General features: G+C 38.0%; 5 protein-coding genes and 1 long non-coding RNA gene across 8 annotated transcripts in view; 3 read left to right on the top strand and 3 right to left on the bottom strand.

The window, feature by feature from the left end:
* Positions 1-277, bottom strand: part of LOC122048550 — a 396-nt gene extending 119 nt beyond the window's left edge. Inside the window, exon 1 of the mRNA XM_042610105.1 lies at positions 1-277. This exon is cut by the window's left edge and continues 119 nt beyond it. Coding sequence (XP_042466039.1) covers positions 1-277 — 277 coding nt within the window.
* A 1,816-nt stretch (positions 278-2,093) lies between these two features.
* Positions 2,094-3,181, bottom strand: LOC122049400 (geranylgeranyl pyrophosphate synthase 7, chloroplastic-like). Its single transcript, XM_042610785.1, has one exon. The coding sequence runs from the start codon at positions 3,168-3,170 to the stop codon at positions 2,160-2,162; it is 1,011 nt and encodes a 336-aa protein (XP_042466719.1). The 5' UTR covers positions 3,171-3,181; the 3' UTR covers positions 2,094-2,159.
* Positions 3,182-36,399: 33,218 nt separating this feature from the next.
* On the top strand, positions 36,400-38,906 carry LOC122049399. 2 transcript variants are annotated; one of them, XR_006130948.1, is made up of 4 exons: positions 36,400-36,641; positions 36,751-36,857; positions 36,936-37,190; positions 38,847-38,906. It is a non-coding gene; the product is annotated as an uncharacterized LOC122049399 (long non-coding RNA). The 2 variants fall into 2 exon arrangements; XR_006130947.1 differs by lacking the exon at positions 38,847-38,906 and having other exon boundaries at positions 36,936-37,302.
* Positions 38,907-43,680: 4,774 nt separating this feature from the next.
* On the top strand, positions 43,681-44,890 carry LOC122048549 (fasciclin-like arabinogalactan protein 14). The gene is made up of 2 exons (XM_042610104.1): positions 43,681-44,133; positions 44,201-44,890. The coding sequence occupies exons 1-2, from the start codon at positions 43,681-43,683 to the stop codon at positions 44,762-44,764; spliced, it is 1,017 nt and encodes a 338-aa protein (XP_042466038.1). The 3' UTR covers positions 44,765-44,890.
* Positions 44,891-44,966: 76 nt separating this feature from the next.
* On the bottom strand, positions 44,967-46,179 carry LOC122049398 (tetraspanin-7-like). Its single transcript, XM_042610784.1, has 2 exons — positions 45,661-46,179; positions 44,967-45,533 (listed from the first exon to the last, which is right to left on the bottom strand). Exons 1-2 carry the CDS (start codon positions 46,159-46,161, stop codon positions 45,210-45,212), a joined length of 825 nt encoding a protein of 274 aa, XP_042466718.1. The 5' UTR covers positions 46,162-46,179; the 3' UTR covers positions 44,967-45,209.
* A 1,604-nt stretch (positions 46,180-47,783) lies between these two features.
* On the top strand, positions 47,784-66,012 carry LOC122046718 (probable protein phosphatase 2C 11). Of its 2 annotated transcripts, XM_042607542.1 has the most exons (12): positions 47,784-47,926; positions 50,375-50,449; positions 51,344-51,465; positions 53,337-53,400; positions 54,922-55,030; positions 55,147-55,300; positions 64,652-64,777; positions 64,864-64,987; positions 65,067-65,143; positions 65,227-65,279; positions 65,517-65,571; positions 65,661-66,012. In XM_042607542.1, exons 3-12 carry the CDS (start codon positions 51,349-51,351, stop codon positions 65,847-65,849), a joined length of 1,068 nt encoding a protein of 355 aa, XP_042463476.1. In that variant the 5' UTR covers positions 47,784-47,926; positions 50,375-50,449; positions 51,344-51,348; the 3' UTR covers positions 65,850-66,012. The 2 variants fall into 2 exon arrangements, with proteins under 2 accessions (XP_042463476.1, XP_042463477.1); XM_042607543.1 differs by lacking the exon at positions 47,784-47,926 and having other exon boundaries at positions 47,933-50,449.
* Positions 66,013-72,089: the final 6,077 nt, after the last annotated feature.

The following is a 72,089-nucleotide window of genomic DNA, read 5'->3' as shown; positions in this document are numbered from 1 at the left end:
GCACTAAATGCACAAGCATGTCATCTGACAATTCAAGATTAAGTGCCTTCAACTTCGATGCAAGGTTGGACATTTCCATGATATATTCTCGAATATTTCCCTTGCCTTTATACTTCATGGAAATCAAACTCTTCAGAATTGTGCTTGTTTCCGCCTTATCGCTTTTGGCAAAGCGCTTTTCAATCTCATCGAGATATTCCTTAGCTTTGGTGACACTATTAGACACCGCACCCCTAAAAGCCTCAGGTATGCCGCGCTTGATGATCATAAGACTCATGCGGTTAGAGCGATCTCACTTCTCATATTTAGCTCTCTGTTCAGAGGAACTAGTATCTGTAGGAGCAGTGGGTTGCTCTGTCCTAAGCGTAAGATTCAGATCCATGCAGCCAAGAACAATTAAAATGTTCTCCTTCAAATCCTTAAAATTTGTACCATTAAGGATCGACACTGAACTTAAGTTAACAGAAATAGTAGCAACACTTGCTGAAAAGAGAATACAAGAATTATAACATAAATAACATGCTCATTTTGAATCAATTAAAATAAATGATAAATCTCATCTAAAGATACCTAGTGCAACAACAATATCAAGTCTTTGGACAGTAATATTATTTGCAAGTGGTATTTTTTCTGTAATAATCAAATACTAACAATAATGCATGACAAATAATAAACCTATCTTTGGATCGATTTATTATATGCATGAAACATAACAAATAAAACCTGATAATTGTTACGTGTTTATTATCACAAGTAAATGTATAATTTGTAAGTACAAATCTTCCTTTGGGTCGATTAATACTCACATAAATATATACATTTATACTTTATTTAATATCTCAATAATATTTTAATTAAAATTAAATTCAAATAATAGAGGTCACTTTGGTGACATATAATTTAAATTTAATTGAAATTAAAATAATAGATATTAACCGAATCCATATAATTCATTAAAAAATTAAATCAATATTATAAAATAATTTAATTAAATTATATTATCCAAATAATTTAAATTTAATGGATTATTTTTAAAAGGGATAAAATATATTGCTTATGTGTAATTTAAAAGGGATAAACCTAAACGTGGCCTCACTCCACGTTCCACGTACTTGTTTTTTTTTTTTTTTTTTTTTTTTTTTTTTGGAAAAACACGTAACTTTCAAAATCATGACACTGTACATCATCTCTATGTTTCCACGCCGCACACCTCGACTCCGCACGAACCGTCGCAACTGCAGTTGTCGACTTCGACAATCAATCGACAGGATATCGAAGTACTCGGCAGGCCTTTCCAGCGCCGGACGCCAACACAAAATAACGAGAGGCGGCCACAGCCAACTCGATGGGCACAGGCGCATCTCCGACCAACTGTAACATGAAGTTTGTCATCGGTGGCCTAGGAAACTGATTGCAAGCAACCTCCCATGATGCTTTCCCTTCCCCGGTGGAATTTACGATGCAGTCGCAAATTTTTCCAACCGATTGTGACACATAACAGTGCCGAAAATCGCAATGAATAAAATCACAACATGATATATTATGAACCAAAATCGAGATTGCACAAAAAATAAAATTTTGTACCCAAAATAAAATTTTCCTTAAGAATTTAGAATAGAAGGTTCTGATACCAATTGATGTGAAATCTCAACATAAAATTTATGCATTCTATTCAATTTTTAAAAAATTGTAAACGGAATAGATAAAATTATGGAAACGTACAGAATCCATAGTATTTAATCGATTTTGGACAAGATCTTCAATTTGTAGATCTTCTTTAGTATCCAGAGAGTTTTGTCGATGAGGAAATAAAACAAAAACATCATCTGAACATGATATTCACATTAATTTATTCATAACAATTAAACTCTTAAGTCATATTACTTAATTATAATTTGATCACATTAAATTATGACTTATTTAATTGGATGACATTAGACATTTAAAATTATAATCATAATGACATTAGAAATTTAAAATTACAATTATGATGTTAAAATTCTAACAAATTCGCCTCCCTTTATTGTGTTAATTAGTTCCCACGTTTTTCTATAGATATCATTCGAACGCAGTTGATAAAGCAGACAAATTAAGACGAATAAGAGATTTCGGGTTTTATTATCACCGATCGAAAGCTTCGATAGATTGATCAGTTGGATTCAGTTGTAGCGTGCGAGGTTGGCGATGTAGCGTGCGAGGTGGCGCAGCGGCCGTGCTCTGTTCCGGTCAAACCCCTGCAGCTCCTCCTCCGCCTTCCCGACCAGCTCCTCCGCCACCCGCCCGGCCGCCTCCAAACCCAACAGCTTCGGGTACGTCGTCTTCCCGCACGCGGAGTCCTTTCCCGCCGTCTTCCCGAGCTCCTCCGTCGTCTTCGTTACATCCATAATGTCGTCGACCACCTGGCACAGCAAACCCAGCACGCGCCCGTACCTCCTCAGCCTTTCCACCTCCTCCTCCCGGCCGCCGCCCATGATCACGCCGCACGCGGCCGCCGCCTCCATCAGCTTCGCCGTCTTGTGCAGGTGGATGCCCTCCAGCACCTCCAGCCCCACCTCCTTCCCTTCGCACTCGATGTCCATGATCTGCCCCGCCAGCAGGCCCTCCGCCCCCGTTGCCCTCCCCAGCTCCGCCACCGCCCGCAGGACCCGGTCCGGAGGCGCCCTAGTGGCCGCCGCCGCGTGCTCGTAGGCGAAGCAGTGCAGCGCGTCGCCCGCCAGCACCGCGAAGCCCTCCCCGAAGGCCACGTGGTTAGCCGGGCGCCCCCGCCGGACGTCGTCGTTGTCGATGCAGGGGAGGTCGTCATGGATGAGCGACATGACGTGGATCATCTCGGCGGCGCAGGCGACCGGCATGGCGGCGGACTCGTCCCCGCCGACGAGCTCGCAGGCCGCGAGCGTGAGGACGGGGCGGACCCGCTTGCCGGGGGAAAGGAGAGAATATCGCATGGCGGCGAAGAGGCGCTCCGGCGGGCGAAGGGGAAGGGCGCGATCGAGGGCGGCGTCCACGCGCCGGGCTTTCTCGGCCATGTACTGCTTCAGGTCGAACAGGTCCGCCTCATCCGCCACCTTAGGAACAGAGGAGACGCATCTTACGGCGGGGAGGAAGCGGCGCCGCCGAGAGGCGAGGCTCCACGACGGCGAGGGGCACGTGGTCATCACCGGAACGTTCATTGGGAAGCAAACTGAGGCGTAAGCCATGAGAACGCTTCTTTAGAGACAACAAATATATATAAGACAAACAGTAAAAGAAAAACAAAAATAAAATAAATTGAAAATTCATTTTGATATTCTTTTATATATCGCATTTCAATTTTTTCTCTAAAATTATTTGAAAAATAAGCATATGTATCAGGGATGAGAATTTTCTTTCAATTCGATAAAGGATATGATGGAGAACGATATAAAAAGTTTTTTTTTTAGACTCGATTAACTAATTAAGTATAAAAAAATTTAAATTTAAATATCGAGACGAATATGATAGAATCTTATTTGTAATGGAGAGAATCCGTGCAACTCATTCATCCATATATATGCGTGACGCCTAATATTTAGGTATCTCAATTTTTTTTAAATAAAAAATTTCTTAATTTTAAAATTTAAATATTATAACTCAAATATTGTACATTTAGTGAGCACACCTATATTTTTTCATTTTAATTTTTTTAACTTAAACATTATAATCCAACTCCTAAACTCTAAAAAAAAATTATTAACTTAATTCAAGACTAAAAAGATAAATAAATAAAATCCTGACAAACACAATTTGGCTTATTTATAAATTAGTTTATAAAATTTTATTTGTAAAAAAGATGAAATATTTTTGACGGGAATAAAGTAATAGTACCCCGTGGTTGGCACCTTAGTAATTAAATTTCTTGTAAATTAATTTTTGAGATAATTTATGGAAAGGAATTAGATTTCTTTTTAGCATATTTTAATTAAAAATGATGGAAACCGTTATTTTATACAAACATGAGGTTTTAATTATTGAAATTAATTCAGCACATAAGTTTTTTAAATATTTAAATGACACGTCATTTTTCCAAACTACTATTTCCCTCTTTTCGACCGGCATCTACTTGAACAAGCGGCTTAAGTTGACTGTGAAATCACATCTATAGGATCGGCAACCTCCGTTCCTTATACGGTATATTTGTTTTAATTGATTTATAATTAGGATCGGTAGTCGTAGATATTTCCATTAGGAAAGAATGTAAAATATTACGACATAGCGCGTGATAAAAAATGATAAAATTTATTTGAATACCATTTTGAGTAATTGAAGCATTTTCATATTATATGTTAAGTAGTTCAGATTTTTTGTCCCAATAATTATATGTTCCGTATTTTTTCATCAATATATATAGATGGATAAATTCTATTCTTTACTCGTTATATATTTTCTGTACTTGAATAATTAGATAAATCGATTATCTATATATAATTATTTTTAAAAATGAGATTAAAATTATATCTAAAAATAATAGAATGAGGTTTTAAAATATTTAAACCACCATTGGAGGGCAAATAAATTGATGTTATTTTATATTCATACGTGACTTTCATATGAGAATTAAGTTAAGAGAGGTTATTTTAAAATTAAAATGATTATTTTAAATTATTCTTCCGTTCATAGTATCTTTATATTGTTTGACCTGTCCCCAGGACGTAGCACAATTGGGAGCGCATGGTTTCGTGGTCGAAAGGTCCAGGGTTCGATCCTCGGGGTGTCATTGCCTGAGGTTAACATCCCGGCTATGCACTTTCAGCTGTGTACCTGTATTTACCTCCCTTTATATCCGTGTGACCGGCGCTAGGGCCCGTTGATATGATAATTCCATATTTATTTTATATTGTTTGACCTTCTATATCACTTAATATTTTTGATGTTAATACTTGTAGCTTCTTGTTTTATAACTTTTATCGGTGAATCATATATATGATACTTAAACGAATTAATATAATTCATATGAAAAAGTTGAGTTGGATTGGTTGTTCTAACTAACCAATAAGATCTGCATGAACTTGAATTGAACAATTGTGATAATGAAGAAAATAAAATTCTAAAAGTGAAAACTTCAAGTCTAACTTTATACCATAGTACTAATCACTCATATGTTGTTGTGGTGGTGGTGTATTCGCTTGCAGTGAATGTTTATTATGTAATTCATCGGTGAGGAGACGGTTAACCTATATATCAAATGATGTTACTATACTTTGTGCAATAAATATTTATTATGTAATTCATGAATGAGGAGATTGTTAACCTATACCTCAGATGATGTTATTACACTTTATGGACATTGGCTCTTGTAATTCATTTCTTAAATGATTTATATATTACTTTTAGACTATCATTAATTAATATACATGTTGATACTCACCCGATTTATAATATTTACCAATGTTGAGGTTATACCTTTAATAACCATGTATACGTATTGATAGAATAATAAGAATTGAGAATTTATCCTAATTAATGATAACATATAATTCTAAATTCTAACGTACAAATACTAGATGATTCCGAATATATATTCATGTATAAATTGAGAAGTTTAAGAAGACCTTACATTTGTAATAAGAAATTATATTTTCTTGACCTGTTAAATAAAATTAAATTTATACATATTTTTTTTTAATGAATAACCACTTAGCAATTTGTGCTTATGTCTATTTCCTTTTGTCACTAGTTTTGTCGGCACTAGTGTTTCTATATCCATTTAAAATTTCTATTTCAAAAATAAGTAATGAAAGGGTAATAATTGTTGGTACAATATTTACTAAGTCAATGTTGATCAGTTTGATTAAATTTGAGTTATCTCAAACTTAAATTTTGATATTTGAGTTTTGATGTTTGATAATATACAGATATTGCAACTGTAATTGTCTGTTTGGGGACATTGTTGGTGCAATTCCCCTCTGATCAGAATTTGACTAGTTTGATGTAAAGAAGAGTTAAGTCAAAGTTGACCGAATACTTGATTGAAAAAGTTCTAACTGAAGATTAGGCAAAGGCAAGACCAATAGGATGGTTGTCAGGAGAAGAAGAGTCGAGTAGGTCAAGATTGATCGGATACTTGATTAAAGAATCCTGGTGAATGAAGCTAGGTGAAAATCTTAATGAGTGAAGATAGACAGATGAAAAATCATGGTAAGTGAAGTCAGGTGAAAAGCCTTAGTGAGTGAAGTAGGCAGTGAGGAAGTCCTAGTGAGTGAAGCCAGACAATTAGAAATCCAAGTGGGTCAAAGATTGACCGGACACCTAGTGATTGGAAGTCCAAGTGGGTCAAAGGTTTGATCGGACACTTGGCACGAGGAGAAAAATCCAAGTGAGTCAAAGGATTGACCGGACACTTGGTGAATAAGTTCTAACAGGTCAAGGATGACCGGATGCTAGGCAAGGAGGAGTCCTAATAGGTCAGGTTGACCGGATGTTGGGTAAGGGAACTCTAGACTTCGTTTTGGAAGCTAGAGTTTGGTAATCAATTAGGCTAATCGATTATCATAGTTTAAGTGATTGGGGTAATCACTTAAGCATATTTTTGCGAGTGCATAGAGATGTGCCTAATCGATTAGGCACATCTTAAGCGATTAGGGCAATCGCTTAAGAAGTGTTTTGTTTGAAACAGAAGCTACGGTAAGCGATTAAGCAGGGAAGCTTAATTGCTTACGAGCCATTCTCGCACAAACAGAAGCATGCCTAATCGATCAGGCTAGTCGATTAGGCATGCATAACCGATTAAGGTAATCGATTACGCTTGAAAACTAGTTGTTATGAGCCCGATAAAAGGGTTTGGTGTGCACTGTTCATCGCAACTCTCTCGATTTCTCTCAAGCTCACTGCCGACTATTCTTGAAGGCTCTTGGAGGAAAGTGCTATTGCATTTTCAAGTATCAAGAGACATTTCCAAACCAGAAGAGAGAAAGCTAGTGTTTCATTATTGTAAATCTTGTAAGATTTTTTTTGTACTTGCTTTTCTTTTCTTCTTGTTATATTGAGAGCTTGTACGAGGCTTCTATGCCTCCGGAGTGGTTCAAGATCAAATCAATTTGGTTCAAAACCAAACTACTTTTGGTTCATTATTAAACTAAACCAAAAGGGATCCAACTTTGTTAGAGCTATCAATGTGGGTTGGATTCATCGGGTTGACTCATCCTGTTAAATAATTTAAATAGATTGGATTGAAATTTTATCAACTTATTTAAAGATGTGTCTAGATAGACCTACCTACTTGGGCTCACGACCGGCCGGACTTGGATTGACCTACGGTTAAGGAAAAAAAATTCATTAAAACTTAGCACCCACTCAAGACTAATGGATCTCTCAGCTTGTTGGTGATTGGTGAATGGAGAAGGAAGCGGACATTTAATTAAACACTTGTAGCTCAAGTAGGAAGACTCCCTTCCCTATTATTCCTAGTTCACAATTTGCATCAAATTCTGATATCGTCGATGCTAATAGAAACGTGTTTGCATTGGTGAGGCATTTTGTAACATATCGATCTGACCAACTTTGCTTTGATGATGTAGTAATCTATAACCAAATTTAAAAATCTTAATTTATATATATATATATATATATAATTTTTACATACCCGTGAGTTGGTTCGTCTAACTCGTAACCCATCTCGTGTTGAGTTGTATTGAAAATTTTTTAACCCACCAAAATGACAGGTTGACTCACCCCGCTTCACCAAATGACCGACCCACCATAGGTCGGCTCGTCCCGCTGTGAGTCTGTCCATTTGACAACTCTAAACCTTACCTACAAGAGGCGTGACCCACCATCACTTCTAGTATAAAAAATATCTTCTATATTTATCCTTCGTCCAGTCCTACCAAACTTAAGCTCTCTCAATCTAAGAATTCAATTTCAAATTTGTTTTATGTCTTTCAGATATTTTCATAATACGTGTGACCCAATAGGTTTCCAATTTATGTTAGTTGTCCATAATTAACCATTAATTATGAATCGATCATGAGTGACACCTAGTAGTACATCATAATCCCTAATTAACCAATAAAACACAGTTGATACTGTTTGTACCTTATGGTAGTTTTAATATGATCAACCAAGTCAGGTTAGGTCCTATTGGTGTTTAACCCTGTGTCTAAGTGTGCATGAGCTTAGAAGCACAGGAAGTCGAGCGGAAGACGCAGCTAGTAAGAAGGATGACACGGGAAGGGAGCCGACAAACTCGGTGCATCCGAGGGACGATGTGATGCAGAAGAGTACACCGACGGATAAGAAGAACGTGCGCGACGTTTCGAGGGGCGAGAAGTCGGAGTGGAATCTTGCTCGAGGAGAAGGTTGGAAATTGGGTTCAGGTGAGGCCTATTTCGGTTGGTCGACATCACCCAGGCGATCAGAGCAGTAGGAGAGCAAAAGATGACTGAAAATGCTGCTAGAGGCGCCTTCAAAGGGAGTTGAAGGCGCCTCCGAGGTGCCTCCACGCGCCTCCGCACCTTTACTGTGGAAGGCATCTTCTATGGATGGAAGGTGCCTTCGATGAACAGTAAAAAGGCGCCTTTCAACCTTATGGAAGGCGCTTTCAACCAAGCAAATTTTGTCGTTAGCAGTGGATAAACTCTTATCCACTGCACCTTGCTGGAGGCGCCTTCCAACCCTATGGAAGGCGCCTTCCAGCCCAAGATAAGATTTTCCAAGGGCTATAAAATGACCTTTGGACCTAGGAAAAAGATACAACACTTGTGATTGATCCATCTTGAGTTCTGAGTTGTAATTGAGTGCGTCAATTGCTATAAGAGGCTTCTCCGCCTAAAGGAGAGTTTATTGAACTTTTATCTTTCTTGGATTAACAACCTCCCTGGTTGTAACCAAGTAATTCATTATGTCTCTTTCTTTTAGTTTATTTACTTTGTTTATGCAAGTATTCGATTTAATTACGCTATAAAGAATGAGGAAGGTTCGTTTTTGATTGCAGGGTTATTCTTCCCCCTCTAGCCGGCCGCTATAGGTCCCAACAAATCCCAGAACTACTTTGAACCCTTCAGTAGTTACAATTATCAATACATCTATTCTTTTCACTTATCTTATATTAACTTGGTTCAGGACATAGTATGTGTCAGTCCCCACTAGCTGACTACGTCACACCTAGCCCAAGTAGTTCCTTATTTTATGGATTTAAATTACTCAAACACATGTCTAAGAAGACCTTCCTCTTGACATGTAATACATTTGTTAAAGACTTACGAATAATAATCCTGATAAAAGGTCATAGGGTATACGCCTCCTTATAAAAGGAGATGTAAATCCTCTATGGACTATTAAACAATTTCGGGCATATTGACTTATACTCAATCATTACAAACTTGCGCCTCCCAGGAGATGATTGTCAAGATGTTAAAGTTTAAGCATTGATGACCAAGATAACTTGAATACCTAAAGTCTAAGGAAACTTGCACTCGAATTGTAATGAGATCATTATTAACATGTATTGAACCATATGAAGTCTCATAGCAGGTCATATCCAATGAACTAGTTACCCTTAACTAGCATTCATATGTTAACTCTCAACATTCTAATATTTCCAGCTAGTGAGAACTGATTGCTTAGATAAACCAAAGAGCATAATATATGTCAGTCTTACAGAATTGATGATGTCTAATTTCATTAATTCATCGACTAGGAAATATTTCATTACGTACATAATTACACATGGAGAGATGCCCACTATTTGTGATCAAATCATAATTTCTCTTATATTATGCATTATATTATTGACTTCATTAATTGAGTTTAAGATCAATATCATATATATATATATATATATATATATATATATATATATATATATATATATATATATATATATATAATGCACACTCAAATAAGAAATTTTATTTATCCAATAAATAATACAATATCTAAGATGATTGTCTTAGGATACTTCTCAAATATAACAGGCACAAACACACTTTTAGAGAAAAAATAAGGTGATATCACTCACCCTAAGTGACCCAATATTGTTGACCCCATGGTAAGATATAGGCAAGTAAATCACGGGGCTATTTTGACTTAGCGCAACAATCCTTTACATGGGGGAGGTCAAACATCTAACAAGATATTTTGCACCTGATGAGAATTGACCCAAGACCTATTGGAGCAAATACCCATATAGGTACCAACTGCACTAACCAAGCAGAGCTATTTATTGGTGTTGGGTGCACAACATGTAATCCAAGGTTTTGATATATGACTAAGATTAAAGTTAGGTTAATTGTGATCTAACTCGTTGTGTTCAGTTTGCAGGTGCAACATACTTAACAGGTGTTAAAGTCTTAGTTGTTAACTAGGCAGTTATCAAGTTCGAGTGGATCTAGGCATGAGCTAAGTCTTGGTTGGGACCAACGAGATAAATCTAAACTGGAAGCTAGGTGAATCAAGTTCAAGTGATTAAGGTTTGACAGACACATTCTTAGTTGGAAGTTAGGTGAATCAAGTCCAAGTGGTTAAGACTTGGCAAACAAATTTTTAGATGGAAGTTAGGTGAATCAAGTCCAAGTGGTTAAGACTTGGCAAACAAATTTTTAGATGGAAGTTAGGTGAATCAAGTCTAAGTGATTAAGGTTTGGAAGACAAAATTCCTAGTTAGGTGCTTGCCAGACAAAATTCCTAGCTAAGTGCTAGGTGACTTAAGTCTAAGTTTGTGGAATCAGTTGTAGGTTGATTACTTGGCAAAAAGTCTAAGTGAGTGGAATCAGCTGGAGGCTGATTGTTTAGCAAGTCTAAGTGCGTGGAATCAACTGGAGGCTAATTGATTAACAAAATCGAACTAGACATGTTAATCTAGTCAAGTAAGTATGAGTAACTTAATATTCTATATCATACTCATTATATGTAACAACTGTAGGAAAGCATACTATGTTAGTACAATTGACCTCTAGAGTTTTAATATTTGTTTGACCGATTCTCAGGAATTGACGACCTAGGATTTACCTCACTATGCGCTTGACGCATGTGTACCTGCATGTACCTCCCTCCATATCTATGAGGTCAGCACTAGGGGGTTGTTAATGTAGCGGATCTACATTTTTAATGTTTGTTTGACAATATATTTAATAGAGTCTAGTCAGGTCAAGGTTGACTAGATGACTAGCAAGAATGAGAAGTCTACCGAGTGACTAATCCTAACTGAAGGTTAAGTAAGGGAAAGTCCTAACTAGAGGTTAGGTAAGGCTGAGAAGCCTACCAAGAGAGAAGTCCTAATTGGAGGTTTGGCAAGGGAAAATCCTACGGGGAGATAACTTTAGGTAATGAGAAGTTTTAAAAGAGTGAACACTAAACAAAAAAAAAAATCTTTGGAGGAGATAACCCTAAGTAGTGAGAAGTTTTGGAGAGGTGAACTTCAATCAAGTATGACCGAAAGGTTTTCCATCATCCTCATACAGTCAATCGGATCAGTAAATCTTAAATGTTGCTAATACTGCTTTACTTTGCTATTTTATATCTATTATGCTAATTTAGGATTGTAGGAAAATCTTAGTGGATTGGGTCGATTGGACACTAAGAAGACATATGAAGTCTAAACATATCTAGAGGACCAGATGTTTGGTGGGTAAGTTAAGATAAACTCCTGGAGTAGAGTGGTGAGGTTGTGTCTCAGTTGAGACAAATCTTAAGCATTGATCTAACTAAAGAAACTAATGGAGGTTTCTAAGTTGGGATTAAGACAATCCTAACTATCATATTCATGCATCTATAATATTATCTAACTTGGTTTTTCAAGACTCTTATTACTATTATTTCTACTTGTGCTAACGTTGTATTGTAGATAAACAAAGTCCCGAGTTGACCAAGGGTTCAGTCGACTAAATGTAGGATCAGTCGACTGATCCAGCCAACATGACAAAAATCATATCAAAGATTGGCTAAATGGTGATCAGTCGACTGAACCATAAAAAGAAATGATAGATGATTAGATCGAATCATAAAGGCAAGGAATACTTAAGATTTTGCCAAAGGATAAGCTGGATCAGTCAACTAAACAATGAGATTTACGAGATCGGACAGATCAAATCGGACATATCAGAAAAAAGCATATCGATAAATCAGTTGACGGATAGGAGGTTACGTCGATGGAAAGGTTCAGTTGACGGAATATGGTTTTAGTCTACCGAATAGTGCCTATAAAATAAGATGTTGGTGCAATTTGTACTAATGGTCTAACTTAGATTTTGATGAATGACAAGTAAGTTAAGTTAGGTATTATCGTAATATAGCCTTGTTACTGAGGGTTGACTAACATGACGGGTCAAGAGGACCTAACACTAGGCAGGAAGTCCAGTTAGGATGTTCGATTCCTGAGTGGCGAAGTCTGGATATGCGATTCTGGTAGGAGATCAAGATGTACGATTCCTGAGTGGCGAAGTCCGGATGTGCAATTCAAGCAGGAAGACCTGGTGGGTCAGATTGATGTCAAGGAAGTAACTTGACACATGGTATGTAGAGGTAAATAATTGGAGGCGAGTGACTAAGTGAAGATACGTCCCGGTTGAGGGGACAGTAGGCATCAGTCAAATTTAGATCTATTTCGGAAACCTAAATTGAGACACTGACTAGATCTTGGTCTAAATGTTGTCATAAATTAATTATATTATTATTGTACTAACTTTATTTTGCAGGTTAGAGATTGTCATATTGGACTAACCTAACTTGTAGGGTAAAATGACCAAAAAGACCTCGGGTGAACAATACTCGAGGCACCTTCAAAGGCGCCTTCGGTGCTATGGAAGGCGCCTTCGCACTGTTCATGGAAGGCGCCTTCGGTGCTATGGAAGGCGCCTTCCAAGGGATAAAATTTAGACTTCATCGCAGATAAGGACCAACTAGTTCAGGATCAGATTTGACACGTTGGAGGCACCTTCAAGGCTATGGAAGGCGCCTTCCACACTCTTTATAAGGGTGCCTTGAGGAGCATTCAGAACATAACTTCTATACGAGCTTCTATGCGTCCGATTAGATTGCTGACTACTTGACTTTCTGCTGCTGGCTTGCTACAACTCTGCTACGCCCGACTATCACTGAGAAGCCAACCAAACATCGAGCTCGAGTCGATAGCCTATGAAACATGTTTGGTAATAAAGTATTAATACCTGTACTTAATTACTGCATGATGAAAGTGTAGCTTGTTACACTTTTCGATACTTTTTGTGCTCAATCCCCTCTTTCATTGGTTCTGAAAGAGCTATTTTAATGGATTACCCATCGATAGGTCTATAGGACCTAGGTCTTGGAGTAGGAGTCGCCGAAGGCTCCGAACCAAGTAAATTCGAACTGTGTCTTTTACTTTTTCTATTTTTATTTGTATTTCTGCTGCTTGTACTTTGATTTTAAAACTGAAAAGATAAGATTTTTGAAAATCACATGATTCATCCCCTCTCACATACATCTCGATCCAACAAGTGGTATCAGAGCAGATTCTACTATGAATTGATGCAATCACTAATCAAGCAGGAGGGATGATCTTAATTCTTTTTTGGATTTCTGTTTTTAACGTATCTTATTTGAATTGGTAAACTTTACCTTTTCAGATAACTATTTCTTGTTTGATTTTTACTCGAAAGTGGTGCAACACTACTTGAGTTGTCGACATTTTTCTTCTCTCAAGCACTACTAATCCAAGATCAAGTCTTGGTATCTCTTTTTAGCTTTTCATTTTTAGTGATCAATGGCCCAACTTGAGGGATTCAGCATCGCTCATCCTCCTCTCTTCAACTGAAACAATTTTTCGTATTGGAAGAAGAGGATGTAGGTCTACTTAAAGATAGACATCGAGCAATGGTTCATTATCTGACGAGGGTACCGGGCGCCTATAGATGAAGCAACAAAAGTACCACTCAATATGGAAAGATGGAGTCCAAAGGATAAGAAGAAAACTCAAATTAACTCAAAAGCATTAAACACGATGTAATGCAGACTCATGAAAGAAGAACTCAACCGAGTCAACCCGCACAAGAATGCAAAGGAGCTATGGGACAAGCTTATCGAACCATACGAAGGAACCAACAACTCAAGGGTAACGAAACATGATCTATTATTGAATTCTTTATTTAATATTAAAATGTATAATGGAGAAACTACAAGCTAACTACATGCGAGGATCAAGGATATCCTCAACGACCTACACATGATCAGACATCAACTTGAGAATCGAGATGTAATCAAGTACTCTCTGAACTCCTTCCCTCTAAACTGACTATAGGCATCAATCGTAGATGCCTATAAGGTTTCAAAGAACCTCTCAAAATTAAAGTTGAATGAATTATTTTGTGAATTGGAGTCGCACGAACAAACTCACCGCCCAAAGGCCGAGAATGGAATTCTTTTCTTGCAGGTACTTCGAAGGGAGCTAAATCTAAAGTTGAAACTGAATTCAAATCAAAATTAGACAAAGAAGAGCAATTAGTGAACCTAGTAAGAAAGATGTTCACTAGACGTAAGAAAAGCTTCACCAAATGCGACATGAAGAAGATGTCTAAGTCTGCATCCAACAACTCAAATACAAACGTCACATACTATGACTGCAATAAGAAGGGACACTTCAAACACGAATGCCTGAATGAAGACAAAGGCAATAAGACAAAGTAAAAGAAAGCACTAAGGACGACTTGGAATGAGTCTTCTTCAGATAGATCGAGAGCAGACGAACCGAAGCAAGCAAGTTACCTCTCACTGATGGCAACCGGAGGTGAAACGGATCAAGAAGACGAGTCAGAATATGAGTCGAGTAATGGATCCACATCCGATTCAGACGAATCGACTGGGGTAAAATTTAATTGTACTACAAATTTCTTTAAAATTATTTCATGCATAAGCAAAAAGTTAACTAAAACTAAGAAACACGCTAAACTCCTCCTTAAGGAAAACAACAACCTTAAAGAACAATTGAGCTTGATCTCTTTAACCGACCAAGTTCAAAATAAAAATTCAAGTCAAGCCATAAATATTGAGGAAGAAAATTCTATTTTGAAAAATCAAGTTAAGAGTTAAAAGAACAGTTGGAAAAGTTTACCTCAAAATCCAAGTGTCTAAATATGATACTTGAATCTCAAATAGTTATGTATAATAAATTCGGACTCGGATACAAATCTAACTCAACATTTAAATTAACCAAAGCTTGTGTTCTGAAAGTGTGTCTAACCACGCAAGTAGGACTCAATCAATATTATGTACCAACAAATAAAATTCACTATATAAATCAAATAACTCTCTGTTAAATCCAAAAAATAAATCTTCAAACATAAACTTAAACCTAAAGAATAAAATAAAAACAAATAAACCTAAATTAAATAAAAATAAAATTAATCTAAACTTAAACTATAACCAAGTATATTATAACTATAAAGTAAATTGACATAAAACTAAAACCTAAAAGCTCAGTAATTCAGGGAGAGACTCCAAATTAGTTGGCACATTCAAAAATTAGGATTAGAATAAATAGGAATGGAAGTTTAACCTGATAAATGGTACTAGAGAAGTTTTGGATGATAGTAAATTAGGGAAGCTCTGCTTATGCATGTCTAAGAAGATATGACTTCAATCTGGTGCATTTGGTTTAGTGAAACTAATTGGAGCTACCCCTTAGTAATCCTAACTGGTTAGACCAAAATTTTATATTAAGTTCAGTGAATAGGATTATTTAGAAAATTTTAAAAGCGTGATTACTCTAATGATGCCCAGATGACTCACCACAATTTAGAAGTTTATCCAAAGAATGCCTATTTGTTGAACCTAAAGCTAAACTTGAATATAACATAAGTTAAACCAAACCCTGAAATTCAGCTTAAGTCATCTCACAAAATTATAGGATTCCCTGATTGAAAATATAAATCGGTGAGATGACTAAGAATTCAGATTAAAATTAAATTTAAAGTAAAATTAGTTAAATTGAAATTAAATTTAAGCTAAATTTACACTTAAGCTAAAATTTTCTTTTTCCTACTCTTTGTAAGAATCCAGATGGATATTGGACAGTGGTTGCTCCTAACACATGACCGAGGATCAAGCAATATTCACATAATTAACCTTCAAAGGACTAAGAACAGTTGCCTTTAGAAACAATGATAAACTAAAGGTAATTGGAATAGGTAACATTGGGCTAGAATCTAATTTTATTAGTTATAAAGTACTATTTATTAAAAAATTTCAAATTTAACCTACTCAGTGTCAGTCAATTGTGTAATTTAGAGTATAAGGTTAGACTTACATCCACAGAATGTGTAATTAAATATATGAAAGATCCTACAATAAAATTAAAAGGACTTAGGAATAATAACATTTGCACAATTAACCTAGCCAGCTCCTCACCTAAATGTCACCTGACACAAAAAGAGGAAACTTGATCTTGACATAGGAGAATGTCTCACACTAATATTAGAAATCTCACCAAACTAAATGGTTTAAATAGAGGACTACCAAAATTATCCAACTTAAACTCAATAATTTGTAATGTTTGTCAACAAGAAAAACATGTCAAGTCAACCCACAAACCAACTAATTAAACTTAAACTAATTCAATACTTGAATTATTACACTTAGATTTATTTGACTCACATGAGATTAAATCTATAAATAGAAACTTATACTGTCTAGTAATAATTGATGATTACTCAAGATTCAATTGGGTAAAATTTTTAGGAAATAAAGATAAAATATTTAAAATATTTAATAATTTTTGTAAATAAACTAAAAATGGAAAAGATTCAAAAATTAAAAGAATTAAAAGTGATAATAGTGGGGAGTATAAAAATCATAGGTTTACTAAATTATACTTAGAAAATGGTTACCATCAAGAATTCTCATGTCCTAATACACCTCAATAAAATGGATCGATCAAAAGGAAAAATAGAACTCTTCAAGAAACCATTAGGATAATGCTTAATGAATACCAACTACTAAAATATTTCTGGGCAGAAACTCTTAGTATAGTTTGCTATGTACAAAATAGAATAATAATTAATAAAAAACAAAATAAAACTCCATCTGAAATTACTATAATAAATTACCAAATATTAAATACTTTAAGGTATTTGGATGTCCTATATGTTGGATCGAGAAGCGCTAGAGGGGGGGTGAATAGCGCTCGTGGCTATTTCGTTTGAATTAAAACGTGTCGAGTAAATACGCAGCGGAAAATAAAAGAAAACACAACACACGCAAACACAGGTTGTTTACTTGGTTCGGAGCCTGTGGCGACTCCTACTCCAAGGTCCGTGATCGTTGATCGCTTTCTGTGGGCAACACCTATAAGCTCAAATAACGGTTACAGAATTATTACAATCTATTAAACTGAAAGAGTATACCGACAACAAGAATGAGCAATTTCGAAGCTTCGGGTCGTCTGGATCTCGTTGCAGCACTTCGGGATCATCTTGTTAGCATCTTGTAGCACAAAGGTCGCTTGGTAGAAGATATTATGGTCACTGCTCGAGATGTCCTTTTATTGGACGTTTAAGGCGCCTCCAATGCTAGTTCAAGGCGCCTCAAATCCAATTTTTATACCGGATAGAACGCTGAGATGAGATTCAGATCGCTGCCTCTTATCCGCCTGGAGGCGCCTTCAACGCCACTCCAAGGCGCCTCCAAGCCGTGATCCAAGGTGCCTTCAGTCCCCATGAAGGCGCATCCAGCTCCTCTGCACAGCTGGCTTCGGCTTCCACCCGAGGCGCCTCCAAGCTCCATGAAGGCACCTCGGACACTATTCATCCGAGGTGAAGTGTGCTCTTTTTGTCCCTGCACAATGTGTTAGTCCATAAAATACACATATACCCTGCAAGACAAGGTTAGCACACATAAATATGTTAAGAAAGATGTTTAACAGTAACTTGACTGTCCGGGTCTGACTTCAGATTTGTAGCCGGAAATCCTAGGTCGACCCGACGCCTACTGTTCCCTCTGCAGGGAATGCGTCCTCACCTACTCCTCTCAAGAGAGTTACCTGTTGCCAGTGCGATCCTCCAAATCGACTGGACTTTTGCTCAGTGCTCGATGCTTCCGGACTTTCTGCTGGACGTCCACTCCCCGACCCGTCCAGTCTTCCACCTAGTTCGCAACACCAGGACTTTCCACCTAGGGTTACCATCCCCTAAGACTTTTGCCTGAAGTCCTCGACCCACCAAGACTTTCCGCATAGGGTTACCACCCCCTATGACCTAGGGTTACCACCCCCTAGGGTTTTCTACCTGTCTAACCTCAATTAGGAATTTTGCCTAAGTACACTTAGGACTTTCCTGCAAGCTCATTCAAACTGTTAGATCACAACATAACCTTAACTTTGAATCTTTTACCATTATCAAAACACTGGTTTGATCGTCAGATGCTTCCCGCACCAACAATCTCTCCCTTTTTTATTATGACAACTTAAATTCAAAGTTAAGTAAAATAGGCATAAGTAAACGAATATATCAATGAACATAAGCAATCTTTTTAAGTAAAAAGTTCAAGTAAGAACGTAAGCCAACTAAATGTCTAAGGCTCCCCCTTAATAAATGTCTAAGGCTCCCCCTTAATAAGAGCTCTCTTAACCTTAATTTTGAATTTGTCCTACTCTCCCCGTTTGCCATATATCAAAAAACTTTTGTAGGGAAAAGACAAGATGAAAGGACTAAGTTTTTAAATATGTTTTCAAAAAAGTTACACTTTGAAAAACAACATTTTAAAACAACTTGTAAGTGAGATTTGCTAAGGAAAACTTATTTTTGAAGTAAACAAATTAAAGCAGAAGAAATATTTTAAACACGAAGTTGATCTAAAGAAAAGTTTAGTAATTTAGCTAAAAAGATTTTTCTTTGAATCGAAAGATAGCTAAATTGAAATTACTTTAGTTTTGAACAACTCCTTTTAGTTAGCCAAAATTTGTGAAAATTTAGGAAAAAAATATAAAACAACCGATTTTCGAAAGGCAAGTTTTAAAAATAGTAAGCTTATGTTTTGTAATGAAAAATGACTTAGCTAGTTTCGAAAAGCTTTATTGAAAAATATTTCGTTGAATTTTTAAAGCCTTTTAAAAGACATTAATTTCGAAAAGATTTTTGAATAATTTCTAAAGGTTTAAAAAAAATTATGTAACCTTGAGACTTTTTTGTAAAATGCTTGAATAGAACTTTTTTTTTTGGAAATGGTTAGATAAGTGGAAAGGAATTTTTTGAAATAATATTAAATAATAAATATTTTGATTTTACCTAGTTAATTTTGAAGATGGCTATAGAAGTCATAAAATATAAAGAATTTTAAATTAAAGGCAAAGGAGGAGCAATTATTTAAGAACCTAATGTCCAAGCATGAGTTAAGTTAAATGGATTTCAAATTAACCAATTTTCTTTAGTGAGGTATCAAAGCCCTAAGGTACATGCATGAGTCAACTTGAAATTTTAATATTCTTAACCAACTGTCTAACCTTTAGCTACTGGCTGAATACCTAGAGGGCAACAATTTTCACTTGGTTAGTCAAGTTAAGTTAGTAATCCAGTTAGATTTGACTAAGACTGGATCATTTAACTTGATTAATGTAAAGTTAGTTTTTAACGCCCAGACTCACTATGATGCACAGAAATAAGCATTCTAGATTCCAGGCTGTACCCTATGCATCTCACACCGTTCTAAGTTTCTTTCAAACACAAACAAGTTATGCCTAATGTGTTTATGAGATGCTCTGGCTGAGACTAGGAGAACATGATTTCTAGGGGGAATAGCCTAGGCTAAGTCCAAATTTTTGAAAAACTAATAAGATTGGGATCTTGAAAACATTATTTTTCCTAGAATTTTTAAAAGATAATTTTAAGATTAAGCAATTTTGAATACCAACAAAAAAGTTTTAAAATTAGATGTAAGAAGTTGGTTTGAAAATCAAGATCTATTCTACCCAACACATTCCTATTTGTCTTCTAAGTGCACTGAACTCAAGTTCAGGTAAGAGTTTTGTGAAAATATCAGCTAGGTTTGATTTAGACTCAACATTGTTAAGTACAATTTCACCTCTAGCGACATGATCCCTTACAAAATGATGTTTTACCTCTATGTGTTTAGTCCTAGAGTGGTGAATTAGATTTTTGGTCAGATTAATTGAACTTATATTATCAATTAAAATTTTTATATTTTTATATTCGAGTTGATAGTATTTTAGTGTATGCATCATCCATAGAAGTTGAGAAGCACATTCTCCTAGGGCTATGTATTCAGCTTCAGTAGTGGATAAAGCAACGCAGTATTGCTTTCTGCTTGACCAACTTACTAGGCACTGACCTAGAATTTGGCAGCTACCACTTGTTCTTTTTCTATCTAGTTTGCACCCGACATAGTCTGAATCAGAATAGCCAAAAAGGTTAAAGGTGCAAGTTCTAGGGTACCAAAGTCCTACATTTAGGGTGCCCTTAATGTACCTAAGTATTCTTTTAGCATATGTTAGATGTGACTCTTTTGCACAAGATTGGTATCTTGCGCACATACCTACTGCAAATAGTATATCGGGTCGACTTGAAGTTAGGTAAAGTAAGCTACCTATTACACTTCTATAGTGTTTTGAATCTACTGGTTTTCCTTCAAGGTCAGTATCAATGTTGATATTAGTTGCCATTGTTGTACTTATAATTTTTGAATTTTTCATGCCAAATTTTTTAATTAGTTCCTTAGCATATTTAGTTTGATAAATGTAGATTCCATCTTTGGTTTGTTTAATTTGTACGCCTAAGAAAAAATTGAGTTCCCCTACCAAACTCATTTCAAATTCATTTTCCATTAATTTAACAAGTTCTTTTAAAAGCTTAGTGTTGGTTGAGCCAAAAATTATATCATCAACGTAGATTTTGGCTATGAAGATGTCTTTCTCTAAGGTTTTGGCAAATAAGGTCTAATCTATTTGACCTTGGTTAAAGCCCTTGGATATTAGGTAATTAGATAACCATTCATACCATGCCCTAGGTGCTTGTTTTAGGCCATATAAGGCTTTTTTCAGTCTGAATACATGGTTTGGTTTGTCTACGTCCTCAAATCTGGGGGGGTTGGCTTACATAGACCTCTTCCTTAATGAACCCATTTAAGAAAGCTGACTTGACATCCATTTGGTATAACCTAAATCCTTTATGTGCTGCATATGCCAACAACATCCTAATGGATTCAAGTCTAGCTACTGGTGCATAGGTTTCGTCATAGTCTAAACCTTCAACCTAGCTAAACCTTTTGGCTACTAGTCTGGCCTTATTTCTTACTATATCACCCTAATCATTCAATTTGTTCCTAAATACCCATTTAGTGTCAATTATGGACTTATCCAAGGGTTTAGGTACAAGTTCCCAGACTTGGTTTCTATCAAATTGGGCTAACTCTTCCTGCATAGCAATGATCCAGTCTGGGTCAGGTAGAGCTTCTTCTATAGTCTTAGGCTCAATTTTAGAGATAAGTGCAATATGACTCAAGTTTCTATAAGAAGCTCTAGTTCTAACTCCTAGGTTTGGGTCACCCAAAATTTGGTCAGGTGGGTGAGAAATACTTATTCTGGTTGGTCTTATACTTGAGTCAGTAGTTGGTTTCTCTGGTCTAGTGTTAGGTTGAATTTCTTCATCTTCTATAATTCTTGGGTTAATGTCAACATTTTCATTTATATTAGGTAGGTTATTTTCTTTATCAAAGATTACATTAGTGTTTCTTCAACTTTTAGGGTATTTTGGTTATAGACTCTATAAGCCCTACTAGTTGTGGAGTACCCTAAGAATATTCCTTGGACTGATTTGGGTGTGGATTTTCCTAAGTAATCTTTAGTGTTTAAAATGCGAACTTTACATTCAAACACTTTTAAATAGTTCAAGTTGGGAATTTTATTATAATATATTTCATAAGGAGTTTTATTGTGTAATTTGTTTATCAGAATTCTATTTTGAATGTAGTTTGCTGTATTTATTGCTTCGGCCCAGAATTGATGATTTAAGTTGTACTCATTTAGCATGGTTCTGGCGGCCTCTTGTAGGGTTCTATTTTTACATTCTACCAAACCATTCTGTTGGGGAGTTCTAGGACATGAAAATTCTTGTTTGTATCCATTAATTTTACAAAATTGGGTAAACCTATGATTTTCAAATTCACCCCCATGATCACTCCTTATTCTTTTAATTTTGGTATCTTTTTCATTTTCTATTAACTTGCAAAAATTATTAAAAGCTTCAAAGGTTTCATCTTTTATTTTTAGAAATTTTACCCAAGTGTACCTAGAGTAATCATCAATTATTACTAAGCAGTACTGATTCTTGCTTAGTGACTTGGCTCCATGTGAGTCAAATAGGTCTAAATGTAGGAGCTCAAGTAAGAAGTTAGTTCTATCTAGGTTGGTTGACTTGTGAGTTGATTTGGTTTGCTTACCTTCTTGGCAAGCCTGGCAAATTTTATTTTCTAGGTTTTTTTAATTTGGGTAGCCCTCTAACTAAGTCATTTTGACTCATTCTTGAAATGAGTTTGACATGGGTGTGACCCAGTCTTCTGTGCCATAGGTTGGTTTCCTCTTGTTGTGTTAAGAGACACTTTATTGAGGATATGGGCAGGTCAATTGTGTAGATGTTATTTTTCCTAAGTCCCTTAAGTATGATTTCGGGGTTATTAATATTTTTAACTAAACACCCAGAGTTATTAAAAATAACTAAGAAGTCACTATCACACAATTGACTTATACTCAATAAATTAAAGTTAAAATTTTCAACTAATAAAATGTTTCGAATAATAAAATCGGAGTTAAGTTCGATATTACCTTTTCCGATTACCTTAAGTTTACCGTTGTTGCCGAATGCAACTAATCCTAGGTTCTTGTATTTGAGCTTTGTGAACTTCATGTTGGTGCGGTTAGCACTAACGATTTAACCCAGGTTTTGATGAATGACAAATCAGGTTAAGTTAGTTTTGTTGTTGTCTGACACTTTGATCCAGTGTGCAGGAGAAGTCCAGACAGGTCGACTGGCTGACCGGATGTCTTGCACGAAGTCCAGCTAGGTCGATGGGCTGACCGGATAGCTGGCAAGAAGTCCAAGCGGGTCGACGGGCTGACCGGACGCTTGGCGAGAAGTCCAGCTAGGTCGACGGGCTGACCGGATAGCTGGCGAGAAGTCCAAGCGGGTCGACGGGCTGACCGGACGCTTGGCGAGAAGTCCAGCTAGGTCGACGGGCTGACCGGATAGCTGGAGAGACGAAGGGCTAACCGGACGTCTGGCAGGTAAGTAAGGTAAGTCACTGGATGGGAGTGACTGCGAGGACGCGTTCCCGGGAAGGGAACATTAGGCGTCGATCTGGCTTAGATCCATTTCGGATATCTAAGTCGAGATCGTGACTAGATTCCGGTCTCGGAAAGACGGAATCTAAGTCATACTTCTTATGTTGAACTTTAATTGTGCTAACAATCTGTTTTACAGGATATATATTTACCTCCGGACTAACGTTTGTCTTGCAGGACGGATTCTGCGGGAAAACAGGGTCCGGGCACCCGGAAGGAATCCAGGCGCCCGGAGGTCTGGGCGCCCGGGAGGTAAACTTTATCCTGATTGCGCGTCGCCACGTGAAGCTCATTGATTGGACCTGCCACATCTCACCAGGGCGCCTGGAAGGGATCTGGGGCGCCCTGAGCTTCATATAAAAGAAGGGGCAAGGGTGGAGCTTCTAGATGAACTGAGAATCCAAGATCTGCTGCTCTGTGTTCTTGCGACGCCACGAAAAGCTCTCTGACTCAGTGCTAGTTTTGTTTTAATTCTATTGTCGGTATTTTCTTTATCTGTCAATTCTTGTACTTAACTCTGTAATATTCGAATTGATAGTGATTGCCCAACGAAAGTACTCACGGAGTACGGGCCTTCGAGTAGGAGTCGTCACAGGCTCCGAACGAAGTAAAAAACACTGTGTCTACTTTACTTTTCCGCTGCGCTTATACTCGATATTCTCGAATCGATATTCACCCCCCCTCTATCGAACGTTCACGGTCCTACAAGTGGTATTGTTGGTGCGGTTAGCACTAACGATTTAACCCAGGTTTTGATGAATGACAAATCAGGTTAAGTTAGTTTTGTTGTTGTCTGACACTTTGATCCAGTGTGCAGGAGAAGTCCAGACAGGTCGACTGACTGACCGGATGTCTGGCACGAAGTCCAGCTAGGTCGACGGGCTGACCGGATAGCTGGCGAGAAGTCCAAGCGGGTCGACGGGCTGACCGGACGCTTGGCGAGAAGTCCAGCTAGGTCGACGGGCTGACCAGATAGCTGGCGAGAAGTCCAGACGGGTCGAAGGGCTGACCGGACGTCTGGAAGGTAAGTAAGGTAAGTCACTGGAGGGGAGTGACTGCGAGGATGCGTTCCCGGGAAGGGAACATTAGGCGTCGATCCGGTTTAGATCCATTTCGGATATCTAAGTCGAGATCGTGACTAGATTCCGGTCTCGGAAAGACGGAATCTAAGTCATACTCTTTGCTATTACTTTGTTGAACTTTAATTGTGCTAACAATCTGTTTTACAGGATATATATTTGCCTCCGGACTAACGTTTGTCTTCGCCCGGAAGGAATCCAGGCGCCCGGAGGTCCGAGCGCCCGGAAGGGATCCGGGCGCCCGGGAGGTAAACTTTATCCTGATTGTGCGTCGCCACGTGAAGCTCATTGGTTGGACCTGCCACGTCTCACCAGGGCGCCTGGAAGGGATCTGGACACTTTGATCCAGTGTGCAGGAGAAGTCCAGACAGGTCGACTGGCTGACCGGATGTCTGGCACGAAGTCCAGCTAGGTCGACGGGCTGACCGGATAGCTGGCAAGAAGTCCAAGCGGGTCGACGGGATTTCCGGATAGCCTAATGTTCCCTTCTCGCCAAGCGTCCGGTCAGCCCGTCGACCCGCTTGGACTTCGTGCCAGACATCCGGTCAGCCAGTCGACCTGTCTGGACTTCTCCTACACACTGGATCAAAGTGTCAGACAACAACAAAACTAACTTAACCTGATTTGTCATTTATCAAAACCTGGGTTAAATCGTTAGTGCTAACCGCACCAATAATCTCCCCCTTTTTAACTTAAAAATTATTTTAACTTTAAAATTATTTTAACTTAAAATTATTTTAATATAAAAATTATATTTTTAAAATTATTTTAACTTAAAAATTATTTCAAAAATTATTTTTAAAAAAAAACTTTTAAAAATCATTTAAAAAATATTTTAAAAATCATTTTAAAACTGTTTTAAAAATTATGTATCATTTTGAAAAATTCTTCTTATTTTTTCACTATGATAAAATTCTTTTAACTTAAAAAAATAGTAATAATAATAAATTATTTCTATAGACTATTTTCACTTTAAAAATTATTATTTTGACTTTAAACTCATTTTCAATCTTAAACATCATTTTAACCTTAAATTTATTTTTTAATTTAACTTAACTGAAAATTAGATCTTAAATTAAAACTCATTAAAACTTAATTTAAACATTACTTTTCAACTTAATTTAACCTAACTGAAAATTAAAACTTAAAAATTTAACTTAAACTTAAAACTTAAACCTAAATTAATCACTGATATTAATTTTAATCTAAAATCAAAATTGAATTGAACGTATATTAATTGTCATTAAATAATTATAAAAATCATTTTAAAATCCTGTTAGAAATCCCTTAAAAATAATAATAATTATAATTCTTTTAAATTCATTTAAAACTTAGACACCTAACTTAAAAACTTAAATTCCGTTAACTTTAACTTTAAACTTAATTATAAGTAGAACTTAACTATTTAAGTTTTACTTTATTTGAGAACTAAGCTTGATTTGATTAGAACCTAGGTTTAACCTTAGTAAAAATATTAAAATTACTCTAAGTCATTTTTTTTCAACCTTTAAAATATTAATTATTTTTATTAAAACATAATTAAAGTTTGACATAAATTGAACCTTACTTAACCTTGTTTAATAACGAGTTTAACTTCAAACTACTACCAACTTTAAACTAAGTTAATCCAACTTAAAAGGAAGTAAATGAAAAGTTAAATTATAACTAACACCTTCATCAATTAATACAAAATTTAGATTATATTAAATTATTGAATCAAGCAAAATTTAATCAATGAATTATTAATATTGATTAATTATTGAATTAATAACAACTTATCTTACTTAACATTACACTAAAGGTTAACTCATTTCAACTGAATCTAACGTTAATCACGTTTAGTCAAATTTAAATGAACAATTTTATAAAGATAATTATACAATCGCCTAAAACACTTAGGTACGAAAATATGTTACGGTTGTAAAATTTTATATTAAGGGGGAGTAATAAATAAGGAGGATTAATAAATTAAAGGAGTATCAAATTCAGGGGGAGGTTTTTAATTATCTCCTTAAGTGTTATTTTTTAATCTTCTCTTTAAAATCTCTCTATAAAATTCTACCTCTATTTTTTTTCTACTTTGAATATATTTAGCAAATATTTTCAAATTTTATGTCAGGTTCAGGGGGAGAAATAAAACTAATTCAGTTTTTCAAATCGAATTTTAAACTTAATTTTGAAAATCAAAGTTTAAAAATAAATTTTCAAAATCAACCTGTTTAAAATTGTGCAAAAATTTCTTAAATCAACTCACAATTGTTTGTTTTAAATCACAAACTTTTTATCCTTTTTACTTAGTCCTTGAAAACTGAACTTTTCTAGTATTTTAAACCATGGTTTTGAAACTAGTACTTTTCTAGTATTCTAGAAAACTGAATTTTTCTAGTATTTTTCAATCAGTTTTGAAAAATAAATTTTTCAAACTCAGTCTTGGAATTTTTGAAAACTTATTTGAAAAGCATTTCAAAATTGAAACTTGTTTTGAAATTTTAAAATTTGATCTTGAAATTTAGAACTTATACACTTGTGTTTGAGATTTTGTTTATCTAAACTTAGCTATTTTTCTAAAATCTAAAAGCTAATGCTTTAAACAAGTTTTCAAAAGTTTAAACTCCCCCAGATTATCTTAACATTTTTTTCTTTGTCTGAAGTCTATGCTTACTTAATCCATGCTTATTTTTGATGAATGCCAAAGGGGGAGGGTTAGGTAGTTAAGTTAGCTAAACTAGAATTGAAAATACAAACTAACTTAAAAACCCTTTAAATGCTTGTTTATTCTTGCATATGTTTTCACTAACTTAACCAGGTTGTCATTCCATCAAAAAGGGGGAGATTGTTGGTGCGGTTAGCACTAATGATTTAACCCAGGTTTTGATGAATGACAAATCAGGTTAAGTTAGTTTTGTTGTTGTCTGACACTTTGATCCAGTGTGCAGGAGAAGTCCAGACAGGTCGACTGGCTGACCGGATGTGTGGCACGAAGTCCAGCTAGGTCGACGGGTTGACCGGATAGCTGGCAAGAAGTCCAAGCGGGTCGACGGGCTGACCGGACGCTTGGCGAGAAGTCCAGCTAGGTCGACCGGATAGTGGCGAAGTCAAGCGGTCGACGGGCTGACCGGACGCCGAGAAGTCGACTAGGTCGGATGGTGGCGAAGTCCAGACGGGTCAAGGGCCGGACGTCTGGCGGTAAGTAAGGTAAGTCCGGAGGGTGATCTGCGAGGCGTTCCCGGGAAGGGAACATTAGGCGTCAATCCGGCTTAGATCCATTTCGGATATCTAAGTCGAGATCGTGACTAGATTCCGGTCTCGGAAAGACGGAATCTAAGTCATACTCTTTGCTATTACTTTGTTGAACTTTAATTGTGCTAACAATCTGTTTTACAGGATATATATTTGCCTCCGGACTAACGTTTGTCTTGCAGGACGGATTCTGCGGGAAAACAGGGTCTGGGCGCCCGGAAGGAATCCAAGCGCCCGGAGGTCCGGGCGCCCAGAAGGGATCCGAGCGCCCGGGAGGTAAACTTTATCCTGATTGCGCGTCGCCACGTGAAGCTCATTGGTTGGACCTGCCACGTCTCACCAGGGCGCCTGGAAGGGATCTGGGGCGCCCTGAGCTTCATATAAAAGAAGGGGCAAGGGTGGAGCCTCTAGATGAACTGAGAATCCAAGATCTGCTGCTCTGTGTTCTTGCGACGTCACGAAAAGCTCTCCGACTCAGTGCTGGTTTTGTTTTAATTCTATTGTCGGTATTTTCTTTATCTGTCAATTCTTGTACTTAACTCTGTAATATTCGAATTGATAGTGATTGCCCAAAGAAAGTACTCACGGAGTACGGGCCTTCGAGTAGGAGTCGTCACAGGCTCCGAACGAAGTAAAAAATACTGTGTCTACTTTACTTTTCCGCTGCGCTTATACTCGATATTCTCGAATCGATATTCACCCCCCCCCTCTATCGAACGTTCACGGTCCTACACTTCAATCTATCTCCTGTCATATGTCTGGAGCATCCACTATCCAACATCCATTGATCCAATTCCTACACATAAGGTATTTGAATTGGATTCTTTTTAATGGATCAAAAGATAGTTTGATTGAAATAAGCTCCTTAATTTTCCATCTCACCAGTCTAGGTTTTAGTGATCAGTTATTCCTATGGGTGATTGTGAGATGGTTGAATAATTAAAATTTTAAGTTAATTAATTTTGAAAAACTTTTAGTTAATAGAATTTTGAAAAATATTAAGTTAATTAAATTTGATAAATATCAAGAAAATTAAATTTAAAAAATATTAAGTTAATTGAATTTTGAAAAATATTAAGTTAATTAAATTTTATTTTATTTTATTTTAATTTTTATTTAATTTAATTTTAATTTGATTTAATTTTAGATTCTTAATCATCTCACCCAATCTAGATTTTTCAAACAGGGAATCCTATAATCTTGTGAGATGAATTAGGTTTAATTATAGGGTTTGGTTTAACTTTATGTTAGATTTAGGTTTAGCTTTGGGCTTAACAAATAGACATTTTTTGGATAAACTTCTAGGCTATGGTGAGTTACTTGGACATCATTAAAGTAACCATGCCTTCGAGGTTTTTCAAATAGTCCTATCCACTGAACTTTAGTACAAAATCTTGGTCTAACTAGTTAGGATTCATAAAGGGTAGCTTCGATCAGTTCCGTTTAGCCAAATGCACCAGGTCGAAGTCATATCTTCCTAGACATGCATAGACTAAGCTTCCCTAATGTACTATCATCCAATACTTCACCAGTACCGTGGGTCAAGTTAAACTTAGCCCTTTTTATTCTAGCCCTAATTACCCTGCCGGGTAGGTTGCATTTGGTTACCCGGTCGGGTAGATTTCTTTTTGGAGGTGCTAGCTATTCTGGAACCTCCATTATAGATTTTCCTTTTAACTTGTTTTTTAAAGTTTTAATTTTGAATTATATTTCTTAAATTTTATTTGTTAAGATAATTTTTATATATTTATTTATTAATTAAAATAGTTTTTCTTTAAATTAATTACTTATTGTTGGAACCCCAAGATTGTTTTGGTGTGATCAACAAGTTAAGGTAGGTCCTGTTTGTTTTAACCTTGTGTCTAAGTGTGCAGGAGCTTAGGAACACAGGTAGTCGAGCGGGAGACGCATCTAGCGAGAAGGACAACAGTCCGAGGGATGAGGTGCTGCGGAAGAGTACACCGGCGGACGAGAAGGAAGCGTGCGGTGGTTCCGAGGGACGAAAGCTGGAGCTGCTCGGGGAGCAAGAGAGTGCGTCCGAGGGACGAAGACTGCGGATGAGTACGCCGGCGGACGAGAAGGAAACACGCAGCGATTCCGATGGACGAGAAGCCGGAGGGAAGCTCGCTCGAGAAGACCGGAAGTTGGGTTCGGGTGAGCCCTTTTCTGGATGGCAGAGATCACCCAAGCGAGCGGATCCGGAGGAGAAGAACCGGACCGAGGAGGGACTGAACCAAAGAAGAGGTCCCGGATAAAAAAGTCAACGCTGTTGACTTTGGGCTCCGGGGCGCCCCGGAGCCATCCGGGGCGCCCGGACCCTGATTTTGACTAGGATCGCGATTTACGCGATCTGAACGTTGGGGGATAAAGTTTTATCCCCCCAGGGCGCCCGGAACCCTTCCAGGCGCCCCGACCAAGGCTATAAATATAGCCTTGGTCCAGAAGCTTTTAATCAACTCAGAAATTGCAATCAACACTTGTGCGCTTCTCTATTTTAGTGCTTTCACCGGTGTAAGAGGCTTCTCCGCCCGAAGGAGTTTTTAGTGCGATCACTTTCCTTGGATTAACAACCTCCCCGGTTATAACCAAGTCAAACACGGTGCCTCGTTTCTTTCTTGTATTTCTGCTTAGCTAATTTTATACAAGTGTTAGTTTAAGAGTTCGAGAAGGGTTTCTTTTGTTTTTTTTTACAGGGCTATTCAACCCCCCCCCTTTTAGCCGGCCCAACGGTCCTACAAGTGCGGTCCAGGATCGATCCTGCTTCGACCGCCGCACCTACCGGTCCGACGATCATCCACCTCGTCGGACCCGAGCGGCCGGAAATAGATGATCGCGACTCTCAACCTTCCAATGGAGGACTACTTTGAGCAGTGCGCTCGCCCGACCATCCCCGAGCATAAGATTCTGATCCGCGGGAACCTTGCCAGTATCTAGGAGGAAGCGAGTGCCCGAGCGGCGATGATGTCGCTAGGAGCGCTCAGGAATAGTCATTTGCAGATGTCCACTGGGGAACGTAGGATCAATTCAATGCACTCCAGAATAAAAGAAATCATCACCGGACTCACGAATCTCGGAGAAAAGGTAAGTAACCGAGATTCGCTCAGGTACGCGTTAAATTCATTTCCGAGAAATTCAAAATGGGCATCACTAGTAGATGCTTTTTACATTTCTAAGGACTTAGAAAAAATTTCATTAGAAGAATTTTTTTCAACATTTGAAGTCCATGAGTCAAGATGTGCAGGAATGAAGGAGCCCAAGAATAACGTCGCCCTCAAAGCTTCGAGAGATGAACCTGAGTCGGAATCCTCTCTCGACGACGAGGAAATGGTAATGATGGTAAGAAGATTCAAGAAACTTTGTAAATCTAGATCTACTAACCATCTGCAGGGGAAAAAGAAAAGGATAATCCGCTGCTACCACTGCGACGAAGAAGGGCATGTCAAGGACAACTGCCCCAAGCTGAAGAACAAAGACAAGGATAAGGGTAAGAAGCCTATCCAGAAACGAAAGGCCCTGAAGGCGACGTGGGACGATACTTCGTTCGAATCGGAAGTCGAAGCATTCTCCGGACTCGCACTAATAGCGAGTCATCAAGACGACGACTGCGATTCAAGCTCTTCCGAAGTGAGCATCGAGAGCATTGATGAAGGGGGAGACACGTCAGAAGAAAGCAGCAGCTCAGGGGGAGAAACGGACAACGAGATCGACAAGGTAAGTCAGGTACGATCTCTTCCTCCCGATAAAATGTTTAAGTTTGTTAAACTTTTAACAAAAGACTACTGTAAATTAGAAAGTGAAAATAAAAATTTAAAAGTAATTCTAGCTAAGTCTTGTCCCTTAGAAGAATTAGATAAATTAAAATTAAAAAATGAGAAATTGGAATTAGAAAATTAAAATTTAAAAATTCAAATAGATAACTTTTATGCATGTTCATCTAAAACCAATGTTAGAAGATTTAATAATTTAAATTGGTACTTTAAATATCACCCGGGACAAATTAAGAACATTTCAAGAAAATATGTCCCTAAAACTTTTTAGTTAATCCAGTAGGTTGGAACCTATATTGGGTTCCTAAATCATGCTTAAATTAATTTTAAAAGTAAAATTAGCGCTTTAAGTGAGAAAATTAAACAAAGAATTTCTTTATGAGGCTTTGTCTAAGGAAGTGGTTGTTGCTCCAATAACCAAGAAGGCCTAGTGCCTCGCCATGACCTGGAAGCCAAAATATTGAAATAAATGTTTAATTAACTTACTAATGAAGCATTAATACAAGAATTAATTAGTGCTTGAAAAAGGTTATTCAAAACATTTTATTTCAAATTAGAAATTTACCTACTTAGAAAATTTTTTTTTGCCTAAGTCATTTAAAAAAAATACTTTAAAATGTAAGTTAGGATTTTTTTTTTCTTAGAAATATTCTCAAAAATTATTTTTTCCTAAGTTAAGAACTTTTTTCTTGAAACTAGAAATCTCAGCTTTAATTACTTAGAAAATTTTTCTAAATTTCTTAAAAACTTAGATTTTTTTGAAATACTTTTTCTAAGTCTTTAACCCTTAGATTATTTTTCTTGGAACCCCATTTTTTTGTGATCAAAGGGGAAGAAGGGAAAGTATAAGTCTAGGGGGAGGTAGATAGATTTAATTTTTTCTATCTTTTTGCACTTAAATTATAATTTAAGTTAATTTACTTAATTCAATTTTATGTCTATTTTAACCCTAGCTTAACTTGGGTTGATCACACCAAAAAAGGGGAGATTGTTGGAACCCCAAGGTTGTTTTGGTGTGATCAACAAGTTAAGGTAGGTCCTGTTTGTTTTAACCTTGTGTCTAAGTGTGCAGAAGCTTAGGAACACAGGTAGTCGAGCGGAAGAAGACTGCGGAAGAGTAGCCGGCGGACGAGAAGGAAGCGTGCGGTGGTTCCGAGGGACTGGAGCGGAAGATTGCTCGGGAGCAAGAGACGCTAGCGAGAAGGACGGCACAGTGCGTCAAGGGACGAAGCGGATGAGTGGCGAGAAGGAAACACGCGATTCCGAGGACGAGTCGGAGGAAGCTCGCTCGAGAAGACCGGAAGTTGGGTTGGTGAGCCCTTTTACGGATGGCAGAGATCACCCAAGCGGACGGATCCGGAGGAGAAGAACTGGACCGAGGAGGGACTAAACCGGAGAAGAGGTCCGGGACAAAAGTCAGCTGTTGACTTTGGGCTCCGGGCGCCGGACCTAATTTTGACCAGGATCGCGATTTACGCTGATCGACGCGTTGGGGATAAAGTTTTATCCCCGCCGGAACCCTTCCAAGCACCCGACCAAGGCTATAAATATAGCCTTGGCCCGGAAGCTTTTAATCAACTCGAATTAGTGCTACAAATATAGCTCTGAGCTTCTACTTTTGTGCTTTCACCGGTGTAAGAGGTTTCTCCGCCCGAAGGAGTTTTTAGTGCGATCACTTTCCTTGGATTAACAACCTCCCCGGTTGTAACCAAGTCAAACACAGTGCCTCGTTTCTTTCTTGTATTTCTGCTTAGCTAATTTTATACAAGTGTTAGTTTAAGAGTTCGAGAAGGGTTGCTTTTGTTTTTTTTACAGGGCTATTCAACCCCCCCTTCTAGTCGGCCCAACGGTCCTACACTTATTTGTTAAGATAATTTTTATATATTTATTTATTAATTAAAATAATTTTTCTTTTTGCTCCCCCTGGATCATAGCCTCGATAAGGTTTATCAAGGTAATGTACTTGATCCTTGGGGACCCAATACTGACCAAGTCCAACTTGATTGACTAAGTTGGACTTGGGTACCCATGCTTGGACTAGTTTACTATTTGGTTTGTTGACTAAGGATAGATAAGATCAATATTTTCATTTGAATTCAAAACCTAGTCCAGTTCTATTGTAAACGACTCTTTGAGTCCCAAGAATTAGGTTAAGGTTCTTGGACCCCAAAGAAAACCGTTCTAGGGTCTTCTCCAAATCCTTGACCTGAGTTTTCAGACTAGAATTTTCTTCCTCAAGCTTTTGGACTTGAGTTGAATTTTCAGTCTGAACTGGTTCAGGCAAGGTTTTGGAGTTAGTCACTTCTTTCTAGCATGTTTTTTATCATGTGTCGAAGGAATGAATTCATTAAATGATACCTTGGTTTTTACCTTGGAAGCTCCCCCTAGACTTGTGCTTCCTCTTTTGACTTTGGTTGTTTTCTTATCCTTTGGACATTGGCTTCGATAATGTCCATTTTGATTGCACAAGAAACACACAATGTGTTCCTTGCTTTTCTTTGTTGTGGAGATTGTCTCCTTGGGCTTCTCCTTGCCCTTGGGTACTACTTGACCCTTCTTCTTGGTCAATTTTGGACACTTGCTCTTATAGTGTCCATGTTCCCTACACTCAAAGAAAATTATATGATTTTTATTATTTACAATCGAAATTTCTATACCTTTTCTTGTAGGGGTGATGTTTGATTCTCCATTTGATGTAGCTTGAATTATGGAGGTTGCATCATCTTCTTCTTCTTCTCCTCTTGAGGGTGTGGGTGCTTCCACCTCTTCAACTCTTGAGGATGTGGATACTTCCACCTCTTGCTCTCTTGAAGATGTAAAAGATCTCTTATCTTCTTCCTTCTCCTCCTCTTCCTTCTTCTCCTCGAATGTTGACCTTATGTCAACATCGGATTGGTCCTTCTCTTCTTAGATCAATGAGCCCTTCTCCTTAGGCTCATCCACTCCTTAAAATTGAGTGGAGTTCTCATGATAGGCAATGATCTTTTTTCAAAGATCACATGTACTTGTGCATTCACCTACACTCATAATGATATTAGAAGGTAATAAATTTAACAAGATTTTTGTTACCTCCTTATCCGCCTCCGCTTGCTCTCGTTGCTCCTCGCTCCAATGTCGAGGTCGGAGGCGCTTCCCCTTTTTATCTTTAGGAGCTTCAAATGGGTCTTCCAATGCAACCCATTGGCTCCAATCCATTTGAAACCATGTCTCCAACCTCGTCCTCCAATAATTGAAGTCTTCTTTGTCGTACGGAGGTGGAATTCGGATATCCCATTCGAGTGGTCCTTCGGACTCCATCTTCTTCCTCTAGCTTCTTGCTCTCTTAGCGGTTAGTCCGTAGAAGAGCGCCCTAGCTCTGATACCAATTGTTGGGACCTTTGTGCCCGCTAGAGGGAGGGTGAATAGCATTTTGTCACTCACTTGTGCTTGCTTCGTCTTGATATGCAGCGGAAAATAAAATACAAACACACTCAACGCTAACAAGTAGATTAACTTGGTATCCACCTCAAGAAAAGGTGACTAATCTAAAGATACACACATGACACACTCCTCCACTATGAAAATCTCCTTCTCGATCGCAGCTGGAGGTGGAGAAGCCTCGTACAAACTTACACTACAACACAACACTTCCACAAGAAGAAGAAAGACAAATACAAATGAATACACTCTTCCTCTAGCTTACTTGTTGCTTGTAGTAGCCTCTTGAACCTTGGGGATGCAACCCAAGAGCCTTCAAGAACTGGCTATGAAGATCTGAAGAAATCGCTGTGAAAATCGGAGAGGAATCGCAGGAAAGAACGCAAAGTTCTAGCGAAGAAAACGCTCCGCCCAGGCTTTAAACAGTGCTCCCAATCGACCGAATTCATTCCCAATCGATTGCCATGTCAGCACAGCTCCATCGCAGCCATCCATCACCTGCATCCTGCACAACGATCACTTCCCAATCGATCGACCAATCGATTGGGACTTCTTGAATCGATCGCCCGATCGATTCAGAACCTTTCTGTGCTCTTGAATCCGCGTGAGAGCTTCTGCTGCCCAATAGATCGACCGATCGATTAGCAGCTCCCAATCGAGTGCCTGATCGATTGGAAAAGCCTCTGTGCTCGCGATTCCACATCCCAATCGATTGACCGATCGATTGGGCCTTCCCACAATCGCAGCACTCTCTAATCGATCAATCGATCGATTGGACTCTGGTTCAATCGATTGCCCAATCGATTGACCAGCCTGGACTTGACTCAATCTCAAGTCCAAAGTCTCCAACCCAACTCTCGGTCAACTGTGACCTGTTAGGTCTCCATGCCTAGCATTTGGCCACACCCGACCAACCTCGAACTAGCCTTTTAGCCTCCTCTATCAGTCTCGCGTCCCTCGGATATCTCCCCATCCTTCACGCCTTGCCTTCAGGAGCTTCCTTCGGCCTCATCTTAGTTGTCGGGTCTTCCTTGCCAAGTCATACCAGGACTTACCTTACCAAGACCACATGCTTGGACTTTCCAATTGTCTGGCTCCTCGCCAGGACTTTCTCCTTTGCCAAAATCATACTTGGACTTTCCAATTGTCTGGCTCCTCACCAGGATTTTCCACTTGCCTGGCTCCTCACCAGGATTTTCCACTTGCCTGGCTCCTCACCAGGACTTTCCAATTTGCTTGGCTCCTCACCAAGACTTTCCAATTGCCTGGCTCCTCACCAGGACTTTCTCCTGCCTAGCTCCTCACTAGGACTTTCCCGTTGCTTGGCTCCTCACCAGGACTTTCCCCTGCCTAGCTCCTCACTAAGACTTTCCAAATATCTAACATCCAGTTAGTGTGAGATCTCGAAAAAATTTAATAAATAGGGTTATTTCAGAAATAGCCTTATAAAATTTTTCTGGAATTTTTAGAAATTTTCTGGGAATTTTCGGAGCTCGTACGACGTGTTTTGAGGGGATTAATTTCGGGCGCGGATAAAACCTGTTTGGGATACCTGTTTAAGAGAGGAAATGTTTGATTATATAAATTCCTTTATTTTCTATTTTCCTTTCCCAAATCGCCGAACCAACCGACCCGAACCCTTCTTCCTCTCTTCCCCGACGCGAACCCCCTTTCTTCCTCTCCTTCTCTGATTTCTCCTTTGCTCGAAGTCGAACCCTTGGTTTCTCTCGCCTTCATTGCCAATCCTGAGGAGCTCATCGCCAGATCTCGACGGAAACCAGCGAGCTCTAGGTCTTCATCGGCTGAGGAGTCTCTGTTCAACGGATCCGGCGGCCGATCATCGGCAATATAGTGTTTAGGGCTTCAAGGGTAAGTAATCTGAACCTTATTCCTTCTCTTTCTTGGATTTGTGCCCTAGCTTCGAGTTCTTCCTCGATCCTGCTCTCTTTCTCTCTAATGGTCGGCGATCCTAGGTCAGATCTTGGATCCAATCCTCGTTCTTGTTGATTTGGGGACAGAAGGATCCCTGGTACGTTGCTTCACGGATTGGATAGGGCGACGTTTTCTAGAGACAACCAATTGAAGGTAAGGTGTCATCGGATTTTGGTTGATTGGGTGCTATTTTGTGTTGAATTGTGATTTCCTCATCTTGATCCGATCTAGGGAGGGGAGGTTCTGTGAAGGTGATCTTGGATCCCTTCTGTGTTGCTGCTGATTGAGGTCTCGGTTGAATTGGGGAAGAACTCCAGCAGAGGTTGCTGTGGGTTTTCTGATCCAGCAAGGTGAGGATCTGTTTTGGTTCTTGCTGTGGTGTCTTTGGTTTCGGCAGGCACCTCATCCAGCCAGCTCAGTTTGGTTCGACAATCACCCATACCTCAGTGTTCTTTGTTACAGCACCTTGTTCAGCTGGGAATTGAGGTATGTGTAGGGATTTTGATACATGTGTAGTTTTGATTTAGGGTTAGGTTTGAAATGAATTTTGGTTGGAACATGTTATAGATCATGTTTCGAATTTGGATATTTGTTAGATTATGTGTTAGATGATTAGGTATGATCTTGATACCTATTGATAATTAATTATCATTAGGTTGTGTAGATTAATTAGGTTATATGGATTTAGGTTTGATTTGTTAATCTAATGGTTGATTAGGGATTAGGAAACTATCCCTAATTAACCGTTAGAAAGGTTGTGGGATATGGTTTAGGGTTTGTTCCTAAATTTTTATTTAAGATTTATTTAGCTATTTGTTTGTATTCTAGCTAAATAAAAGTAAATGTATTTATTTACACAGGACTCTGATTCGAGACGAGCATCTCGATATTGGATTAGGACTGGATTGTACCTTCTATTTGAGACGAGTAACCTTTGACTTATCTTTTGATACTATCTTATGATATGTATAGTTTATATATAATTACTAGTGGTAGATGGTAGATTTATTTCTTCCTTGGTCTTAGCTTAGTTGATACCTATCACATGCTTCTTCTGTTAGTTGTTGTACTTTAGAATTGGATGATTTTTACCTTTTGCTATGTTTATGTATGTTATGGAGATGGATAGATACATTTAGTGTTATTTCCACTGGATCAGTTATTGTAGATACTTGTTATATGTTGTTGGATCTATGCTGCGTATATCATGGTTATATTTATATGTGTTTACCTTTTTGGCACGCACATATATGGAGGAGGCTTTGTTCAGGTATGTCGTATTGTAGCCGCATACACCATATCGCATGATTGCATGCTGGGCGATTGACGACTCCATTATTGTTGAGCTCGTCGGCCGGCTACATGGGCCTGCACACAACGAGTCCACTCATGGGTAGTGGCACAGCACTAGGGTGTGTATGATAGTTAGCTCTGTAGTGCTCCGCTGGTCCGCTCATGGGTAGTGTGACTACAGCGTGGTAGCAGGCAGGGATCCCTCCCCGTCATCGCGTACTGGGAGATGAGAGCATTGCGCTCCCTCACTATGTTTGAGGTAGGAGGATAGGTGTACTCCGACAGCATCCCGTCCACTCGGTCACTCTTCAGGGGCAGTGATGGCAGAGTGCACGGTGTCACAACCCTACCCACTCGGTCTCACCATTGTGTGTGAGATGGCTGACTGGCTGACAGGGGTGACCATGTCATATTTCATCATATGCACATATTGCATTTATTGTGATTGTTGCATATTGGATGATGTATTTTGGTGATTGCATATGATTGACATGCATACAGGATACATGCTTATTTGCTCTAACTATTTTTTTATCTCTGTATGTTCACAGTCAGTTGCCCAAGCCTCGCAGGTGAGTACAGTTTATTTTAGTTATGCATTTTATTATTATTCTTGCTATAGACTATACTTTATGCCTATTGCTGGATATTACAGTTCATCAGCTATGCATATCTGTTATACTGTTAGGAGATTGTACCGTAGATTGTACTGTTAGGGAACTGTACTATAGATCCTATGGTTTAGGAGACTGTACCTTAGGATATTGCTAGTAGTTATATGTTGCTGTACATATCTATTGGATTACCTGCTGAGTTCTTTGAACTCACCCCATTGTTACTATTTTTCAGGTTGAGGCCGTCAGGAGAGATTCCAGTCGCTAGCCCCTTTATCGCGAGGATTTCCTGTTGTCGGGATCTGTTTTATTTTTGCATCTTATATACTTGTGATGTGGGTTTTGTATTGTGGACTTTATATTGAACACTTGGGTTTACTACTTTTGGTTTTCCGCTGCGGATATATTTTCATTACTTCGTGGATTTTGTCTTTCCTCGTTGTAGTGGAGTAGGATGTTTACATATATCTTCGAGATTCTATATCGTCTTTCCTTATTAACTGCGTGGATTGATTATATGTTGAACTGTGTGGAATGTTGTTATAAACTGCGTGGTTTGTTTCTTATTTGTATTGTATTGTTCCGGCCGTGTGGGCCGATGTATAGATATATGTATTCTGGATTCATATTGTCACCCGTACAGGGGAGATGCTGTCGAAATTTCTTCGAACAGGGACTACCTGGGGCGTGACAGTTAGGACTTTCCCAGTCAAGTCTCCTGTCAACCTTGACCTACTTGACTTGTATTCTCATCAACCTGGTCAACCCTTTGACCATCTCCATAACCGAACGATTGCTCTAGCAATCTCCTTATATTGTCAAACATCATAACTCAAATACTGACTCAAGCTTGACTTAACTCAAGCTTAGTCAAACTGGTCAAACTTGATCTAGGGAAATTGCCCCAACAGTACTCCTATGTCATTAGTAGGTGTTAGTTCAATTATTACATCTTCTTTATCTCTTACTAATGTTTACTATATTCTGAGTCTTACTTTAAATCTTGTTTATGTTAGTCAATTATGTGAGTCTAGATACCTAGTCTCTTTTTCTTTATCCAATTGTTATGTTCAGGACCCGCAATCTTAGAGGTTGATTGGGACAGGCAATAAGCAAGGAGGACTCTATGTTTTAGATCAACTCAAATTACCATAAGTTGTAGCTTTGAGTGTGGATTTATCGTCTTTTCATCTGAGTCGTCCATCTTCTAATTTTTATTTGTGGCACTCTCGCTTAAGTCATATTTCAAAGCCTCGTTTGTAATTTTTAGCCTCTACAAGAGCATTAAGACCTTTAAAAAGTTCTGATATTTCTAATTGTAGTAGTTGTAAACTGGCCAAATTTTCTACTTTACCATTTTCTAAAAGTCTTTCTTTTTCTTCTGCTCTATTTGATCTTATCAATTATGATGTGTGGGGACCCTCTCCTATTCCTACAAAAGGGGAGGTTAAGGTATTATGTTTCATTTATTGATGATTGCACTTGTTACTCTTAGGTCTATCTTATGAAACACAAGTCTGATTATCTCATAATTTTCAATAAATTTAGAGCTCTTGTGAAAACTCAACATTCTAATGTCATAAAGTATTTTCATTGTGATTTGAGAGGTGAATACACTTCGAATCAATTTTCATATTTACTTGCTTCTGATGGTATTATTCATCAAATCTCGTGTACAGATACTCCTAAACAAAATGGCGTGGCTAAACGAAAATATAAACATCTTATTGAAATAGCCCGTTCATTTTTATTGTCTACCAGTGTTCCTAGTGCCTTTTGGGAGGAAGCAATCCTTACTGCTGCTCATATCATTAATAGAATTCCAACCTCACACAATTTATGTTTGTCACCTTTTGAAAAATTGTATGGGTATGCTCCTGTCTATTCCTCTTTGCATGTTTTTGGTTGTACTTGCTTTGTCCTTCATCCACATCTAGAGCGTAATAAGTTAACCTCTTTGCCTGCTCTTTGTGTATTTTTGGATTATGGTGTTAGTCAAAAAAAGATATCGTTGTTTTGATCCCGTTAGTCAAAAATTGTATGTCTCTCATCATGTTGTGTTTCTTGAGCATATTTCATTCTTTTCTATTCCGGCTAGTTCTCATAATATGACAAAGTCAAATCTGCTTTGTATTGATCCTTTCAATTTCGATACTGAGGTAGATTCACCCACAAATCCTACTAGTAGTTCAACTGAATCTAGTACTTTAGTTCCCGAGATATCCGCTCCACATGTTCCTCCTTCTGCCACTACCCAATTATCTCCTAAGATTACAGATGATCCTTCTCTCCACCATCGTCAATCCACTCGTGTTCATAAGCCTACTAAACTACCAGATTTTGCTTACTCTTGTTATTCTTATTTTTTATTTTATTTGTTGCATCTATTCATTATCTTTCTGAGCCTGAATCCTATAGAGAAGTTGTTTGTAACCGACTTTGGCAGAGTGTTGTGACTGAGGAACTAACTGCTTTACATCAGAGTCATACATGGGATTTTGTTTCATTGCTACCAGGAAAACATACTATTGGTTCTCGTTGGGTATATAAGATCAAAACTAAATCTGATGGATCTATCGAACGATACAAAGCTCGTTGTAAAAATGACAACTGTTCGTACTCTGATTGTTGTTGCTTCTGTTTGTCGATGGATAATATCTCGGATGGATGTCAAGAATGCATTTCTAAATGGTAATCTTCATGAAGAAGTTTATATGACACCTCCTCTTGGTATTTCACACAAACCTGGTGAAGTTTGCAAGCTTCGTAAAACGCTTTATGGTCTCAAACAAGCACCTCATGTTTGGTTTGAGAAGTTCTCTATAGTGATTATTTCGTTTAGTTTTCATCCTAGTAATCATGATTCAGCATTGTTTGTCAGATGTACGAGTGCAGGTCGTATTCTTTTATTATTATATATTGATGACATGATTATTACTGATGATGATTCAGATGAAATTGTTTCCTTGAAGTCTGAGTTGGCTCATTGTTTTGCTATGAAAGACTTGGGTATACTACGCTACTTTCTGGGCATTGAGGTTGTTTATTCCCCAAAAGGTTATCTTTTATCTCAGTCAAAGTATATATCTAATCTGTTTGAGCATGCTCGTCTTACTGATAATAGAGTTGTTGATACTCCTTTTGAGACTAATGCTCGATATTCTCCATCTGATGGTTCACCTTTGCCGGATCCTAGTTTGTACAGAACTATTGTTGGAAGCTTGGTTTATCTTACTGTGACTTGTCTAGATATTACATATGTTGTTCATGTGGTTAGTCAATTTGTTGATGCGCCAACTACAGTTCATTGGATTGTTGTTCTTCGTATTCTCAGGTATCTTTGGGGCACTCAATTTCAAAGTCTTTTATTTTCTTCTACTTCATCTCTTGAACTGTGTGCATACTCTGATGCAGATTGGGCTGGTAATCCTGTGGATCGCAAATCTACCACTGGCTTCTGCATTTTTCTTGATGATTCCCTCATTTCTTGGAAGGGTAAAAGGCAAGATGTTATTTCTAGATCTTCCACAGAAGCTGAGTATCGTGTCATGACCTCAACTACTTGTGAGATAGTTTGGTTGCATTGGTTGCTTGCGGATATGAGTGTCTCTCTTCATCAACCTACTTCGTTATATTGTGATAATCAGAGTACTATTCCAATTACACGCAATTAAGTTTTTCATGAGCGAACGAAATATATTGAAATTGATTGTCACATTACTCATCACCATCTTCAGATTGACGTCATCACATTGTCTTTTGTTCCTTCAAAACTACATATTGCTGATATGTTTACCAAGACACATTCCGCTTCACGTTTTCATTTCTTATCTAACAAACTCTCAATGCTTCTAGCTGTAGCATCGTGAGTTTGAGGGAGGATGTTTGATTATATATTTATTTGTTTATAACTTTTAGGGTAATTTGGATTTTTTTTTCTCTTTTTTTTTTATAGAATTTAGGATTTTTTTAACTTAACTATATAACATCTTATACTCTGTATCAATTTTAAGATCCAATAATATAGTTAATATTTTCCTTCTCTTAATTTCTACCTATAAACCATCTACTAGAAAACTATAATCTGCTGAAACTCAGATTGTAGATTTGAAACACAAGTATATCATGAAGAAAAAGGATTCAACACTATCTGTTGGTTGTGGAGATTACATGTCGAAATGCAGATTAGTCCAACTGATGAAACCTTCTACTAGATAGCCAATGAGGATCATAGCAGTAGAAGAAGATCTAAATTTAAATGACCATTGTAGTCTATCTCATGAGCAAAGAAACTCGCGATTGCCTGCCTCTCCTCCGGTCCCTCAACATAGTGATTCCTCTTGGTTTTCAACTTGAACGGCCAAAGGAAAAAAAAGTTAGCACAAACCTAGACGATGAGAAAGAAATGGGGAAAAAATGCCTTACTACAGACCTGCTCAATGTTAGAATTGTCTGTAAGAGGAATGTGTGCAGCTTGTTCTGTGTTCCATATTCCCTTTGTAAGTGACAAGACAACAATGTAATGTACAATTCTTAACTGCATCGAGCTAACACGATATGAATGAGCTATGAACACAGAAGAACAGAATGCAACATGTTCATTGTAGCCTTGTTTCAGAAATACACCATTGAAGATCTGCATCAGAGTAAGCATGAGTATATGTGCTAGAAAACCCATATAAAAGGATAAAATGAACATGGAATTCATTACTTGTCCTAGACGAAGAAGCTACCAGATTTTTCAAGCTTGTTCATTTAGTTTAATAAGTTATATGTATTGAATTAAGTTTTTATCAAATTGAATATGAAACTTTACGTGAACATTTGATTCATTTGTAATTGATTATTTTGCGAATAAAAAATTTAGTCTTCCAGCTTTCTCCTCGAATTATGGTCAACCACATTCATCCTTCTCTCCATTCAAGGTCAACCATCTCCTTCGTCCTAATTAAGGTCAACCATGACTCCGGTTCAAGTTTTAACCCTCCATTCCAACCATCCAATTACACCACATGCCTACAAAACCACCCGACGAACAAGAATGAGATAAAGTCAACGGCAAGAAAGTCATGGCCATCAAAGTAAACACACTCTTGGCTTTTCCTCTCCTTCTCCTTCTCCTTCCCTTTGCTTCCTCCCACAACATCACCACGATCCTCTCCAACTTCCCCGAATTCTCCTCCTTCAACGACCTCCTCAGCCGCACCGGCGTCGCCTCGCAGATCAACTCCCGGGCCACCATCACCGTCCTCGCCGTCGACAACGGCGCCGCCTCTGCCATCTCCAGCCGCCCGCCCAACGAGCTCAGGAACATCCTCGCCGTCCACGTCGTCCTCGACTACTACGACGCTGACAAGCTCCAGAAGCTCGCCAACCACACCGCCATCCTCACCACCCTCTTCCAGACGACCGGCCTCGCCGCCGGCCACAACGGCTTCCTCAACGTCACCGACACCGGGAACAGCCAGGTCGCCTTCGGCTCCGCCGCCCCTGGCTCCGGCCTCGTCTCGAACCTCGTCAAGGTAATGCACATTCGATTTATGATCGATTTGGTCTCCGTTCTAACTGTGTTTTGACTGTTATCGTAAGGTGGTCGCGGAGCAGCCGTACAACATCTCTGTTCTCCAAGTTAGCAGCGTCGTCGTGCCTCCTGGCATCGACGGCGCCGCCAATAATGGCTCCGGTAACAGCTCGGCCACCGGGGCTCCCGCACACGCGCCGCCTTCGGGAGATCCGGCGCCAGAAAAAGCACCATCGCCTGCGGGTGACGCTCCGCCGGCGGGATCTCCGGCATCTGAAAAGGCGCCATCGCCTGCAGGTGACGCTCCGCCGGCGGGATCTCCGGCATCTGAAAAGGCGCCATCGCCTGCAGGTGACGCTCCGCCGGCGGGATCTCCGGCATCTGAAAAGGCGCCTTCGCCTGCAGGTGACGCGCCGTCGTCGGAGGCGAGTGCTGCACCGTCTTCAGGCTCCTCTGACGCGTCTCCCGCCCCCGCGGCGGATGGGCCGAGCGATTCTCCGGCGGAGGGACCTGGAGGCGCCGGGGACGAAGCGGCAGATGGGGCTGGGAATCATTCGGCGGCGGAGAAGGCGGTGGCCGGGCTCGCCGGAGTTGCTGCGGCGATAAGCTTTGCGGCGTTGGGTTCTCTGTAATTAGCTGCCGAAGACGGCGAAATTTTTTTTGGAAATTATACAATAAATGATTAAAAATTTAATAATTCTTTTTTATTTCAACCTCGTGTAATTTTTTTTAAAAATAATTTTCATGAATTAATTATCAAAAATGGGTAGAACAGGGAAGGAGGAAGGATAATTAAGCTAATCTAGTTTAGAATTATATAATTAATAATTTTTATTTAAAATTATTATATGAACTTATATTGATGACGTCATCTATTCCATCCTCAGACTCTCCCTGGTCTGCTTATCGTTGACCAATAACATGCTAGTCCATGGACAACTTATCGTTGACCAGAAACAATGCCAGTCGATTAGATGCGAGCTACTCCTGTCGGAATAAAGTCAACCATGATCAAGCAGTTCACGGAGGGGATGACAGCATTGAAAGAGGAGCAGGATTTAAGATTAAGTCTGCTAATTAAGGGTATCTTGCTCGTTTGAAGCGCGGGTAGCGGTACTCGTCCCTGTGGTTCCTGAAGGCGCAGCAGCCGACGGAGTAGACGAGGAGGAGGAAGACGAGTAAGACGACGTTGACGGCGGCGATCTTCTTCCAGTCACGCTTGATCTGGGCTAGCACCCCGGCCTTGCAGGACTCGCAGTCGTAGCAGAGCGTCGACCGGTCGTTCTCCCAGGCGTCGCAGTCGGCCGGAATGTCTCCGGAGTGGAAGCCCGCCGGCTTTACCCACGTCGTCGCGTTCACGAACGTGAAGTTGCAGGCGGTCGGCGGTTTGCAGCACCCCGACTGAGGAGAGTTAATTCGAGAACAGAACAAAAAAGATGAGATTTTGAAGTCGGCGGAATGAAAAAGACGGGATTTTGATTTTTGAAGTGGGAGGAGTGAAGAGGATGAGATTTGGGGAAGCAGGAACCTGGATCGGGGAGAGATCGTGGCCGACGAACTGCGCCCATGTCTCGTTCTTCTGCTCCATGATCTTGCACGCCTTCCTCTGATCCAGGCAACTCCTGATTCGCCGCCAGTTCTTGGAATCCTCCACCCTCTTCTGGAGCCAGCGGGAGAAGTCGCCGAGGCGGTACTCCTTGAATCCTCGGTTGGAAACGGCCCGGCCGGCGCCCTTGTTGGTGACGAAGAAGGCGAAGGCAGTGAAGCAGAAGAGGAAGAGGATGAGCAGGAACATGACGACGAGGTAGAGCCAGAGGAGGCAGGAGTTGCGGTAGCAGGCGCCGATGAAGCCCGCCAGGGAGACGACGAAGAGGAACACGCCGAGCGCGATGAGGGGCGCCTCCAGGAACTTCTCGCATTCGGTGGCCGCGCCAGCCTTCAGGTAGATTCCGCCGCCGAGGACCGGCAGCGATAGCAGCAGGATCGCCAAGTTCAGTGTCCCGATCAACTTGTTGCTCAACCGCACCATCTCTCGCTGCCTCTGCTCGCATACGAGGAACGAACCAAGGAAAAGTTCAATTTATAGGAGAAATTATTTCATCGTCAAAATAATTAACTAAAAATAAATTGTTAAGTGCTCTCCAGTATTTTTTTAAAAAATATATTATTGCAGAATAAAAAATGTTTTATGAAATTTGACTACTGACCGTTTCTGTCCTCCAACGGAAAGCTGCAAAAGATGACCTGGAGCAGAGAGCCGACGTGGATTACGATGACTGCTGTACAGTCACTTGCTTCTCCTACGGTATCTTCTTACGTGGATCGTTTAATTGACATGCACTGCGCCACGTCATCGGGTAAGGATCGGGCGTTTTAAACGGACGTGAGAATAGAGTTTTCCGAGGAGGAGCGGAAGCGCTGCGGTCAAGCACCGGTCAATGCGTTGATCTCAGCCGTCCGATGAAGTGGTGGGAAGCGGTTCTTATTGTGGATTATGGCAAATTTTCTGAACCGAACCTGAATTTTAGAAAATCCTTAAAAACTGCTTCATTCTTTTTAAAATTTAAAAATGGCCCATTTAAAATTTTAAAAATAGCGTGTCCTCTTTTTGATATATATTTTAAACTACCATAAACAATTTCTTATCGAATTAATAAAAATTATGTTCATTTACATCTCTCGTTATAGCTTCACTTGGTAGGGGCCAGGGAATCTACGTTCATAATTGCATGAAGCCGCCTTTGCACTAGTTTTCGATTGATTGAACTATAATAAATTCATTAATTTTGTTTAGAAATCATTAATGCAACATAGCCAAAATGTCAACTATTCAAAGTTGTCCTTTTGTTTTGTTTCCTCATCTGTATACAATGGTTGGAAGATTATCAAACCAACTTTCTAATCAATTTACATATGGCTTCATTCCTTTTGCTAAATCCTCTTGACCTAAAGAAAAGTTTAGGTGCCATTTGGAAGCAACTTGACATGTCTAACTCGGTCAACCGCCGACCATATGGGACTAGACCGTCTAAATTGTATCAAATCCAACATCTCTAGCCAGGAGTTAATTGTTCAAATGTAGCACAATAATATATTTTTCTTATTCCAAGTCCTTCTATAATTAGGAAATGGATTAACTTTTGAGTAACGTATGTGCTCATCTGCAAGGATCCAACCAATATTTGACAAAATCTATAGGTGCCATGTCACATCTCAGCTTCTTGTGGGTCCCCGTGTAGATTCCTTGGGGGTAATCTAAGTAATGCGGCTGCTGACTCCCTCTCCATTTGAATTGTCCGCTAGATTTTGATAATATTTTCTTGGGATGCAACTTTATCATTAAAAATCTTAAAATCAGTAATAAAATGAAAATGCAATTGTTCTAGGAAGAGAGTTCATACGTGACAAAGATCTTAGAGTTTACAATTGTATATATATATATATATACTCTTTGTTTCCTTTCATAATATTGATTTTGTCAAAAGTATGACTTTGCTTTCCTTTGATATGTATGAAGAAGAAAATGCATGGAGTATCAAGAACAGTTTGTGATATTTCATGTAAATTCAAGGGCATTTCTGCTACGCTCGTTGTGATGCGGAGAAAGTTGAAGGGTCCATATGAAACTGTGATGATAATTGAGAGAATAAAAAAGAAGGAATTAATAATAAAAATTGGATGTTTTCAGCGCACCAAAGGCCGCACGCTGTTCCTCCGATTGAATCAGAATCTCTACTCCCAAACAATCTCGCTGGATCTATTTTTGGCTTCCTTCCTCCTCCGTCTCGGACAAGGTGAGTCTTCCTTGCTGCGCGTTCATCGTTTTCCCTTCTTTGGTTGCCAAATTCTATACCTTTTCGCTTATTTTTTGGTTCCATCTCGAAGTATTTAGCGTAAAGTTGGGATTTTGAAGGATAGACGCACCTTTTACTTCTAATCCTCACTCTCAGTTCTCAGTTTGTTGGCTTGGATGCCTGTTTTTGGTTTCGATCGATGTTAAGTGGTAGAAACTTCGTCACAGGGTGTTTCCAGGCACCTATTCAGGTTTCTCTGGACTTTTGGCGGATATAAGCCAACACGAATAACGTTGGGGGATCACTGTTGTTGTTGTTGAAAGGACATTGTTTATTGTTGAATTTCGAGGGTGCCTTCTAGCATTGACAATAAAATTAGCGCCTTCAAAATTTCGTTTTCCATTTCCATCAATTAATGTAGTGTCATATCTCCAATTATGATATGCTAAATCTTCAATATCACTATGAGAAATCATTAGGTTGGAATTGCCAAAGTTCGCTACTCAAGATGGGGTCAAAGTTCATGAGGGTGTTAAAGTGAGGGTGTGCTGAGTGCATAGCTAGATGGATGGTGAAGAACATGGTGGAAGAAGAATAACATGGAGAAGACAAGGAAGAAGGAAGGACCGGCAAGAATATTGGAGAAGAGAAGTTGTGGTAGTAAAATAAAGAGGGAGAGCACAAGGAGAATTAGAGGAGAGAAGGAGAAGTGTGCTGAAGGAGAAGAAGAGGATGAGAGGTGTGGAGAATAAAAAAAAAAAAAAGGTAGAATGAGCTAGAGGAAGAGGAGAAGAGAAAGATCAATTGTGTTAGACAACAAACTTATGCAAGGAGTGATAATAAGTGGAGGATGATGAGAGAGTTAGAAAGAAACACTAAGCTACTTTTGCTAGTAAACTAGACAAACATATTTTATCGACTAAACCATATTTTTTGTCAACATGTGCTAGTGAGGGAGCTGGAGCAACTTGTGGCCTAAGGGCCACATAGAAATAGGCAAGGTAAGTGAGGTGAGCCCAACAATAGATTGAAAAGGAAACCAAACCATGTAATAGGTAAGGGAGAGGAAGAAGGAATAGTAAGATACATAGGATAAAACAATAGAGCGAGATTTTTAAGCGAATGAACTTTGAAAGTGATATGCAGTTGAGTCACTGCAAAATGCACCTGTGGTATATAGGCACATCAAAACAGGGTCCCTATTGACAAAGTATAGATTGACAATAATCTAATATTTCTAAAAATATTTATAAGTTTTCATTTAATACATTATATATCAGAGTAATCAAGCTGACCAATTTTAAATTCAATTTGAAATTTTTTTATTCATGAATTTAAGCGTTACTGATAAAATAAGACATGTGTATGCATGTTAATCAACCTAAGAAATTTATTAATTGGAAAAGTTATGAATCACCCTAAGCAATCCAGATAAGTGCTTGTGTGTTTATTTAATTAGTAACTTGAACTTTAGGGTGTACAACCTGAATCAGTCAAAACATTTTTCCTATTTTGCTTGCACTGTTTCAAAGAACAAGTTCATATGTAATTGAATAACCATATGCAATGAGGGTCCCAATAGGTGATTTGGCTCATTAGGCAATTGGGTTAAGTAAAGATTGCATACTACTTATATGGGCCCCACAAGGATTACATGAACTACATTGAAACTGATGCATGACTGTATTGCTAGTTGCTAGTAATATTTGGAACTCTTAAATCACTTCTCATTATGTTAATTTTAGTTTTCTCTGATCTTGCTCAATCCCTTACAACTTCACTTTCAATCAATTCAACTTGTCTAACTATAGAATTTATTATTCCGTCTTTGAATATGTACATAGCTTCTTAATCTAATACATATAAGCTTACTGATATTTGATAACGTGATCCTATTTAAGTGTGCATTTTAATTTGCAAGTTTGCACAACTATAGATAGACATGAGTTTATGGTGGATATGCTTTTACAATATGAGAAGATGCTTTTTTACTAACATGAGCAAAAAAAAAGACTATCAGTGTAGGAGTTTTAATAGCAACAACAATAACAATCAAGATTTATCCCACTAGGTTAGGTCGGCTAGGAGTTTTAATAGCAAAAAAGTAAAAAATATAAAGCAACAATTTTAGTTGTGAATAAATGAACCCTAGTCTTTAAGTCAAATTTAATTGGAAAAGAAACCTTAGTACTACCCTCTTCATTTCCACTTTGAAGGCGTGAAACACATGTTTCACTTATATGAAAGCCTTCTATGGCACCCATGTGTCATTTGTTATGTAGATCAACACCTAAAGTTGTTTAATATGCACGATCTGACATCTTTGCATCTCTACTTGTATAGATTTGTGTGGCTGAGTTTATTTGTTCCTTTTTATGTATAATGTGATTTTGTAGGACAAGAAGTTTTACCCTTCTATGCTCTAGGCATTGTTTCTACATGTTGTAGGTTGGAAGATGTGTTGTTGTTCCTGAAGCAATGAGTATAATGGTTTGATTACTACTTTGTTAATCTAAATATCAGGTATGTATAATCTTCTTTGCTCAACTCTATTACTTTCTTTCTTTATGGAAATAGAATAACCAATAAAATACAAACATTTTCGTTATTTTTTTTATTGGTAATTATATTATTCACAAGCCTCAATATCATCTCCCCCTTTGCCTTGAGTTGAAAAAAAAAAAAGTGAATATTTACATGATTTCTCTAGTGGGAATTGATTATAAAATAGAGTTCAATAGCAGATAAGAATATAAGATCCCACAAGGTGACCTTAAACTAGTTAGGACACATGGCTTATTGTTGTTCTGTATGATGAAGTTTACTACACTAAGACCTCTAACTCTCACAGTGCATCTGTCAAAGAAAGTCCAATATGAAATATGGTAAGGATTTGAAATCAGTGTAATTGCCAGACTTTATAGTTTCCTTCGAGGGCTAAACCTGATTGTGTATCCATAAATAAGGTTTGCTATTTTCAAATATTACTTTTCAATCTCAATGTGTCTTCCATACTTTGTTCATGTTGAATGAACCCATCTTTTTTTAAAACTGCGGTTTTTATGTTACTGATCTTACAGTTCATTGTAATTGATGTTGATAGTTGATACATCTTGAAAAATTCAAAGCATAAGAAAGGAAATGGAATAAATTAAAAAATATAGTATTTGTTACTTATATGGAGCTGCATCTTTTATAATCTCATTGGTTTCATGAAGGATGACAAAATCCTCTGATTTATATTATTTGCATATTGCCTTCACCACTGTAGTTTCTGAACTCACTGACCAGATTGAGTAGCTTAGGACAAACTTCTGAGAGTATCTTGAATTTGAGTTCGTGTTAGCACCTTTATTACATTTTAAATTGCTTCCTTTTTTGCTTTTAAAGCCTGATTCTAGTTAGTTCTTCTTGAAGGAGATATGGGCATATATCTCAGCACTCCAAAGACAGATAAATTTTCTGAAGATGGTGAGAATCATAGACTCAGGTTTGGGCTCTCATCAATGCAAGGATGGCGTGCAACCATGGAAGATGCAGTAAGTTAGTTAATATTTTGTCTTTATTTTAATTCTCACGATTCTTAGCCAAAATCATCATAATTGTCAAGCTGTGCTTTTCCTAACTCTTTGAGGTCAGCTACATGGATTTTTTGTTGGAAGATGCTTTAGAAATTGCTGCCACAAGAATGAAATATTCCTTTGCTTTCCACTTTAGTTCAGAATATATGTCCCTAAGTGCCCAATGTGACTTCCTGGATATCTCCTTTTACAGATGATGTTGAACTTATGTTTGGGACGTACATGTTTACATCCACCTGTTATGTGGTGATTGTTGGATGCTATTGTTTTTTTTTTCATAACTGTCAGAATACAACTGCGTACTTTTTTTTCATGCAGAATCTATACTTTATATCCTTCTTAGACTCAGGGTTGGAAAGAATTCAGTGCAGATATGTGCCCTTACAACCAACAGCGATACATTAATTGGTATATATATTCTCTAGCAGTACTGTTCCTTATGAGGCATTCATTAATTGGAAGTGGAACAGACCAGAAACAAATGTTATCTGCACTCAATTCATCAGTAAGAAAAAAAATGAATTGATGCCACAATGTTCAATTATATTACATAGATGGTTAGTGCCTACTTTACTGGGATTCAGACACGGATATACTTCTACTTCTCCTTTCTCCATCTTTCCTTTTACTTGTGGTCAATAGGCGTATCAAATGCCTACTCTGAGTGTCAATTTTTGAGTGCTGATGGCAAACATGGATAGTGAGAGTGTAAGATGGAGAGTCCAAGTATCAGAGGGCATCACTAAGTGGCAACAAAGGAAATGTAGACTATTGTGTCAGTCAATTCCATTCTCTTTTTATCAGATAAAGCAATAATAAGTTGAAATTTCAACACAAAATCATATAATTACTTGTTGCATGAGTTTGCTACTTATCATCTCATGAAATACTGGTTTCAAGCAACAAAAGTGTCCTCTTGCTAGTTTCTACTGCAGTGCAGTTTGTCAGTTATAATGGAAATTTTGAATGATTTCTCTGGATGGAAATTGGCAATTTTGGTTTATAATAAACTGTTGGAGAGCCTGATGATCCTTTTTTCCTTTGTTTTGGGATAGAAACAATAGTAAAAGAACAGATGAGTAAGTTTTTCAACTTTGTGTTAGTGAGATACTCATGGTCATTTTACAGAAATTTAATTTGTTACATATCCTTGTTATTATTATGCATATGAGAAAAGGTGAAATAAAGGACAGATAAACCTAGTGGCACGTAGAAAATTGATAATGAGATTGGATTATACTTTCCTCCAATTTAAGGTTGCTTAAGAGGTTAATTTTTTGTCAGTTTTGGTTCATATATGGTTTAAAAGAATGATTCAGTCCACACAAATTCTTCAGTAATACCAAGTGGTCAATGGAGCTACATCCTGTTTACTGGAGAAGACATATTCATTTTCAAGCAACAAGAGCTATGTTGGTTAGCAAGTAGTACTGGTACATAATAATGGTGATAGCACTAAGCTAAATAGAATACTTGGTTTGGTATTCTCAAGTTTCACAGTCACTCCATTTTGCTAATAGAAGAGTGTACCACAAACACTAAAAGGTTAAGCTGAGAAAGGTATTGTGTAGGCTGTTTGCTCTCTTACATCACAAACTCCCACTCCTTGTGCACCCTATTGACACCGTTTTACTAGTCTGAAGGAAAAATAGCATGTATCCCCCTAAAAATCAATGAATTTCTCAAAGAGTTGCCTCTGTATCTGTTGTAGAACTAAAATACAAAGGCTAAAATTTGTTCATTTTTCAGTATCTTCATTTTCTCTTGTTCCTTCATATGATATAGTAGGGATTTTATTTCAAATTTGTCCTTGTTTTTTCTATCTGCAGCATGCTGCATTGCCTGATCTTGATGACTGCACATCATTCTTTGGGGTTTATGATGGTCATGGTGGTAAGTTTGAGTTGTCTTCCAATAGCTTAATTTGCCTTTCCTAGCTTATTCTCTTCTCATGTTATTTTCTTTCAGATCTAATTAACATAATTAAAATTGATATAGGAGGTTTCAAATTTTCTAGCAATATATCCTTCCTTAAGAGTACCATGAAGAGAGAAAATTGATATAGCCAACTCAAGCAGTTGGAATTAACAAAGCTTGATCATGGTGAACAACTGGTGATGATTCAAGTCATATACTTGTTAAATGCTATCATTTTTGCTGTCCTCCTTCATGTTATTCATTCTGTCTTCATTTTCCCCCCCCCTTTAACTTCATCTTGTGCATATCAACATTTAGACTATTGGTTAGAGGCCAAGCAGAGATCTGTTCGATTACTATAGTATCAGTATAGCATGAAGGTTTGATACAGTAATGGGCAATCCAATCATGTGACAATACCAAACATCAAGTTTACCTTTTAAATATGCATGCTACCATGTCAAGATTGGCTAAAAAAGTAAGAACGCATCATATAAAGAGCTGTAAATGTTAAATAATTGAGAAAATCATAACGACACAAGAATGATAACACAATTTCCATCTGTTCAACATCAATACATTGTATGGTGTTGTGCAACATTCCTAGTTGCAAATATCTCTATCCATTTAAGTTAACTAAGTTGGCACAACATATTCAGTTACTATACCTAGCATTGGGTTTGAATGTGCACCTTGATCTCCATAAGAGAGGTACAAACATACTAAAATCTTCTGGCGGCATAGGAAGCTCACATCTCATCATACTTATACGAGTCATGTTGTTAACTCTTTCCTTAACTAGCCTTTCTAAAACATAGTTTTGTTAATGCAATTGTCTGGCTCCATGATCACCATCACAGGTTGCATAGGAAAAGTCTTAACAATCGACAGCTTGAAATCATGTTGTTGTGTAGATAGCAGAATTGCATCGTCTCCTCCCTTTGTTGCACCATCACATTTTATCTTCCCTATCTTCCAGTTTGGCATTATTGTCATCATCACCTTATTAAAGAGTTCCCTTTTATTCCCATATCTAAAGGTATAGGGATCTCCTCTATGAGAGATTCTTCCTCATCGATAGCTTCCATCAAGTCATATGCACTGGACCTTTGCATTTCTTGGTGTTGTGAGTTGACCTTTTGCTCTTGAGATTTGTCGAGATGTAAGAGTTGATACATAGTTTGAATGGAGATTGAAGGTTTTGGAATTTGGGATGATAATCAAGAGTGTTGCAATTATGAAAAAATAGGTGCTTTCTATGTTGCCGAATGAAATAAAATCTATATCAGAAAAGTATATATATATATATATATATATATATATAGAGAGAGAGAGAGAGAGAGAGAGAGAGCACTTAAAATCCCCTATGAAGTAAAGATATGAATTGCCGTTTTATGACGCTTTATGATTTGGGTTGCTATATTATTTTCTCTTGATTGCCTAATGTCGATAAATCATTTTACCATTTTCGGTTTGGTATCTTCTTTGGTGTTTCAGGGAAAGTAGTTGCTAAGTTTTGTGCAAAGTTTCTGCACACACAGGTTCTCAAGAATGAAGCCTATTCAAGTGGAGATATCAGTACTTCAGTTCAAAAAGCATTCTTGAGGTGACTTTTGTTTGGGGATACACTACCATTCATTGATCACTTAATGCATTATTATCTTCAAGAAAGGAATCAATTTCCATAAGACGGTTGAAAGGTTATGCATATTATTACATCAGGATGGATGGCATGATGCAAGGACAGAGAGGGTGGAGAGAACTTGCCGTTCTCGGTGACAAGATAAACAAATTTACTGGCATGATAGAAGGCTTTATTTGGTCTCCGAGGGGCAGCGATTCAAACAACAATACTGACGACTGGGCAGCTGAAGAGGTAAGAACGTGTTCTGTGAAAAAACATATCATTTGTGCTGGATTCTATGGGCAGACATTGGACAAGTCACGTTGGGATAGGACCATAAGTTGCATTGCGGTTTCTCGTTGCATATACATTTTATTTGGAATTGCAATGAAAGCTGAAGCTGTCGGTACTAATGGATAATTGTCAAATGTTAAAATAAAAGAGTGGGTCTTCGATGGATAGGAATTGACGCAAAACCATTAAAGGTGATGAAATTGTGCCCCAATTTAATGGTTTAGACTTCTCCCACTTCACTGATGGGCAGTGAGTGCCATACTTCTTAACTGAATAGTTTTTATGGTTCAGTGATGTTGAGGTGAAAAATGGCCTAGGCCACCCATGGTCCAGCTTGACATGACCTAGTTAAACCTAAGTCGTGCCAGCGTGAAACGCCCAATGGGTTCATCCTAGGTCATGCCCGATATGGCCTAGGACTAAGCTTGGCACAGTTTGCGATCGAGTTAAAAGTAAGTTCCATTCTGAGACTTGTCTGGTGGATGTTTCTCATTTCTTCATTTGTTAGCTAGTTTTTGTTAGAAATGGGGATAGTGGGGAACGTGGCCCATGTTCCCCACTACACATAATGGAAATGTCCATTATGCCCCTAGGGTATTTCCCTATATAAAGGGGGTCCGTCCAAGGCTCAGGGTGTGGAAATCGCAAGCGTGCGACGAGAGTCAAAGGAAAACATCCAAGGCGGCGGGATTTGGTTTGTGGAATTGCGGAGGGCTTTCCGATCCTGTGATCGCTCTTCCGATAGCGAGCTTCGTCATTGCCGATTGGGGATCTGCGGGAGATCGCTGTAAGTTTTTATCGCATTTAATTAATTCGACTATATGCATTTAGAACATATATTCTACATTGGTATCAGAGCACGTAGTTATTTCTAAATGCATAAGACGAATTATAAAATCGTTGTTCCGATGTTTTCTCGATTTGCCATTTCTCGTCACTGTCTTTTGCACGACTAATGTGTCGTAGCATACACGTTGTGCCAAATTTATAAAATCGAGACCGCTGGATTTGTCGGCGATGGCAGTCCGTGACCGTTGTTGGCGTCCTGGCTGGCCGGCTATGTGTTGGTGGCTAGGACAGGCAGAACCACTGTCGGCGATCTCGTCGGGCCTAAAGATGACTGATTTATGGTACCGGAAAGGACCGGCTGCTACCGGCAAAAGGCTGGCATGGCCGGCAACTGTGTTTGTCGCAGTTGCGGAGTGGGCAGCGTGATTGGAGAAGGCAGCGTGTGCGGCGTGTGCAAGGTGCACGGCATGAAGACGAGGGTAGTGGCGGAGAAATCGGCAGAAGAAGCGTTCGTGTGAGGAAATATTTTTTTTAAAAATCAAATAAATAAAAAAATACGGTTGCTGCATGTTTTTAAAGCTTCTGTGTAAAATAAAAAAAAAATGTGTGCATCGTTGAAATAGGCTAATGCATGCCTACATGTCTACTGTAGCATTAAGTTAAATTTGATGCATGCATTTAATTTCGTACTGTTCAAGTTGAATGCAATGATTTTTAATTCACTTGAAAGCAATGAATTTTATTCATTTGAACTGGTTCAACTTTAAATGGGCTTGGTTGAAAGATAATTAGAATCAGACCCGAGGTAATTAGTTAGTTTAGTCGAATCAGTTTGGTCCATTTAGATCTGGTTCAGATTTAAATCATTAGTTGGTTTAATTGAACCAATTTGATCTAAACCCGAAATTAATTTGGGTTAATTAATTAGACTTGGACCAAATATGATCAAATGACCAGATTTATTCTAATGGGTCAGATTTGATCAAAATAATTAGATTTGTTCTAATTGGTCGGACTTAAACCAATGGACATTGGTTTGATCAAACGGACCTGAGTTTGATCAATAAGTCTGGAATTGGTTGAAATGGACTTAGAGAAAAATTAACAGAACATAGGTACAAAAATCCCTGTCCAATTAGATTAGTTCTAATTAAGGACAATGGACCAAGCTTAGGATCTGGATCCCTAATCAACCGATCCGATGGGTTTGACCAATTAGATTAGTTCTAATTGTCGACTTAACTCCTGAAAATCGAGAAGATTTGTTTTTCTTGATTGATTATGTTGTTGGTACTATGCCTGTATAAATTGAAATAAGCCGGTTTTGTACTGGTTAGTCGGTTTTGTACTGACTTATTTATTTTTCAATTTTTCAGATGGCTAGTCGTGATTCACGACAACATGAGCTTTGGGAGGAGATTAAGGAGCTTGATTTCGACCCTGTTCTAGGACTCGGATGGCTTATTGGTCGGCTCGATCGGTTGTTCTGGAAACTCGAGCGAGAAGAATTTCCAGGAAGACACACACGTAAGATTTGCTCTAGTCTATTCAACGCCAGAAAACCTTAGGTAGATAGCATTCCAACTTTGGGATGATTATAATGGACACATCTCGTACTCAGAGATGTGCAGACAGTTGCTTCATCTCTATTGGGGTCCCGAAGACCCAGAGGAGGATCGAGATGAATCAAGAGGATTCAGAAGATCCTCCAGAGGAGGATCCAGAAGAATTTGAAGAGCATTCTGAAGAGCCTGAAGATCCAGATGAATCTGAAGAGGATCTGGGAGAGTGTGTGTGGGATCCAATTGAAAATCTTGAAGCTGTCTTGCCTGGGATTACCCCAAATGAGTCCAGGCTGAGAGGGATTATATTAGCCACTGCACTAGTGTCTGTCCTAGTGGGAGTGGTAGTTGCCTATCTAGTTTATTAGAGTTCTGTTATTTTTTATTGTCGTTTTGTATGAACAATAGTTAGTCTATTTCATTCATGTCAGTTGGTTATATGTTAACAATTTGCAGCATAATTTTATATTAATGATATGTTCATTTATTTATGCTGTTTGCTTGACATGATGCATGATTAGTTCATGATATATTAAATGATTAGTTCATTTAATTAAAAAAAAAATATACATGATATGTTAAATGATTAGTTCATTTAATTAATAAATTCATGATATAATAAATGATTAGTTCATTTGTTGGGATGTATGTAATAGAATTGATTAATATTAATTTGATTGGTCATACGGATGATGAGTGAAAACACAGTTGTCACTTGATTTTGTAAACCAACTCAAAGTAATATTAAGTCAATCATAAATTGCATACATATAATATACACTGAATACTAAATAATTTGTTTATTTATGATAGATTATGGCAACCAAAAACATAATAGCTGAACTCAACAAAGGTGAAAAACTTAATGGGGATAACTACAAGATCTGGCACCTCAGGATACAATATGTACTTGAGGAACAAGAAGTTCTAGAGGCTGTAAATCAGGTTATGGAAGTACCTGTAGATGGTCCCACTGCACAACACATCTTGATGCCTATAAGGCATGGAAGAAAAAGGACTCCACTGCAAAGGGTATATTGATTAGTTCAATGGTAGATGACCTAGCTTTTGAATATGAGTCATATCTTACGGCTCATGAAGTCTGGGTTGCCCTTAAAGAAAAATACAGTGGAGTAAGTCTGAGCAAACTTCGACAGCTGACAATTAAATTTGACAGCTACAAAAATCGTCCGAATGTGTCAATGGTTCAACACCTCGGGAGATGTCGAGCATGATTCGGGAGCTTAAAAGCTGGTCAGGTTGGTGATGAACAAGTTCAGCGATTATCGTTCACTTCATTCTTGGGAAACCACGTGCGGACCTTAACTCACGGTGAGAGTATCAAGACTTTCACCGATGTCTCACGCCACGTAGAATGGAGGCGAGAGAGTTGAATCCATGAGGATTTACGGATGCCTATGTGGTGAAGGTTCTGCAGGATCGGATGGATCAAGAAAGGAAAAAAGGAAAGGAAAAAGAAGGTAGTGTTGCTACTGGGACAGGCCCAATCAAGAAGAAAGGAAAGAAGTATAGAAAGAAATCTAAAAGCAAACTGACTTGCTATAACTATGGCAAGAAGGGTCACTTTGCTCGGGATTATACTGAACTGAAAAAGGTAGATCCATGTCTAATTTATTTTCATGAGCATTATGTTGTTAGTTCAGTGTTGTTAGCTAATTCTTATCCTTTGTGGATTATAGATTCAAGAGAAATGGACCATGTAGCTTATAATCGAGCTATATAAATGGATATATGTGAGAAACAATGCAAGGATTAAAGTTAAAGGAGTTGGCACTTGCAAACTCAACCTACGTGGTGGGCGTACCTTGTTTTCTATAACATCCTTTATGCTCCTGAGATTCAGCAGAATCTAGTTTTCGTTATTAGTCTTCTTGATTTAGGGTATTGTATTAATTTTTAACTCGATGTGTGAACTTAAGATTGACTCGTGTCAATCGGATATGGTTATTTAACAAATGGTTTATGGTTCTTGATGTAGAACCGGATGTCAATTATGCTATTGATGGTTGTTTTTCAAACATTGCTTTAACTAGTGATGCGATATAACCATGAGGTTTGGCATGCTAGATTAGGACACAGGACAAGAACGTATGAATCGATTAGCTAAAGAGGGTTTATTGGGCACTCAGCTAAGATTGAATTGTCTATATGTGAGCATTGTCTTGCTTGAAAAGCAACTAGGAAACCATTTGGTAAGGCTATTAGATCTGAATCAACATTGCAGTTAATTCATTCGGATATTTGTGGTCCAATGAATGTGAAGGCTAGACATGGAGCTTCCTATTGCATTACATTTATTGATGATTTCACATATTTCGGTCATGTGTATTTGATTTCTCATAAATTTGAAGCATTAGATTGTTTCAAACGTTATTTGAACGAAGTTGAGAATCAATTGGAACGTAAGGTTAAAACTTTACGCACTGATCGTGGAGGTGAATATTTGTCTGATCAGTTTAAGACAATGTGTAATGATAAAGGGATTATTAGACAACTAACTATCCCCGGAACTCTACAGTAAAATAGGATTGCTGAAAGAAATCGAACTCTTCTAAATATGGTTAGGTATATGATGACTCAAGCTAATTTGCTAATTTTCTATTGGGGAGATATGTTATTAGCTGTAACCTATATATTTAACGGAGTGCCTTCAAAATATGTTTCATCTATTGCATATGAACATTGGACAGCAGAAAAATGGGTTGGTGAAAGAAGAAATAGGACTCTTCTTGAAATGGTTAGGTCTATGATGGCGCAAGCTAATTTGCCATTTCCTATTGGGCATTATTAACTGCAGCTTATATACTTAACAAAGTGTCTTCAAAGTCCATCTACCCCATATGAGCGTTGAATGATGCGAAAACCGATTTGGTGTCCCGAGACCACGGGGTCATTGCTTATGTTCGTGATAGTTCTCACAAGTATGGAAAACCGGGGCCTAGAGGTAAGAAATGTATCTTTATAAGATATCGTGAGACCTCCAAAGGTTATGTTTTCGTAGGTGAGCAACTAGATGGAACCATCTCCGAAATAGACTCGAGAGATGCGACTTTTCTCGAAGCAGAGTTCCCAATCGGAGGTGATGTTGATAAAAATGTTCCTCTATTTGAGGAGGTATTATCAACAAGAGAGGTGTCAAAAGGGATACCTGAGTCTAGTCAACCGAGTGGGAGTGATATGCCGAGTCATGAGTTGACTTCTCAACAGCCCAACTTACGGAGAAGTGTTCGTAAGATCAAACCTAAGAAGAGGTTTGATATTGAGAATGAGGCATTGGTTACACTTCCAATTGACGACGACGAGCCTCAATCCATTGAGGAAGTATTGGGATGTAGAGTTAGAGAAAAATGGAAAGCTGCAATGGTTGAAGAGATGGAGTCCATGATTCAAAATCATGTTTGGGACTTAGTTGATCTTCCTCCGGGCCGAAGGGCTATTGGGAATAAATGGATTCTCAAAATAAAGAGGAAAGTAGATGGATCGATTAACAGATACAAAGCTCGTTTAGTTGCAAAAGGATATACCCAAATGGAGGGTATTGACTTTGAAGAGACATTTTCTCCCGTAGTGAAATTTGTATCAATAAGAGTTATTTTGGCCGTTGTGGCACATTATTACTTGGAATTACATCAAATGGATATAAAAACCTTTTTTCTTAATGGTGGGCTTGACGAGGAAATCTATATGATTCAGCCAGAAGGTTTCATTACTGAAGGCCAAGAAAGAAAGTATGTGGACTTAAAAAATCTATATATGGGCTAAAGCAAGTGTCAAGACAATGGAACATAAGATTTAATGAAGTCATTTTATCTTATGATTTTCAAATGATCAATGAGGATCATTATCTTTTTCTGAAAATGAAAAAAGGAAAGTATATTATTTTATCATTATATGTTGATGATATGCTGATAACTAGAAATGACATAGGGTATGTGAATAAAGTCAAGAAGTGGTTGTCATCACAATATAATTTAATAGATATGAGTGAAGCTGAGTACATCTTAAAGGTGAATATTATTAGAGATCGTTTTAAAAGATTTTTGGTGATGTCACAAGAGTCTTATGTAAAAAAGATGTTACATCATTTCAGCATATATAATTGCAACATAGAACATACACCTATTGTGAAAGGTACTGTGTTGAGCAAGATGTGTCCTAAAACTCGGAGGAAATAGCGAGATGAATAAAAACCATATGCAGTTCTATTGGTAGTTTGATGTACACTATGTTGTGTACACGTCCCGATATCGGCTATGTTGTGGGCTTAGTCAGTCGCTTCCAGTCAAACCAGGACCGAGACACTGGAAGGCGTAAAAAGGATATTCAGATATCTCGGACAAAGATTATTGTCTCTGTTTCCGAGGATCGAATATGAGTCAGAAGGGCTATATAGACGCAGATTAGGTGGGAGACCTGGATGATAGAAAATCCACATCAAGCTATACGTTCTTGCTGAATGGTGGTGCCATCTCATGGAATAGCAAGAAACAAGCTTGTGTAGCTTTGTCGATAATGGAAGCTGAATATGTGTGCGTAGTGGCTATGTAAGAAGCGATCTGGTTGAGAAGGTTTCAAAAGTATCTAAAGAATACTGAGGATTGTTGAGGATAGTGGGAGTCATGATACAGTGTTATGTGATAATCAAGCTGCAATAGCTTTTTCCAAGGATCCCAAATATCATATCAAAAGTAAGTGATATGGCTAAAAGAAAAGTCATTCTTGAGTATGTCCCTACACGTGTTATGCTTGCAGATCCTTTTACTAAGCCAATGACTAAAGAGTCATTTAAAGAACATGTAAAGTCTTTAGGACTTCGTAGGATGTAACAATATTGAAATAACAATCAGACTTTGTGTTATGATTGTGTCATTTGCCATAATTTATTCAGTGTATATGTTGTATTTGTTACATTCATGTAAGATCTCGGTGAGCATGTTGGCAGGTGGAGATTGGTCCACTCACATGGACAATCATCTCTGTTTGTTAAGTACAAATAGGGGTAAGACCGTTACTTATGAAACAACTTACGTAGCTGAAATTATGAAATTAGAGACAGATTCATATGTTGAGGTCGCCTTGATAATTGTGTCAAGATGAGATCATTTATGTGTAAATAATGATCGAAGTAAATGAACCCACCATTTACTGAACCTGTTGAAAGCCAGATTAGAATTCATATGTTGAATTCAGGATTAGACATTAGGTATGTCTAGATCGAAATCTGTACGATGTTAAATTTGAAGACAACATGCACTCTTTTTAGTAAAGAGAATAACATCGTAGCATGTGATTCATACCACGTGTTATGCGACGATAAAGGTAGTAGGAGAATGAATCCTTTTTTTTACTATGTGAGACCTTTGAGATTATATGTTAATCTCAATTTTGCCTTAGTGACTATTTGTTTACTTGAAGTTTTAATCGGTGCTACTTTAGCGTGTATCCTATGGCTATGGATGATTCGGTCTATGGAGCATAACTAGGAAAGCGACTGATTAAAATGAATTGATTCTAGCTAAAAAGGAAGATTAAATATATTTACATCTTTTGTTGTTATTCACTGGTCGACCCATTTCTGTTTTGTATAGAAATGAATGTGAATATTGGATATGGAACATGCTCTTGACATAATGGTCATTATAAGGGATTAGAGATGTTCATATCGATGTAAATGAAAAATTATTTAATCTGGGAAATAGCAAGACATGGATATCTTCAAGATAATGGCTGTGTGTCACTTGAAGATTGGATGGATCCTGGATAAAGGCTATGTGCCACCAGGAAAGAGGCTATGTGCCATGAAGAGTGTGTCTCTAATTTATTTGAGCAGCTAAGCAAAGTGTAACAACTTTATTAGCATTGATTGCTCAACGAGCGGCTAAGTCAAGGTGTAACAATCTTCTTAGCAACTATCGCTCAGTGTGCTTGCTGTCGCACGAACCATTTTCTCTAAGTATGGATTGGATGTTCTCATATGGTCTATGTGACCAAACTCTCTAATAGTCTATGTGACTTATTAAGTCTTTGTGACTTACCTGAATGAACTAGTCTTAGTGACTTACCTTGGACGAGTGGGAGATGTTAGAAATGGGGATAGTGGGGAACGTGGCCCATGTTCCCCACTACACATAATGGAAATGTCCATTATGCCCCTAGGGTATTTCCCTATATAAAGGGGGTCCGTCCAAGGCTCAGGGTGTGGAAATCGCAAGCGTGCGACGAGAGTCAAAGGAAAACATCCAAGGCGGCGGGATTTGGTTTGTGGAATTGCGGAGGGCTTTCCGATCCTGTGATCGCTCTTCCGATAGCGAGCTTCGTCATTGCCGATTGGGGATCTGCGGGAGATCGCTGTAAGTTTTTATCGCATTTAATTAATTCGACTATATGCATTTAGAACATATATTCTACAGTTTTGCATTCCTTTTAAATGAAATCAACGATGGGGAGCCTTGGTGCAACGTAAAGTTAACTATCGTGTGACTTGAAGGTCACGGATTGAAATCATGGAAATGGCCTCTTGCAATACAAGGTATGGCCGTGTACAATTGACCCAATGTGGTCCGATGCTTCTATAGAACCCCGCATTTGCGAGAGCTTCGTGCATCAAGCTGCTCTTTATTAAATGAAATCAATACTGCAGTTGAGATATATATTACCAAAGTACTCATTCAATGCTCCATGTATTTTTTGTTCACTTTATTGATTTATAAGGGCTTCTTAGAAGGGTTTGATAGCTATACATCTTTATTATCTTACTGATGCCAGCAGAATCTTGTTTGTTCGATTGGTCTAGTCATGTTTGGCAGCTGTGCCACATTTGTCTATCATTACACGATATCCTCAAATTGAATTACTGCAACAATACCCTTATTTAGAACATTCAAGTATTCTAATTGCATATCGTAAATAAGACAAGTTAGCCGCTTATACTGATCAGGGACCCCATGCTGACTTCTCTGGGCCAACTTCTGGATGCACAGCCTGTGTAGCCATCGTACGCTACAACCAACTCGTTGTCGCAAATGCTGGAGACTCACGTTGTGTGATCTCAAGGAAGGGCCAGGTGTGCCTTAGCTCAATCTTAATTTGGTGAATAGTGTAGTTCGATGCTGAGATATATATGCATGATACTTGTTTTTGATATTTCAGGCATACAATTTGTCAAGAGATCATAAACCAGAACTTGAGGTAGAGAGAGAGAGAATTCTCAGGGCAGGGGGGTTTATTCACGGCGGTCGAATAAATGGAAGCTTGAACCTTGCCAGAGCAATCGGTGAGTTACAGCATTGCGAAGAGAAATTATGGGACGATTTTCTTCAATTTCTTTCAAACTTAACATTGTATCGCTGTAGGAGACATGGAATTCAAACAGAACAAGTTTTTGCCTGCTGAAAAACAAATAGTAACTGCGAACCCCGATGTAAACATCGTAAGTGCTAAATTCTCCAGAAAGTTTCTCTAACTTAATGCAATCGTATCGATTGAGCTCGATGTGTTCTGTTAATTTTACAGGTGGAGCTTTGTGACGACGATGACTTCATTGTAGTAGCATGCGATGGAATTTGGTATGGCCTTGGATATGCACTTAGCTTCGCCTCTTCCTCACCTCTCTAGTTCACTGTTATATCCAATTGTTAATCTGTCTATTGTGTTCTTTATTTGAAGTTTATGGATATGTTTGTTAGTTTGTATTCGCGACACTTCCAAAATGCATAATGTCATTGTTCACTCGATAAGCTGACAGAATTCAAAATCTTTTTTCCCCCCAAGCTACTTAAACAGTTCGATCATTTTGTTACCAGGGATTGCATGTCGAGCCAGCAGCTGGTGGATTTTGTACACGAGCATATCAACAAGGTGAAATATCGAAACTATGGATGTTTATGCCTTGAGCTCTTTACGAGTAGTATTATCGGTAATGAATCTTTTCGCGAACTTAATTGCAGGAAACATCTCTTTCAGTTGTGTGTGAGAAAGTTCTCGATAGGTGCTTGGCACCGACGACACTGGGAGAAGGATGTGACAACATGACCATGATACTGGTGCAATTCAAGAAACCAATCAGCTCCAAAGCTCTTGTTGTTGATCGATCAACTGACAACGTTCCCGAGTCGGAGACTCAAAGCGCTGGCTGAAGGTGGCATCATGAATTTGTTTACCCATTTCTGTGCGACATGGCAATGAGGAAGCAACATAATCTGCAAAAATAGGGGGATTGTTGTACACGTTCTTGTTTCTCATACTTTGTATCTTGTTCTTGGAGATGATCAGCTAATTTTCACTTCATCTTGATTGATCTTTTCATGTGTTGAAATTTACTTTTTTAGATATAAATTGTTGGGTAAAAATTAAAAGGAGCTCCCTTTTTTAAAATGTTTTTTCCTTATCCAATATATTATTATTCCGACGTTATTATAACAATTACTATGCAGTTGTTATATCACGTAACTACTACAATGCGTAAAAAATAATAATTTAATTTGGTAAAAAAAATATCAATTTAGTTAAAATTGTTCAAACTTTATAAAATCCATGTTCCACGGTGAAATCCATTGTAATATGGTGCAACTTCGTCAAAATGACATTATTTGAATTTTGAATCATCAAAATAGTACTCATTTGAAAAAAAAAAGTCAAAAAAAAATATTCTATTATACTTTTTATATCTAATATATATTTACTTAAGCTTAAGCTGGTTGTAAAGTAGTTGAGGATCCACGTCATTGTTAATGCTTCAACGTTAATGTCTATGTATGTGGAGGTACTATAGCACTGTAGTATTAATACGTTCAATTTTTTTTGAAGGTGTTAATATTTACATGTTGAAATATATATATAGTTGAGGATCCACGTCACTGTTAATGCTACAACGTTAATACCTATATGGAGGTACTGTAGTACTATAGTATTAATACGTTCAATTTTTTTTTGAAGGTGTTAATATTTACAGATTAATATATATATATATATATATCATTAACGCAGGATACGTTGGAGCATCCTCAATGGAGTGTTAAATGATCATTATAATGTCCACTCATAAGAGATAGGAGAAAGAGTGTTCAAGGTTTGAACACTCTCTCTCAATTTTTTTTCTTTATTTTTTTTAAATTGTAAAATTTTAATATTATTTTAAAAAATAGTAAAAGAGATGAGTGAGTGGACGATGGAGCTCATAAATAATGAGTATTAATGTTAAAAGGGATGTGAGTGAAAGAGATATATTGTTATAATGAGTATGTGGCAGTGGATTCCATGTTTTTTGATGAGATGGTGGATGTTATAATGAATTAACGTTGCGGATGCTTTTAATGACATTACAGATGCTTTAAGGACATCCACAATACATATAATAATGGGGTGTTATAACACCCTTTGGTATTAAAATTCATTATAACACCCTTTAGTGTTAAAATTCATTATAACACCTTTTTACTTGAACGCGTTTAATATTTTGAATGCGTTCAAGCAATGTGGGGTGAGAGTGGGCCAGGGGCTGGCCCACCCTATGTGTTTATTTTTTTTAAATTTTATTTATTAAAAAATTATAAATTTTAAAATTAAAAATTAAATAAACATCTATTTTATATAATAAATATATTTAAAAAATAATAATATTTTTGAAAAATAGTACAATTATTTTTTTAAAAAAATAAGATTATTATTAAAAATAATAATAATAATTTAAATATTTTAAAATATATTTTAAATCTATTTATTTAATATGATATAATTTTAAGATGATTGAGTAGATTGTGGAACTCATAAATAATGAGTGTTAATGATAAAAGAAATATGGGTGAAAGAGATATATTATTATAATAAGTATGTGATAGTGAACTCATATTTTTTGATGGGATGACGGGTATTATAAATAATGATGATATATTGTGAAACATCGACGATAATTAATATCATGTTATAACATGCATGGACCTACAAAATCATTGAACGTGTTCAGAAATGAACGCGTTCATTGTTTTTTTTATACTTTTTTATTTATGGTCCGTATATGGGGTGGGCACAGGACTACTCGGCTCCGCATGGGTCAAATTTTTTTATATTTAATATATATGTTGTTGTTATTAAAAATTAAAAAAAATTTAAAAAACTTTTAAACGGATAGTTTTTAATCTTTCAACAAATAGTTAAAAAAATTAAATTAAAATTTATAAATACTCGTCACCTTATTTTAATCTTTTAAACACATAAATCATTTTAAAAATCTTCTCATATTTTTCTCCAAAATGGATAGAAATAACCAAGGACTTTTTTTTTTAGAAATTTTATGAATTACCCCCATTTGCTAGGAGAAAACCCTTCTCAAAATTCACAAATTCCACTAAATTATCCATATTTTTCATATCCATCAAATTATCCACATAATCGATATGGTCCGTATCTATCAAATTATTTATATAATCCATATCAACAAAATTATCTATCTATTCCACATGCAATCGATATGTCTTTTACATCTCTGGCGGAAAATGAACTGTTTACTTTGACTTTTGTTCCAAAGACTCAACTATCTAATCATAAATCCCCAATTAAACTCGTAAATTTGGAGAAGGCAGATTCTAACGTTGTAGGTAGAAGAAAGCGATCAATATGAAGTAAGATTAAAGACGAGGTTTTAGCGAGATCGTTTGTTACTATCAGTGATGATCTAGTCATCGCCAATGATCAAAGGTGGATGCTTTATGGGGACGTATTGTAAGCTACTACAATGAGAATCATCCTCCATGTACACCTAATAGAATTGCTAGTGTCATACAATCACACTGGCACAATATCATACAAAAAAAAGGTATATCGCTTCAACATAAATTACAATAGTATTTATAGTGCATATCGTAGAGGCCACAGTGATAAAGACATATTGTAGCTTGCGTATGAAAAATTTCGTGAGGAAAATAATGGCATTGCATTTAATCTCGAGCATGTATGGAGAATCATAAAAGACCGTCTAATGTTTACTGCATAGTCTGTTGATCACCTTGTTCGCATGAAGAAGGCAAGGACCTCAAAGTCGGAGGCAAGCAACACCTCATCTAACCAAGATGTAAGTCTACATGTAGACCTAATCAAAGAAAAAACTCATCCAATGGGTGAGAAGACAGCAAAAAGAAAGGGAAAAAACAAAATGAAATCAGACATTGAATGTATGACAACAAATTTAGACAATATGTTTGCAAAGTTTTCTGGGTATACAAGCATAAAATTGGTTGAAGTTGAAATAAAAAAAAACAACTCAAAGTTGAGGAGATCAAAGCAAACACTACCGAGATGAAAGCAAAAACTGCCTTAGCCATGTTAGTATTAGCCCTAAGAGCCAATCGTGCAATGAATTAGATTCATGGAATCAATGTAACACCCCACCCTCCTCACTACTAGTCCGTGAGGGTGGAGCGCTACTGGACTACTAACTTTACTTAACTATCCTTGTTCACATGTTGATAGTAATTCCTAAAACTCTCGAAGAACTCAAAACATACAATTAACTAGCAGCGGAAAACTAAATGACTCATCTATACATTCTACTTAAATATATGTTCACAACTAAAACTATACATCAATCTGAACATGCGAGAAACTATATATATAATCAACATGAATAAATTGCTATCTTAATAAATTCTTTAGGTAGGTCCCAAGGCTTCCATAATCCAGACATCACACATCCATCCGCACCTCCTTGTCGCCTTCCTTTGCTATAACTTTTCCTTTCCTTTATCTGCAGTAAGAGGAAATGCAACTATAAGCAAAATTACTTAGTAAGCGTTATCTAACTCACAAAACTCGAATATGCATGTGAATAAAATAAATCTAAAACTGAATGTTTTAAAGGAAATACTACACATGCTCATCTAATAGCAAAAGAAACAAGACATGCTGAAATGCTAAACATGTAAAGCTTATTTCACTTGTTCAAAACTTATACTTTTATACTTCAAAATAATAAGTTTAATTGAACTGATACATAAGCTGAGCTAAACTGATGCTAGGCTAATGTTGAATCTGAACTGTATTCACGTAACTGATTTGTGAAGTTTTGAAAACTATTTTCATAATAGATAAAAATAATAATCATGCTGCTGATGGGTCCGGCAACTGTACTTGCTATGCACGCATCCCTAACTAGACCCGAGGTAGCTAGTCCCGAATCTAGTAGGGTTTACTAGGTTATCTAAACCTAGGGACGACTATGGGAGCCCAACCCAAGGATAACTAAGAGTCCAGCACAGTGCCACTGATAAAAGTAAAATACTGATTCATAAACTGATTTATCTTATCTCACTCTTACTAGGTTATCTGAACCTAGAGCTAGGTTATCTGAACCTAGGGGCGACTATGGGAGCCCACCTATTGGACCGTAGTCCCATATAAATTGAAGCAAGACTAAGCATGCTATTTATAAGAATTGTAGAATGAAATGCTAACTATAAGGACTGTTCTTTATGTTCAGTAACAAAGCATAATCCATTCTGCAGTAAGCTACAAAAAAACAAACCTACAGGCTTTAGAAGAAAACTAAACTCTTTCTTGTTCCTTGCCCAGCGGCAGGAATCCGAAATCCCCAAAGGTCATTCATGCTTAGTTATTCAACACAAAACTGAATCTATTTGAGGTCACAAGCAATCTATGTAGGGTTCGGATTATAAATCTATGTGAAACCTATGCAAAGCTTATACCTTTAAAGAGCAATAGAGGTCTTTAAGCATGTTACAACATGATCTGAACTGGAATACTAAACCATAATCACAAACTGAAAACTAAATCTACATACTATACTAATCAAGATTCTACATTCTATGCTACACAATTTCTGCATACTATACAAACATAAATCCTGCACTATAATACTTAACCAAACTGTACTATAATCTTTTTTTAAAAAATTGCACTATAAGTTTCACCAAAAATCTGCACTACAAGTTCCACCAAAAATCTGCACTATAAATTCTACCAAAAATCTGCACTACAAGTTCCACTAAAAATCTGCACTATAAACCCTAAAGGAAAACTGTCTGTGTCCCCCTTTATAGCACCATCCGAAATCCACAGAACTTTAAAAGGAGCTGCTTTTACTTTCTTTTCCATTGCACAATACCAAGTTAAACTTGCTGAAATGTTACTATAAACTCTAAACAATTTGAACTAAATTTCATGGCAACAAGCACAAAACGATCCTCCTTACAAACTTGCTACGAAAATCAAGAAGAAGAAGCTCACATGAATCCAAAACTACTCTACTGTAGGTGAGGAAGCACTTACCTTGGTGTTCTTGGACTTACAACCGAAGAAGGAGACTTCTAATGCTTCTAGGGTTTCGGAGACTTGCAAATCTCAACCTCTTCCTCGTGCCTACCGTTCCTTCTTGACAAGAGGAGCTCGCGAAAAAATCCCCTTTGTGTTGGGACTGAAAAGTAGCTAGAGGGGGGTGAATAGCTCGTCGCGTGCTAGATGCTCGTCGTTGCTTGTTTCTTCGAAGATGTGCAGCGGAAAATACAGAAACAAATCACACAACGCTAACAAGGTTGGTTTACTTGGTATCCACCTCACAAGAGGTGACTAGTCCAAGGATCCACACCTACTCACACACCCTCCACTAATAAAAACCTCCTTTTCGGTAACTACCGAAAGCGGAGAAGCCCTACAAGACTCTCAGTACAAAAGAAAGGGAAGGGATACAAGAATACAAGCATAAGCATACAATAAGCGTAGAAAACCCTAACCCTAACTTTTCTCCTTGCCTTTGATCCGCCTCTTGACTTGGAAAACCTCCAAGATCTTTCAAGAATTAGCGATCTGAGCTTTGAGAGCGCTATGGAGGAGCTGGCGAGAGATCTGAGATGAATCGGGGAAGAAGTGCTGAAGGAGACGCCCGCCTGCAGCTCAAATACGACGCAACGGTTGGATCCCGATCGATTCGAAAACTCCCAATCGATCGGGGAGGCTTTGGATCGATTCACGGATCGATCCAGAGCGCCTCTGTGCTCTAGAAAAACGCCTGGATCGATCGACGGATCGATCCAGCGCTTATCGCGCGAAGCAGCAGCGTCCCAATCGATCGGCTGATCGATTGGGACCTCTGGATCGATCCACTGATCGATTCAGAGGCTCTCTGTTCGCTAGGAAAGGCCTGGATCGATCCAGATCCTGGATCGATCCACTGATCTATCCAGCTCTTGGTTTTTACCCAAAACCAAGTCCCAAGCCTCTCAAACCAACATTCGGTCAACCTTGACCTGTTGGTACATCATACCTAGCATCTGGTCACTCCCTTGACCTGCCAGAACTCCCCACCAAGTGTCCGGTCAATCCCTTTGACCCACTTGGACTTTTCTCTTCATGCCAAGTATCCAGTCAAT

The sequence above is a fragment of the Zingiber officinale genome, chromosome 2B (assembly GCF_018446385.1).
Source record: "Zingiber officinale cultivar Zhangliang chromosome 2B, Zo_v1.1, whole genome shotgun sequence".
NCBI lineage: Eukaryota > Viridiplantae > Streptophyta > Magnoliopsida > Zingiberales > Zingiberaceae > Zingiber > Zingiber officinale.
The sequence above is the reverse complement of the archived record's forward strand: the minus strand, read 5'-3'. Positions and strand labels throughout refer to the sequence as shown.

Coding starts and splice junctions, on each gene's coding strand:
- LOC122046718 (XM_042607542.1), top strand. CDS start 51,349: ATGGGCATATATCTCAGCACTCCAAAGACAGATAAATTTTCTGAAGAT. Junction 64,988..65,066: donor GAACCTTGCCAGAGCAATCG/GTGAGTTACAGC, acceptor GTATCGCTGTAG/GAGACATGGAATTCAAACAG. Junction 65,572..65,660: donor TACACGAGCATATCAACAAG/GTGAAATATCGA, acceptor ACTTAATTGCAG/GAAACATCTCTTTCAGTTGT.
- LOC122048549 (XM_042610104.1), top strand. CDS start 43,681: ATGGCCATCAAAGTAAACACACTCTTGGCTTTTCCTCTCCTTCTCCTT. Junction 44,134..44,200: donor TCGTCTCGAACCTCGTCAAG/GTAATGCACATT, acceptor TGTTATCGTAAG/GTGGTCGCGGAGCAGCCGTA.
- LOC122049398 (XM_042610784.1), bottom strand. CDS start 46,161: ATGGTGCGGTTGAGCAACAAGTTGATCGGGACACTGAACTTGGCGATC. Junction 45,534..45,660: donor ACGATCTCTCCCCGATCCAG/GTTCCTGCTTCC, acceptor AACTCTCCTCAG/TCGGGGTGCTGCAAACCGCC.
- LOC122049400 (XM_042610785.1), bottom strand. CDS start 3,170: ATGAACGTTCCGGTGATGACCACGTGCCCCTCGCCGTCGTGGAGCCTC.